This window comes from Haemaphysalis longicornis, unplaced genomic scaffold (genome assembly GCF_048455015.1).
Source record: "Haemaphysalis longicornis isolate Haplotype H1 unplaced genomic scaffold, Haemaphysalis longicornis Haplotype H1 scaffold_10, whole genome shotgun sequence".
Classification (NCBI taxonomy): Eukaryota; Metazoa; Arthropoda; class Arachnida; order Ixodida; family Ixodidae; genus Haemaphysalis; species Haemaphysalis longicornis.
In genome coordinates this window covers 117,422,163-117,494,251 of record NW_027526204.1, presented here as the reverse complement: position 1 = coordinate 117,494,251, position 72,089 = coordinate 117,422,163, and positions in this window count along the sequence as shown.

Genomic DNA, 72,089 nt, shown 5'->3' with positions numbered 1-72,089 from the left:
GTCTTTGTGAGCAAGATTTTCGGTAATGCGGAAATCTGGGCAGCGTGCTTTGTCCTATGTGACGCTGGCCAGTAATCCTCCTTCTTCGCCCTTGCCGGATAAAAGTAGGTCCCAACGATGATGAGGGAAATTGTTGTAGGAGGTACGAAGAGTTGTATGAAGAGTTTTTTTCTTTGCTTCGAACAAGGTGTAAGTCACATTAACAGATAAAAAAACGAGGATTGGTAATCAAGCCTCTTCATTTTCGCAGACATCTAGAAGGCGAGTAACGAGTTTGTGTATTTGACATGTCCTGATGAACAAATGTAGAGGGAAAACGAAGACATGGAGACCATAGGACGCTTTTTCAGCGGTGCAAACCCTAACTCAGTGTGCTCACGGTGCGCTTCATATCCAGCAGTGTTTTCTGGGGAACCCAACCCATTGCCATGCGCTTGCTCACCCTCCCTGTCTCCTTGCTATCTAACCTAATGTTAACCCCCAACAAGGCTGCTTGGTAGATTAGGTGTACTGTCACGCCGGCTCTTCCTCTCCGCTAGTTCATTCTGTCGTATGCTTGATTGTTTGCTCATATTCTGAAGAGAATGATCTGAATGTACACCGTATTCTTTATTTAGAGAAGCACACCAATTGCCCGTACATACGTTTGTTTATTACAATAAATTTATCATAAATAGATCTTTGCAAGCCGCGACATCACCATATATTCAAAGTGGGTACCTCGCGCGAATACATGAAGCTTGGCCTAATCAGTTCGGAAATTATGTGATAATTGTTCTTTTATGGCTTTGTCTGTGTTATAGCATAGTCTGTATCCTTTGGTATTGCTGACGGCAGCTTCAGAGTGTAGAAATTGTATTTTTGCATTATATATGTGAAATTTCACAACATTGCCTTCTTTTATGCTGATGCTATGTTTATTTTATGTTTAATATTTTTTTTTCTTTTCTCTTCCGCTTCTAAAATATACCCTTCGGGTTCTTTAGCATAAATAAATAAATAAATAAATAAATTAAGAACCAGCAGCAAATCCCCACCATAGCGGGTAGCGTTTACCCAGGTGGAATCCCCCCATGTTCTCTTGATCTTCTGCTTTAAACTTCTCCCTCGTACTCACGCAATGATTGAAGCCCAGTTACATGCCGTAAAGCCGTGGTGATTGTAAGCATATTAAAAAGGAAGAGTGGTTGCCTTATTGGCTATACTTACTTATCTGCATCAGTAAATATAAAATATCAAGCTCCCAAAAATAGAAAAAAGCGTTATGTAGTGAGAACCGAGTGATACATTTTCTCCGCCATACAAACGTGAATGCAAACAGGCTACAGGCCGGCACGCTACGGCCCCGCAATCTCTTTTGATGTTATAGACAGCGCCAATTATGGACCGAATGCGCTACGTGCTGCGAAACAGGAGATTCACGACGTAAACTGGATGATGTACGCGGGGGAAAATCACCGCATGCTTCACTAATATGCTTGGCAACTTCGGGTATGCTCGAGAATTATTTCGTTACATGGGAATGTAGGTGATGTGGGGACGAAGAGTCTACAAAGTTGTATCTACACAATGTTCAAAGGAGGCAACTGACTGAGTGGCAGCTTGGTGGCACGAAACTCGCCCAGCTGACTTCAAAAAGTCCTCTTCCTTCTCGTCTTCCAGCTGGTCGTCTCTAAAATTTCCAAGTGTGGTGGCACGTGCCCGAATCGGGAGAGGTTGCTCATGCGAGTAAAGGCAGGAAGGGGTAGAATCATTGCCTAAACTTCAGGTTCAAATCTCGCTTCCGTTTTCTGGTGGTTTCGGAACATATCTACCCTGGCCCAAGCTTCGTACACTGTCGGCATACCGGCAGTCATGCTGGCCCACGGGCCGTGTCGACCACCCTAGCTCCTCCTCTATCCGGGTTAGAGAATACCCCCGCCCCCGTGTTTCCAGACCACCAGACGCCAATCAAGAGCAGCCGCCGAGACCAGCCTCACCAAGATGAGCCCATTATGCTGTGCCCCATTCCCTTTCTTTCGACGTGGTTCTCAGCCTGGTTTGACGCACCATCATGGCCTAGAAGACATCGCCGTGGCTCCGATATGAATCACCAAGGTCATCATAGTCATCCATAGCGGCAGGCTGGCAGCAACTTGTTCACTAATTACTCTCATTCCATCTTTCATTCTTACCGCATTCACTTGTCTACTGCGGCGTCAACCGGTGCGGTCGCCTTCGACTTCGATACAAAGTGATATCCTAAGAGGCAAATACACAAACCAAGGGCGTTTATTCAAAGCGGTCCCAAAGTTTCGGAGCCAACTCGGCTCCTTCATCAGGGGTGACTATGTACAAACAAGAAGCAGCCGTTATATAAAGGACACCTATATAACCGCTGCTTCTTGTTTGTACATAGTCACCCCTGATGAAGGAGCCGAGTTGGCTCCCAAACGTTGGGACCGCTTTGAATAAACGCCCTTGGTTGGTGTATTTTCCTCTTAAGTTTAACCCAACCAGACAGAGTTCTGTCGAAGATGTTCACATTCAAAGTGACATCCTGCGTTGCCCTGATTAAAAACTCTCCTCATATAGAGCCATACCTTCGGAAACATACAAAAGCAATCACAAATTTTATAGTGGCGCGCCTTCGGATTCTTTAAAATGGAACATCGGAGGGGTGCACAGAAAACGGTGTTCGATTTGGAGCACATATTTGTCATTTGGGAGTGGTTTCAGGGGGCAAAACACGAAACATAGAGTTGCTAAAATAGGTGTAATGCCAAATTAAGTTGGAAGTCGTTACATTAGGATGTATGGAGTGGTACTGCTCTAATGTGGGGAACGCATCTTGGTTATTATTGCCATCATTGTTTCTCTTTGATTCCTTGGTAGAGCCACCTCTCAGAAATCAGCAAACTCGCGCTAAGCCCGGCGTCCCCCAGGCAGTGGTTTAGCTCTACTAGCGCGACACTGGCCATTGATATCCGTAGAATTGCTTTTCCTCTTCATACTCTGCAATTATTGCTATGTGATAAAGGAGACAAATGTGGTACGCAGCATAAATACGGGTATATAGGTCAACGTAAACCATAACCTAATTATATATACGCAATCCCGTTTCCGTATTGTGGTCCTTTGAGGATGCGATGCACGTTTCTCGCAGTTTACTTGCCCATACAGTAGCCACTTTGCTCAGCATGGCCACAGATCCGGCCGCTTCTAGTACTGAAGTACTCGTAGTGCAAAAAACAGGGGAAACGGCATAGTTGCAAACGGTAGCAAATGACCCGTTTGGAAAACTCTCTCTGGGCGTTGTGTTCAAACGCTCTTTCTTGTAGCTCAAGTGCATTTCTTCCCTTTGTGACCTGGACTGACAGGCTTCATAACGAAAGACGCCATTTTAAAAGCTAGGGCCCGCGGTGCTCCTGCGCTACAGGAACATAGGGTACGTCTCAAAACACCTGGTAGAACCAAGAACGTCGTTTTTGGGTAATCATGCAAACATGACCGAGAGGCGCTGATTTTTCGCATACTTTAAGTGATCATTTCTATTTTGGTCTTCACGACGAACGTGGTCGCAATATGTCTAATTTTATACCGCGCCACTGTTAAAGGAGCCATGAAGATAAAACACAAGTTTGGTTCATTCGAAAGATTGCCTCGTTAGAACCATAACGACACCACTTATAACGCAAACTTCGCTCAAATAAGCTACATAATTAGGAAAAAAGGAGATGACCATGCGACCCACCAGCTCATTTTCCGCAACAGAACCTGTGATGTCACTTGGGAATGCTCTGCGATTGGCGGAGGCCGGCAAAAGCAAACGCATGTTAGGCAGGGCTTACAGTTTGCATAGCGAGCTAAATGCCCGTGAAACATACTGCAGATTCTTTTTATGACAAAGAACGGTGGAGTAAACGGTTGAAGGTCCGAACGAACACGCAAGCGTGTGCGGCAATGCGTTCGAAACTAGCGCCGGCCGAGCTCGACATCTCGCCGTCGCGCAGACGAATTTTCGGGTTCGAGGCTCTTCGGGGCCAACGAACCGTTCCAGCACGCACAGCCGCGACCTTGCTTCGTATCGTAATCCCTTCACAGGAGGTTGGCCGTCATATCGCCAACCAGCAAAGGTAAAAATAGAAACGAGTGGAGTAAGGAACAGCAAGAAGCGACGAGATAGTGCCAGTCGTCGCGTAAGTTTCGAATGGTGTTGGCTTGCTGCTATCGTTACGAGCTCCTTTCCAGTTTACAACAACTGGAAAAACTTCAGTTTGTTCGAGTACTTTACAATGAAATTTCGTTGCTGCGTTTTGAAATGCCCATGTAGTACGGGCAAATCGTCGAGGGAGTGCGACATCCCCGCCGGTGAGGAGATCTCCTTTCATGTGCTGCGCAACGACGAACCTAGGCGAAGCAAGTGGCTACGTTTTGTGAACTTTGCAAACGGAGGAGAAAGAGAGCTAAAGGAAGTACGAGTGTGCTCGCTTCTTTTCCGAGGAAGTGATTACGGCAGGGACCCTTACGTTAGCTCACTCCTGGGACATTCTGGCGCTCGTCGCCGACTTCGTCAAATCGCTCTGACCTTGGGGAAAAAAATGCCGTAAACACCGCGCATTGACGCTCGTATCTTTCTGGTCGAAGCAGAGAGCTCGCGCGAACGGCTTTCCATACACGACACCGGCCAACTGGCATAAGCGATACTGCTACTGAAATTGAACTATTATTAACCGTAATCAAAATACGGCACATACGTACCAGTCTATATTCGTCCGTCGCGACGGGGCTGACGAGGCAGCGGTGCCGACGGCTGGGCGTTCGTCTGTTGTGCTATCGCGGAATGGTCGCTTTCCCGTCCACCGCGTATCCCACAACTCTTGCCGCTCGTGCACTTAGAAGCACTGAGCGTTTTAGTGGTGTGAGGTTATTAAATGCAAGCCCGAGCTCCTCGGCGAGAGTTTTGTTCTCCGGATCAGGCGATTCCATGACTAGGGCTGCGGGTGCACTAGGTTTTACTAGTATTTTTAAAATGGCCGCCGTCTCGATCGACTCCCGCGTGTGGGTGCTATATGGAGTCGACATACTAAGTATCTGTTTCATGGACCGGCTCTATGACGCCATTGTTCACGTCACGGAATGTTCAATTTTAGCGGGAGATTTAAAAATTTGGCTTAAATTGCCTTATTTCTCAGTGAATAAAGCATCATTTGCTTCCGGGAAAGCGCTTGGGGTACTATGAAGCACCTAATCTTTCGAATAAAACAAACTTTTGTTTTCTCTTCATGGCTCTTTTAAACTGCCATAAACTAAACCACTTCCTCTTCCTATTTGGCTGTGGTGGAGCATTCTTCAGAGTCTCGAAACTCCTGCTTGAAATATCTGCTCCACGCTAACTGGGACCGCCGGTTAGCTTACTAACTCATGCACACAAAAACGAGCAAATGTATGTGTGTCGTCTGCAAGAAAGATACATTCTTACTGGCACAGCGGCATTGTTACATGCGGCATATAATTTTTTGGTTTGTGGAGATATCGCCATTTTTTACCAAGCAGCATTTCCAAAAAGAACAAGTGATGCGAAGCTATTTTTGTCTCCTCGCAAAGAGCACATAGAACAACGAGAAGCATCGTAACAAGAAAGCACGCTTACATGAATTGTTTGTGGTTTGCATAATGATTCTACATGACGCCACCTTAAATATTGATGAGGTTTGTAGAGGCAGGCTTTCATAATTTCGTAAAGATCAGATGTTATCCGTGGGTTTTTCGATCCCTTCTTAGATAAATTGTTAACCGCATTCTGTGCTTTTTGGCAAAACACAATGAATAGAATTTGCCCGATTTTATTCCTGTCATCTAACACAAAATAAACGTTCAGAAAGAAGAGTCGGTGGCGATGACCGCAAAAGATTTCACAATATGCATTGTGGCGCGTACGTGCGATTTTGGTGACCTTGGTTGCAAAAGGGTGAAAATTACGTTTCGTTTGATAGCGGAGGTTGAAAACCCCAAGTGCGAAAACGGTGTCGATTTATTCAAAGATATTGGCGGCTTGAAGGTCGCGAATGCAGAGAGGTGCCTTCTTGGAACAATATATCATAAACTTCACAATGACACTGCTGGCGACCAATGTCACTCTATTCTGAATTGTAAAATGTCAATCCCGCCTTTTGTTGGTGCGACGAGGAATAAGAGCCAGTTCTTTTTGTACTTCTGTACACGGTGGGCAAGGAAAACTTGAGAGACCTCTTGCAAGTTGTGAAACAGTTTTTGAGAAATAGTCCTCAGTTAAGAAAAAAATAGCAGTCACAACAGGAAAGCCCCTGATTGCGTAGGCCCTTTCGTACGTAGCAGCCCGTCACAACAAGCGCTGAACGCTGCCCACCCAATTTCCTTTCTAGTACGATTAACCCTCGCTCCCGAAGGTAGCCTGAAAGTAATGACAGTGAATACATCTACTTTTACAATCAGCTGGGTTCGTTATAATAACCTCAACCGTATAAAAGGAATTTTATTTTGCGGAGTTTCTAAAACATAATCCGAATATTTATTTTCTTTAATGTTTAGTCATGGTAATCAACATGAAAAAAGAATTATATATCTGAAATCCGCAAGTGCTGGAACATTTTGGTGAGCTGGAATTTTTTGTCGGCTTTACTAGTAACGAGTACCGAATTTTTTATTTTCTGATGTTCTTGCATACAAGCATAAAAAAACTTGCCAACAGATAATTTCTGAAAATAATCGTGAGTAAGATGGCATGACAGCACGCTAAAATCTTGAACACAAATACATTTACTCCCGATGAGGTATTACAGCTTGAAAAAAGAATAATTAGTCTAATAACGGTTACAATAATTACACGCAGTACCTCCACCGACGGTAAGAGACTTGCGCAATACACAAGTGACCGGGAATTAAAAATTTACTAATGTGCCGTATCGCGCTTGAACTGCAAGCAGTCCTAATGTTTTTCAAACAACGATGTTTATAAAATGCGGTACGTAAACATTTTGCCTAAAGCAGCGCCCACAACACAAGTAATTTTCTTGCATTTGCAGCACTTTTGCCCATATCCTCGTGATATGGCAACATCAAGCAAATGGGTAATCGCGAACATGAAAATAAATACGAACTGCATGGTTATTCCCCAAACTGCCCTCAGCAGCAAAGATATAGGCACTTACATAATGATACAAAAACCTTCGTATCAGATCTCCTTTCCATAGTTCTGAATCTGCAAGTACAAGCACGCGTCTCCACGTTTTCTCCGAAGTTCGTTCAGTGTCAACAGTGTCCCTCTTGAAAAGGGGAAAATCATAAGAATTAGGATATTTTTGCTGGGAGTAGTGTTTAATGTATAGCTCGAAAAGTTCCACCCGGAATTTCTGTTTTACAGCCATTGCCAATCAGTAATACTTTATATTTATTCACACGGCGGGTGGAAAAATTTTTGTGCACAAAACTCTTCTTCTGGCTCCTTTACTTGTTTACACTCCTAAATCTGTTACTATGTTACTGTGTAATATCATTGCTTCGTTGCATCGGCTTTTTTTTTGCTGCCCCATTCTCTACCTCCCTATCAGCGATATAATTAATTATGGACTCCTAAGCCTGTTCTTTTTCGCTTGTGTTTCCTTCGATTTGTTCATTGCTTATGATATTGATGATGATTGCTAGTGGTATCCCTTTTGTAGCAGGGTGATGACGCGGGACCTAACCAAAATAACTAATACACCTATGTTTTATACTCTTCATTTATAGTAGCACTGCTCTTGGGGCAGGCACAAAGCACTTATTAGGTACGAAATACTTATTTTTTTCGGCTACCGGTGGTAGCTGTCTTAGGCAATATTTCCCTCATGTCGTTTCGTTCACCAGCATCCTGATCTTCTTTTCGTCGCCTCGACAGCCCTGAAGACAACTTCCTCTGGGCTACCTTAAAGGGGCCCTGAAAGGCGTTTTGAGCAAAATAAATTGACTAGCGCAATCGTTAGATTGGGTCGTCAACATCATCTGTGCCAAGTATTACTCTTTTACGCGCAGCGGAAAGCTCACACTTTTGTTACAAAGTTTGTCGTTTTTTTCTCACCCTTTCCTTCATGTTTTTGGACGCCGCCATCTTCACATGTCTACATCATCGATTCCCAGATATTCGTCATGAGCTAGACATCCTGCTATTGGGCGGCGTTTTCCCGCGGCAACGAGATGAGTCGTCTGCTCAGCGGCGGCTCGTCAGCTGCTCTGCCAGCGGAGTGCCGGAGTGCTTGGAAATTTTACAACAAACGAAACAAGTGTAAACAAACGCTTAACCGTTTGTATTGAATGCAACACGGCCATAACACGACATGGATATTCTCTTACTTGAGTACGTTCCATGAAGAAAGCGATGAAACCCCGTGGCACTTCTTTCTTGCAATCGCATAGAACGCCCTGAGCCGAATGCCCGGGTTTGACGCATACATTTTATTCAACTTCCAAACAATCCAGAGATGTGTTTCGAAGGAACACAACGTCACAACATGCGTTGCAAGTCCGAACCGCGACTGACAGACGATGGGTTGCCTCCTCCTGCCCCTCGTAAATTCGGCACTCACCTCGCGCGCGGTTTGCGGGGACGAACAGCATGTCACTTAACTCTGGCGCACAAGCCGAGATGGCTTTTAGCCACGCACACTGCACATACCCCATGCGAGGTTGAGTCGTACGCCGCTCGAGAAAGATAATCCAGACCATGGGAAGCACTATCCACCCGCAGAAGCACAACGTCGCATTTCATCGCGAAACAAAGGCGTCCACAACACACACACCATCGCCTCCTGTAATGCCAAACGCATCTCGCACTTCCAAATGGGAGTGAGTAGTATGCCTGCAGTGCCCATATGCCGCGAGGTGGGGCCCCAAGCTGAACCGGGATCACGCAACCGTAACTGACTTCTAGAGCGGTTTGTGCCTTGTTGCCAGGGCAAGCGATGTTTGATATTGTCAAAGAAATGGCGCTCGCTCTAGTGCTAGAAAGCTCAGAGGCCGGAGCATGTTTTGCCAACGTTGCCGCTCTCCACCACGCGTCGCCCCAAGCTGAACTGGCGTTTTGTGCACGGGTTCTGTATCAGTTTAAAATGTCTTTTTCACATGCCGCCGGCAGGAATTACCACCGCCACAAAATAAGACCCGGCACCAGCGGGGCCACATCTGATACGGCGCTTTTTGGATAAACAGTGCGCTGTGCATCCAAGGGAGCGAGCGCAGGATCCTCCCCGTGCGGCTGCGAGTTCGCCGCCGATAAAAAGTCGCGTGCCGCCGATAGCAAAGTTCTGCAGAAACGTACACCGCGAAAGGGCAAGGCCAGTCCGCCGCACACATGGGGCCAGATTTTTCGTTCGCTTGAGCTGAATGCAGGATTCACGGTGTCAACAAATCTTGCCCGTAGCAGACGGCTGTGTGAGCAGCGCAATAGCGGAAGTACGTCACCGCGGAGGAGCGCGGCATCATGGGAGGGAAGGCTCGCTCGCCTTTAACAGCGGAGAGTAAGTTGAAAGGAGGAGGAAACGCGGCGCGGCGATAATGCACGGTTTTTGATTTACGATTTCTCAGCGAATACTCATCGCTTCAACAAAATTCTTGCGGGAGGAGATTGCTAATACATTGCTTTATTTGGTTACATGTACATCAACGCATCGGCGGAAGGTATTTCAGGAGCCCTTTGATTAATATACTTCTTTGTCTCAATTTTCTATTTCTTTTTCATTTCTTTTTCTTCTTCTTCTTCTTCTTCTTTACAACGCGCTTAGCTCATTGATGTGTAAACAAACCGCTCCTGATTGGGCCACCCAAGGTTTGCAGTATTATATAAATCAATTATTAAACAAATGAATATTGCCAGATATGTGAATGATATTTTGTTTGGCGTAACGACACAGAGCACACACAAGAAGACAGCCCACATGTTCCGGCAGAAGCAATTGCTTACCGTACTAAATTTTTCAGCGTTATATTGAGACTTCCTTCCTGTCTGCGTAGATACAAGTGCCGGAAGCATTGGACAGAATTTTACTCAATCCGTAATTGCGGCTTTCGTTGTATTCATGTGGCAGTGGCCCTTTCGCGCACTCTTCTCTAAGCAGCGCTTCAGCAAAGCTCTAAGGCTGTGAGAAAAAGCTTGTTTTTGCTAATATCAGACCAAGCGTTGCGAGGTAATGAGTTGTTTTTGCAGCGTAGCGAGGTATTGAGTTGTTTTTGTACCAAATGTCTATCAACATATTTTTTGAATACTCTCACTACAGTCACAATCATGCGGCAATTTCGGTAACAATTTTGAATCTTCGCGCGAAAGATTTTTACACGGTACGGAACGGGAATACAGAATTTTTTAGTCCAACCACTCGTGTCTTAGGAAAACACGTTGTAGCCAAGCTAAACCATACAGCTTGCGTTCGTAATTTTTCAGCAATAGTTAGAGATTGTTACTTGCAAATAATAGGAATACTTTTGAATTGGACCATACATCTACGTTCCTAACATCAAACGTTTGCATCGTGCTAAAAAGTGAGTCAGACTACGATTTTGTTGAAGAAAATTTGATTAGCAGCATGGCCAAATAATGTTTTACAGAGCAGCGCTACAAAACAAAACATAGTCTCCAGATTCTGAAGCGTGTCACATTTAGGATATCGTAAGGAAATGTCGTCGTCGGCAGGCGTGGTTGGTTCTCCAGCGAGAACAGTAAATAGAAAAGAATACGGCTTATCACAAATTGGTCCTATATTGTCTGCTGCGCGAATGGTATTATGAATCTAGAACCTAGTTTGTTTAATTGGGACCTCGTCGTTGCTGTATGTCCCCTTTACTAGTGTCAAACTTGTACCTGTGTGTTCTAGTATATACAACCGCGGAATATCATGAGTGATTGCGAAGCTGTGTAAACTAAGAAGCTTCGAACTGAATCATAGTTACAGATGTGCTGAGCTATTCGAATAACCGAATTCGAATAACAATTGTGCTGAGCTATCAAATAACCGCAAACTACAAAGTTATAACCCGTACCATTCTTCAGTAACGTGTACGTGAAGATTAAAGATGTAATGGTTTTGGCAACTACTGCACATTCTCTGCTACGGTATCGAATATAATAAACGACTTTATTCTAGCAAGGAGGTCAAGAGGCCCGGTCGTGGGATATCACAGAAAGGACAGGCTAAAATAGTTCAAATAAACATCCTTCACGGCACCTAGAGCGTTCAATCGAACACGTCAGGCCTCGTTACACTCGTAAGGGTACCCTACGCGTGCTGCTAAAGTTCGCATCAAAAACAAGTACCGGCTATATGCTGCAGGAGTTTCAAAGATGCAAAACAAAGGACATTCAAAATTTCTATTCAACCACATAAATACAGGAGAGGTTTTTGCAAGAAATGTACAATACAAGGCGACTAGACAAATTAAGAAATGCTGGACAAACTTTGAAGGTTACACGGAATAGACACTTTTGAAGCAAACACTAAGCACTATAACATGAACAACATAGAGGTAACATATTTTACTGAAACAAAGACACTGAAAACCAAAAATCCAATGAATACAGCTGGCACACGTTTCATCCAAAAAATTGCCTGCATTGTAAATCAAAGGAAAAAACTGGGCGATGTGTGCTTCTTATCAACTCGATTCCCTGAGCAGTGTAGAGATTAGAGCGTAAAACAAATTTAAATCAAGGAATCACTCGCAAGAAAGCTTGCGCTAGCTAATTTCTACATACCTTTTCGGTAGTAGCGCTTAAGCTCCCCGTTCGCTAGAGGCATTCTCTATAAAATATCTGCAACGACAAACAGAATAAAAGTCCCGAATCATGTCCAAAGCTGTACGTCGCACCTGGCTTCTCGTACGTATACCTCTACTCGCCAAGGCAGTAGAGCAGGGGATTGACGTCTGCGATTGAGTGCTACAACCTACGCTGATGAATTAAGAGGCTGCCTAAAAGAATAAGCAGCACTAAAGTGTTCTTGACATCTGAGGCCGAAGTCCGGCCTTGTTTTGAGGAAGAGTTAACTTCTTAGCTTCTTCAGAAGCTAAGTCAAAAAAATATTTCCCTCCTTTTCTCACCTGCTTCACCGAAGGTCCAGCTTTGGCGAATTCCGAAAAGCCGGCACCAAGAAATAGTGTCGTGTAACATAAACATTATTTATGATATCTTGACAATACACTTTTTTAGCTTAGGTAATAAAGTGATACGAATAAAGTGATACGATAACTGAAACACTTCAGAAAAATTTCTGAGCCAACCGCCGCTCTCTTTGCTCTCAAACTTAAAACGAAGGTCGCATTTTGTGGTATATTTTGTTTGACATTGGGAACAACGACCGTACATACTTGTTTATGTTGACAATAAATAAAAACGATTTTCGCCGATGGCAAAATGACCGCCGAATGCACGTGCAAGCCAGTGCAAGCTGATGTCGGAACGACGGCGCCAAGTGGAGTATGCAGAGCGAAACGCACGTTTGCGATCCACAGTAGGAAGGAGCCAAACACGCACACAAAACTTCCAAAATAAAACGAGAACAAACAAACAAGGATACAAATTTTTTATTTAGACCAGAAAATGAAACAAGCTTCAAACAAAAAAATTCCCCCGCATTTCCCCGAGGGGGAGAATGTGAAAGTGTGAATGCACGGTTGTCGGCCCGCTTGCGGCGCTTGCGCTCGGCCCCCGCAGCCCACCGCCTCGCCGCCTTCTCTTCCATCTCTTCCATCGGGTTTGTAGTATCACGTGTACACCACGCAGTTATCAAGCCGCTATAACGCCGCTGAGTCGCCAACGCACGCCGCTGACGACGTAGTTTGAATGCGTTAAAGATATAAGGCGCGTCACTAACACTGATATCAGCGTCGCCTCCGTGGCTTGGAAGGTGGTGTCGGCCTATGTCACATTTATGTCAGACAGCTTGTCAACCGGTTTTTGTTTTTGCGAGACTCGCAAGAACCCTTTCTACGAACTTTCATGCAAAGATCACTAGCCAGTTCATTGCCCATGTTTATTGTCTCCTCTGCGAATGAAAGATGTGGAACAATCAAAGGCTACATGAGGGAGGTAGTAGATTCGGTCAAGTTTCTTTCTGTGCGGTTTTCCCTCGAATACCTATCAACCGTATCGAGGAGGACGCTCACCAAGAATTTGAAAGAAATGCTATTTCCGGTACCCCTGTATCGATCGTTATACAGCTCTGTTCTTGGTCAGGATGTTTTATCTCGGGTAAAGAAAATGGCTGTCCCAGCGTCCGTGAAAACATTTTTCTTTAAGTTGCACACCAACACCCTCCCTGTTAAAACTTGGATGGAAGAAAAAGGTTTGTTTGTTCCCTGGCCAACAAATTGCACATTATGTGGAAAGCCAGAAACAGTTGAGCATGTTTTCACGGAGTGCTGGGACGCCATTTTTTTCTGGGATGTCTTGCAAAGGACTTTAAAGAAAGACCTGCCCGTTTCCCCAGATGGTATACGGTTTCTGTCTGTACAAAGTGATAGCAGTGTGCCGTACGATCTTATCATGGCCCTAGGCCTGCATGCCATTTGGAGGTCGAGGATGGCCGTACGCCATGCTGATCCTGAAGCGCTCACTGTGAGCAAGTACTTTGCACAAAGTATAACCATGCTGTACGAGATCCACAAGCTACAAGACCCTGACCACGAATGGCTGCCAGTTTTGGAAGAACTGTGTACTTTTGATGTTTATTTTAAGTTTTTCCGTCAGCCAAAGCATGGCAGACGGTTTTTAATCTACCCTTGACGTGATGTGTGTTTTGAAAAACGGTAATAAAAAAAAAAAGCCTCCGTGGCTTGGTCGGTAGAGCGTCGCGCTGCGGCCGCAAAGTCCTCGGATCGAAACCTGGCGCCGGATGATGTTTCTTTTTTAAATATAGAGGAGCACTGCGGACGCCGACGCCGCCGCCGCCGGCGGTGGATGGTTTGGGGTCGCTTATAAAGTGCATTCGCACTTAAAAAAGAATCGTGAGGCTGATTTCGCAGAGCCGGATAACCTGTTAAAGCTATTGCAGGCGATCAGAAAATGTGAACGCAGGTGAAGTCACAAATGGAACGTTTATTGGCAACAATGAGTCGTGTTAATATTTTATTATTATTGGTATCAGACCTTTTCAAGTATTTGTGATCACCATAAACTAGAGACGAAACAGATTTTCTGATCGTCTGCTGCAGCATATGGCTCCTTCCTTCGGCGAATCCCAGACGAGCATTTTGCTCTGGCTACCCCAGGTGGCGCCGTCGTTCCAAGACCAGCTTGCGCTGGCTCTCACGTCCTAATAGGGCGCCATTTTCCCATAAGCGAAAATATTTGTTTGTTTTCAGAATAAACAGGCAAGTACCGCCATTGTTTCTAGTGTCAAGCAAAATATACCACATAATTTCATCTTCGTGGGAAGTTTGAGCGCGAACAGAGCAGCGGTTAGCTGAGGAAATCTTTTTAAAATGTTCCGATTATCGTCGCACCACCCTGTATAATGGCCCCAGACTTTTGTCCTGCTTGTTTCGGAAACCAATTATCTTGATGTAATAAGGACTTAGGTGCCTCCACGGATGCTTGCGCCTTTTTGACGATTTACAGTATATGGCACGTATCTTTCCGAGTGAGCAGAATCGAATGACCTTCATATGAGATGAGCATAGCAACAACATTGGCGAACCACGCCGAACTACGAAGAGGGCTAGAGAAGCAGCAAAGACGGTTCCAGCGCCGGCAATCAGAGACGACAGCTTCGTAAGCTTGGCATTCGCCAGAGCCAAGCAGCAGCTCCATTACAGTATGGCTCTGAAGCAACAAGGCATCAAAAGAAAAATGAGGCATCATTATCAAGCTGACTGCCCCAACATCAGAAACTACAAACAAGAGAGAACATCTACGCTCAGTTGAATTGCGTCAGAAGCTTCCCCGCCCCAATTCAGAGTGCCAAAAAAGTCTCTACTGTGCTGATCACCATCCCACAACTTTTTTTGTTCCCGCCTTGTACGCAAGGTTCCCCGAAACCGGGTAAAGTAAAACTGATTACTTTTTTGCCATGGAAATATGGTGGTGTTCGTGTACGCTGTCAGTGCGGGCGATAAATCAAAAACTCCCGGCTGCCGCGTACGCAGACGTCGCGACACGTGGGCTGCGTCGATATTTCGGCCGGCGCGCTCCCTGGTAATGAACCTTAAAGGTTCCAGCTGGGAAATCAATGCTACCTTGAAGTTTCGTGAAGTAGGGATAATTAGTCCCCCACACTTTCTATCGTGGTGAAAGGTTCCATCATGTAACGCCGATAACTAAGTTACGCTAATGACGTGCTGGTGTAATCGCCACTCTGTCAACACCGGCTTTGTTAGGCCTGTTTAGTAAACAAAATTCCGCCCTTTAGATTAAGGCAGCTGTTTAGCAAGCTCGCGTGTTTATCAGTGATTACGCTTTAAGTCAAGCAACGAGTGAAGACAAATGATTAAAAGGCGTAGTGACTGTTTTGCGGACTGTCCGTTCATTTTTTTATGGATTGCACAAAACTTTACTCTTCGTTCGGCTCTGGCAAAATTAGTCATCCAGTGATTATTGTTCAGTGCATGCCTGCGAAAAAATATTTAGGCCACAGCAAAAAAGCTGCCTAACAAAGGGATAGAAGCTAGAAGTTTTCCTTGGTTTCTTCCTTTCTAGCAAATGGTAGAAGCAAAAACTTTACAGCAGTAGTTAGGTTCGTTTCAAATCACGTGGCCGTAAAAGTCGCAAGCCCTTGTATACAATTTGCTCGCCAGGAATATTATCTATTACCCCTAACTACAAAATAATAGTATTTATATCCTCAATATTTGCTTTATGACGGGCACACAGTAACATAAATTAGGCGGAGGTAATTTTCGATTACTTTTGATGCCATGTTCTCAGCGTTCTTGGGAATAGATGGCAGCTTTGCGAACTGCTCCTGCTTCCTTGTCTCTGGTCTTTCCCTTCTCCCTCTTCATCCCTCAGTCTCTCGCACAATAACACTCCTTCCTGACTCGACCCCTTGGTTTCAAGGTCAAATTTCTCTTCCATGCTTCTTTCACTGCCCTTTCTTCTACTACCTCTCTGTTTCCTCCTTACTTTCCAGCTTGAAGTTTAGAAGGATACTCTACCGTTGTTCAAGTGCGAATTGCTGTCGACCAAAAGCTAATTCATGTAGCCCAAGTCGTCTACTGGAAACAAAACACATGTAAATGACGCGCACTGCGACGTGATTCCGCGATATCACCAGAGAACATTTCATTCCCATGTGGTTGCACAGTGGTAAATATAAACACCGCTAATGCCAGAAAGAGGGTAGCGGAATTCGTGTGATTACATGTACGCGGATACCAAAACAATCTGAATGTCTTCATTACCAACAAATCTCATTTGAACTCAACAAGTGGTAATGCATGTTGTCAGTAAGTGGTCATGTTTAATAAACTGAGTTATCTGAAATATCAATTTCGGTTAAACATAACGCTCGACCATCTCACGCTACACCATTCATTTACACCGGTCGTGTATATTTCAACATAAAAGAAAACAAATACTTCGGATATCACAAGTTCCTGTTTTGTGACACGTTTCTATTTTAATGGGTGAAATGAGTTAATAGGTAGGCCAAAACGTGTTCGCTTTGAGCACGAGATAGCACACAAAATGGTCGACAGTACAAAAATACAAACAGTCAAAGAAGTTTCGATTTGCCAGCATAGGTTTACCGTAACCTGCTGTAAACAGAGCAAAGTAATTGAGTTGAGGAGAAAGTACGTGTCTATACGGAAATCGAACCCTGAACATGCTGAATTCGAAACGATAAAGCAGCCCGATTCCCCACTGCTACAATGGCTGGATGCCAAATTTCGATGTATAATATTGTCACTTAATGTGATCGCCTAAGTCAACAAAACGCTGTTGCCCATGTAGGCACCCAGTTTGTAGGTCAGGGTGAAAGGCCCGCGCCGGCAGAGCAACGGCGGGAAGAGACATGCACGGCCAGCTCATACCGCGTGAAAAGGCGACGCTTCTAAAATCAAGGGCGTGCGCCAACTTCCAACCAAAGACGATAACTAACCTATATCTCCGGCTGGTGCCTGCGGGAAAAGATATTTCTTGAGTCGAAGAAAACAATACAGTAAAGGAAAGCAGGCACTACGCCTACATTTTGCCATACTGCCACATAAGAGCAGTCCACATTCTCGAGTGGACGGCTCTCAGGACCATCTGCCACCGGTTAACACCAGGCCTGAATGTATGTAAGAGCTGCCTGACAAGCAGCAACCACGAAAAGAAATACGGGGCACTTCACGCCGTCTTTGGTTCCCGGTGACGCACTGATGAGGCCCCCAAGTGGTGTTGGACTTACAAAGCGCAGAAAAGGTCGAGTTGGGGTAAAATTACAAAGGCCCCTGTCAGAAATGTACCAATTGTACCTCTGTGTTTAACGTTTTCGCTGTTGTTCTCATGAAGTAAGATAGTCATTTTGGAATGGTCGCGGTTACAAGTACTTCTTGTGAAAGTCGACACAAGGGTAGTGTGACGGGAATACATTGAATTTCGGTAAATTCGTGACCACCAGCTGTCGCGGAGCACTTCTCTCCTGCGCGCAGCAGTTTAAAGAGAGCTCAATCATCCTTGTGCTTTAGACCACGTTTATGATGGACATTGCAAAAGGCTTCGACATCGTTGTTGATGTGAAAATGCGTAAGTTATATTATTGGTGTTGTTTGGGCCTCCATATTTAAACGAACTATTGCACGGCAAAAGAAAATATGAACAAACCTAATAGTACAAAACGTTTTTTTCAACCTATTACCTACATTTCATACCCACAAACGGTAATATTAATACTGCAAATCGAGAACACCCAATTATCTTGATGTGCGAAATATTAGAGATTTCTCGTCGCAAGACTAGAAGGGCCATTGCTGAATAATAATCACTACAACCGAGTAAGAAGAGAAGCGCTCATGTTGGGCGTAGACGTGGTTACGCAAGAGAGGATCTACAAAGCATGCAGCCGAAAGAATCTTCTGTATTTTACAAAGCGAGACTCACCGACCTACGAAACATAAGAAGGCCACAAAGACTGCATACGCTTCAGGTACGCGCTCCAAGAAAACTCTACTGTCGAAATGACGTGAGCCCGCAAGCGCGAAAGGTTGAGTGCTCGTGCTTTGACATTGCGGGGAAGATCAGAGTTTCTGCAATGCTGAATCGCGAAAAGTCTTCCTGCGTAGGCGAGGAATCAAAATAAATGTTGTATGTACCGTGAATCCTTCAACCCCTTTCTCACGCTTCGAATGCTGCGCGGAAACATCGCCAACAGCGAGAAGTTCTTTGTGACATTTTCCACGTTCTCATGGTAACTTGCCAGCTCGAGCGTTATAGCCACGTTTGTAACAAGCGTTGATCAAGTAGTGTGAAGCAAGACGTAAAGCAACCGTTCACAGTACTGAAAGCTGGAATCACTTGAAAGGAGGAAAACACCTTCAAAAACATGTTACTAAAACTTTAATACACACACTATGGTGAAAGCACGCCGGTGCCAAGAGAAACAAACAGATTGCTTTTTTTTCGCGAGGACTGTGGGCCAGCCAACCTCTTTTGTGTGTAGTACTTCAAGCTTGGCGATTTGTGTCAGCTTCGCCGCGCCGGGAGGGTATAACACGTGTGTACGCATCTGCGCGTGCATATTTCGGTGTTTCCGCTCTTGCTCATGCTTGGGTCCCTCTTTATCGCGTTTCGGCATTGTGCCATTTCACCCCAGAGCTATCAGGAAAAGCACCAGAAGAAAGCTTGAAAGGAGATGAGGCTTGAGGTGGAATGCCAGCCGTAAACACCATCGACACCGCCGTAGGGTTTGATTTTTTTTCCGTAGTGCCTAGACGCATTCTCGTTGGGTTCCGCGCCACCACGATAGTAGCGTAATCATAGTGCTCATTGCCTACTACGAGGGTAATTCACGAGGCGCACTCTTCCTAAGCGAAAATGCTGCGGGTCATGTTTTAGCAGTTTTGCGTTCACGCATTCCGGATCGATGCCTTGCTGATATTTGGGTTGACGTTATCTCTCTCGCTGTTTATTTTTGAAAGTTCTATCTCTCTTTTTTTGCTTCTGGGGATGACAGCGGCCACGCAGCATTGAATAAATTAGCGCCACAAAACAAAACAGAGGAAGATAACGCTTGAGAAAGAACCGACATTGGGCAAGAGGTCTGCTTATGATTCTTGGGAAAAATGCGGTTACACAAACTACCTGAGCCTGCGGGTGAAAGCACGCCGCTGAATGTAACTTGTAAGGGCCTGCCGTCTGACTGTGAGTTTAATGCATTCTGCTCGCGGGCACAAAAGCCGGGTGCGGTGGCCGGTCATAGCGAAAGTGTTTATCGTGTTGGCGAGATGTGAGAACGCCCACGCGTACTCATCTTGCTGCACTTCAAAGAACCAAAAAATTGGTCAACACTCCGTCTAAATGAACCATAGTTTTTCAACGAGGCGGCAATCCAGGGGGGTTACGTTGAACCTAAAGTGTTGCGCAATGTAATAAATAGCCAACGGCAACCAAGTATTATTTGGGTTCTTGGGTCCAAACGGGTGATCATTATTGTCATCATTTGCCTCTCCATAATGCGGGGATTCTCCCGCTGGTGACGTTAACAGCGGGATGAGAAAGCGTTTGAGGTTATAATGCTGCAAGTCATCTCGTGAAGTGTGGAGCCAGTATAGGATGTGCATATAGCACAGACCTGAACTGCACGTCTACGTCTGACTCTTTCCGAGAAGGGTCACGGTTCCTGTCTTAAGAGTGTACACATATTCTTCTTGAATACTCCCGGCGTCGGTCTTTATATTCTAGGTTTTTTAAGTTACTGCGGATCACGAAGCACGAATTCATTTTTTTCTCCGGGAAAAAATAAACTAAGAAACACGATAGCGAATACAAACTAATAGTACTATTTTTACTGGCGTTGCTTCAAGTATTACGCCGATATACGGCGCTCCTTCTTCTAATTTCAACCAAGTCTGCCCTACGGGTTGCTGTACGACATGACTGATACTAATCCAAACGCAACTATCACTACCGCTACAACTTCTGCTACCCGCCGTGTTACACCCATGGTTACGCGTAAAGGGTTCTGAGGTACGCGATGTATAGTTACTCGAATTTCTGCCTGGGGCAGTTCTTCTATACTAACAGGTGAATTTAAAGGCCAGTGTTCGCTAACCCGCCGCGCACGACAAATAATTCAGCTTGTTATAATTTATTTCGCATGCCTCATCCACGGGGAACATCACGGCATACGTGCAAACCTAATACTGAATTCTCCAAGCTTGAGCACTGGGCGATATTTCTAATCTATCACAATTATAGGATTTTATTAGCAACTTATGGAGCCAAACGTTTTCCTCACACCATGGACCTATCTAACAGGATTAAAAGTATTTTGGCCACAATGCCTGAATTTCGAATCGTTTCTCTTTGCAGGGCCTTGTGTCTCGTTAAATGGCGTAGTTGAAGTTATACACTACTTCTTGGAAATTTTTATGGCGTTCCAAAGTATACGTAAAACTATACTTTTCTCCGGCAAATCCAAAAGGTGAAATTTGCGCTGTAATTAAGTACTACAATCTATAGCAATTACAAGGATAGTTACATGTATACCATAAACCTGTGGTCAATTTGTTTTTTCTTCATCTCTTCCGTGCTCGTATCTGTGAACCCACGCAAATATAGGTATTTGGAAATGTGTCACATCCTCCAAAACCTGCTTAAACCTGATATTCTGAATTGTTCCTCCACTCGGGCCACCAGTGGGGGAGATGCTTGAGGTTGATTTTCCCATTTAGAAACATTGCGGAATCTTTTCCTCAGCCGAGTGGAGGGAGGAAAAGGAGTGGAGGAGGAACTCAGAATACAGCCCTTAGTCTTCGCTGAAACGTGTCGACTGCATAATCTGTTGTAAATTTCAAACTGAAAAACATGGGTAGAAAAGAACCTGTGTTCTCCTTCCTTCTACTCTTCTTGCTAAAATTCTATCTCAAAGCAATGCATTGATTCCAAAGTTGGGTTCTTCTAAATAAATTAATTATCATAAATTTTTTATGGCTGGAGTGAATACTTCCTCGTTCGCAGGAAGACGTTCCGAGAACCTTTAGTGGCAGTTTAATCACCAGAGGCACATTTTCTTCTATGGGGAGTTGTTATCAGGCACTAAGTTTTAGTTTCTGTTATATCGAAACTTCTCAGTTCTACAGAAACACCCGATAAAACATTGCTAGTTTTTTGCCTAGAATAATTAGTTTCGTGAAGCAAAAAAAATTAAGTTACGAACAGGTCGCATTATAGGCGGACTTACCGAGAAACATCAGCATGTTCTGCAAAAAATGTACTTCCCGTGGACGAGGTTTTCGCACCCTGCTCGATGTGGCAACAACAAAAACTAATTACCACCGTGACTGACACACGGACAACAGACAGACTACTCATACAAGAGGGTATCCTTGCGAAGCCGGCCAAATTAATTGACAGGAGCAGATGACGCAACGAAATTACGGGAAAGGATCAGGGTGGATTACTACCGCACGCCCAAACTGCCAGAGCGAATTAACGTTGATCTTTTGCTCCCGCATTTTGAAGAAACTGCTTGGTAAGCACCAGAAAAAAGTAGGCCTGTGTTATCCAGCGGCCTAGGTTTATTATAGTCGAAGTCAGCCTAAGCCAGCCTAAGCCACAGCTGATTAGTTTAGGTAATTTGTAAGTTCCTGCGGTAAACTAGGCGAAGAATGTGCAACATAGTTAAAGAAAAGGTAACTGGTACCAAAGTGGTTAAGCTTCCGCTTTGCCATTCTAGGGTATCAACGTTGGCAGGAGTTGGGAATTATCACAATCAAAATAGTAATGTTACAATTCGCGCTTTACACTAAGGTGAGCTCTACTTCATTTACCCCAAATTATAGAGCATGCAATGGTGAGACATCACAGTATATATATTAAAGTTACAATTTGCATATTGCAGTATGCTAGACTGTACCTAATTTTGATTCTGAATCCATACTACGTTCCAAGGCGAGCCGAGATCTTAATGACAACCTAGCACAATTAGCTGCCCGGTGCCACAGAAGCCGATGTTCATAACGTAAGAAAACGCCAACAGGAACCAGTGTTTGTGAATCTTTACTCTCATCCATTTATTTTTTAGTTCCTTAAAGTCCTCAGTACCGAAAGTGCTTTACCGTTGAAAGCAAGCGATAACCACATTAGGTCAACTTGCATTAGACGCAAAGGGAAACCTTGTTGAAATAGTTGCGAAACGCCGACGTCGATTTTGTTGGATATTCTTGATTCCCTAATCAAACAAATATTCATTTCAACAAAATAGCACGTGGGCTTGCATAGATCACAAACCAGCAGTGTCCTTGTTTGGTTTAAAGGAGCCATGAAGACAAACCACAAGTTTGGTTCAATAAAAAGATTGCCTCGTTAGAATCATACTGACACCTTTTTTAACGTAAACTTCGCTCAAATAAGCTACATAATTAGAAAAAAAAGGGGAATGGTCATGCGACCCACTAGATCATTTCCCGCAACAGAACCTATGATATCATCCCAGCCTGCTCTGCGATAGGCGCAGGCCGGCAAAAGCAAACGCAAAGTAGGCAGAGCTTATAAGCCTGCCGAACGAGCTATTTGGGCCTAAATGTAATGCGTATCCATTTTAAAGCAGGAATAATGGTGCGGTAAACAGCGAAACTTAAGGAAATACACGTAAAACAGAAGTACCGATGTGCACTGCTGTTGGTACTGGGTGCTCTACGTTTTAGCTGCACAGTAGTCTGGCACTTTGGATTTGTCCTATACGACGCTGGCCGATTGGCGTAAGCGATGTTGCCTTACCTGACCCACTTTGTCAGCCATATCCCATGTTTCACGAAGGGGTTAGTTTCCATTATAACAAAAACAATCCAGGTGTAAATACGGTCAAAAACAAAGAAACGGCGGAGTGCTGAGCCTGGTAGCGCCATCTGGGAGGTTTGGCAGCAAGCAAGGCTGCAGAGTCGAATAGCGCAGTGGAAGGTCTTTTGTATACGCGCCGTTATGACTTCATTGTAGACGTCACCAAAACACACGATTTGGCGGGAAAATCGAAATTTTAACGCAAACTGATTTATTTCGCAGTGAATACGGCACTATTTGCTGCCACGAAAGCGCTGGGGACCCTATAAAACACGAAATCTTTCGAATAAAACAATCTTGTATTTTGTCCTCATGGCTCATTTAAGGACGGAAAATGTGGCAGAAAAGTTGTGCCAAACTAAACTTACGTACACTAAGAGAAAATGCCATATTTATATACGACAATGATTGACAACAAACAGAATACTTTTATATATTGGCCTTATCCGTGGCTCATATCAACGTTAATTTCTTCGTCTTTGGAAGTCAATGCAGTTCCGCAAACAATCGTGGGTATAAGTGCGTGTTTATTAACACGAAAAAGCACCCAACTAGCACAGCTTTTTAGACGCTGAAGATTGCGGCCACCACATCTCAAAAGCCCGCTCCAAAACATCGGTAAGTAAAGCTGCCTTCTTACATTTATGATAGTGTTACAGAAATAAAGCAGTGTGCATGGTTCCAGTTTATAATTGGGCATAAAACATCTCGATGCGAGTACGTTTTACGGTAATATGACGCCAGTATAGGAAACATTTAGGAATAAATCGTCTCCTAAAGTACCGCGACACGATGGGTCGGCCTCACTCAACGACACCAACTTTTACGCGAAGAACGACAAGAGCACGCATAGGCAGCTCTCCAATTAAGGAGCGTTGAACCTTCTAGGTTCCGTTAGACCGCTCTAGATATGATATAGCTGCAGCTATACAATGTAAAAAGTTTTATTGCGAGCAACGAATCAGGTTTTCTAACGCATTTAATAATGTTAGCGGTCATGCATTTCTTTCATGGTAGCTCTGTGAACAGCCACTTTATAAAAGTTGCAACAGGCACATTATCAAAAGGGGTTGGTGAATACCGCTGCGAGGCCAACTCCCCGCAAAACATTAACCAATACAAGCATATAAGAGGGAAACAACGAGCAGCATCTTTCAATCTAGCCGGCTCTGCAATATGGGGTTAATAAATTTTAATTCGTGTTAGTTTCGGTGTACGGTGGCCGGTAGACGATAGCTGTCTCGAAACTGTGGCGAGACAGGCCGAGAATGGGCCGACGTTTCATCCCGGATGCCGAAGTGCCGCAAACATTGTCTTCAACTTTTTTTTTACTTGGGCTGCGGTCAGCTGCGGTCTATCCAACAAACCCTTAAACGGCACGCATGCAATGACAGACGAGGTCACTGACTGCATTGAAGCACTTGCAGCCACGGAAAGACAAGAGTTCGCGTCACTAGACTTTGGCACGCGGTTTTGGACAGGCCTTTACGCATCGAATGAACGCGCAAACAAAAATCAATCCGTTCCCGAGCAATAGGAGACGTTAGAAAACTATTCGTTTTCTTTGTCTTATTTTGTCAACACTGCAAAAAAATTAGAATAAATACATACACCAACAGGAAAACATTGATAATAAAGAAAAGTTGAGCTTTGCTTCTTAGTGTTCAAACAAAATTGCTGAAGCCTTTAGTTGAACGGCTGGAGAAAGGTCGTGTAGAAGAACTGAGGAGGCCCCAACCTGTGCAACTACATTGACACACGAAGTAAATATAAGAAAATGGTACTACTACGAGTAATAAATAAAAAAAAGTTATTGCTGATTTGATAGGTTTCTGTCCCATTTAGATTTTTTGTCCTCTGAATCATCAGTTTTGACGCCTAGCGTGTAGGCTGGGATATAATTCCTTACGCGCCCTCAACGGCTGCATGCTCATTTTTTTATGTGTAATGCGATGAACGCTTTCATGGCATAATCTCAGAGTTTTTTTTTTCATTTTAAGGGCGCTGAAAGCTCGTGGAGCTCTTTTAATGGCGACATTCTAGTTAGCGGTATTTTACTTCCCTAAGTAACGGAGTACCTAACTTTTAAAGGATACCCGCAATTTATTTTTACGTATTTATCAAAAGTCGCAGCTCCTAAAGTTGCGCGTGATAGCTTGGCTGCGTAACGTGATATACGACCGCCTCAACAACGTGGTAACACTAAGTGAAAGAAATGGTATATCAGTGCTAACTGTACTACTAATGCTCTGCAGAACAACAAGGTCCGATTAAGAAATTGATCATGAAAGCAAAGCTATTTCAAGAAAATGTGGAAATTTGAACTCATGCTTGATGGTTTCACGAAGTCAAAGTTCAACGAGCGTGCCCAGAAAAACTTTTTTTTTCTTTGTTACATGCAAGCACGTCCTCAATTATAAATTATGATCGCAAGCAAAACAATTTCGCTCTTCGTTGATTTTTACTTCGCGGTCATAACGCATACTGTGAAGTTATCAGCACTTCAGTCTTCGCCTGAAAATTCACAAAAAGAGCGCACAAATCAAAGAAAGAGAAGCCGTAACAAAGAGCTATCATGCAACAGCTTCGCCACTAAAACATCTGTCGTTGTATTACTTCTTTCGACCACGCAGCACTTACATATTACCTGAAGCCCTATTAGCGCGGTATCATCTCACAGGTTTTCTCGAACATCTGTTTCAGTACGAAGAACAAGAAGTATGTGTAAACACACAATGACAAAAACACTTCCACACATTATACATTGGTGTTGAATTGTTTCACCAATCGAATTGCTGACTTTCTTTCTTTCTTTCTTTCTTTCTTTATTGTTTCTTTCCGTATAGAAAGGCTAGCAGAGGCAAAAGGCTTGGAGCCTGACTAGGGCCCCTGCTCTGGTGGCAGGCAGCGTGCGGGCACAGTATATTATTGCGTGGCTGGTTCCCGGGTTTTTATGCTAGTTTTTACGGAATAATACCCGTTGCAAAGAACATTTTCTTATTTGTAGTGTCCGGTATGTCAAGACAGCGATCTACTTGCGATACAAAAAAACAGGTCAATGCAGTCTTAACAGCCTATTATCTTCGGTTTGTTACCGGTTCTACCATTGCCAAAAAACAAAAAAAAAACTTTCGGGCATGTGAAAATTTGTTTTTAATAAATAAAAGCGTTTCCCTAACAGCTTTTTTCACAACTTATCATTTTCGCGTTTCCTCCTTTACGCCCACTCCTCAACAAATTATCTCAACACCACCATCCCGCTGAGCTCCTCCGAAGCAACAAAAGGCTCCAAATACAACAGTATCTTTTGCGGGCACCGACCTCCGCCAAGGGCGTCGAACCAGCAAAAACAAAACAAACAGAAGACCTATGAAAACCGTACCTAGAAACAACTCGCAGAAAGCGTTTCATTTGGTGCGCTTTGTTTTGCTTGGACCTATACTTAGGCGCACAAGTTGAATATCTGAGTGGAGACGTGGGCTAAACGTCAGTGACACTTGTCAAATATTTCCGCTGTGCTCAGTCCCCCACGTTACCCGAAATGGGAAAGCTTTGATCCGGGCTCACCATAGATAGCGTGGAATGACAGGCGTCTTGAAATTGGTTAAAGAACATATTAACATCCCGACGCCGTAATCTTAACTAGCGACACTTAAAAAACACTTTCGGGTAAAGCAATTAAATGAGAGGTGAATGAGGAGTAACACAATATTTTCTGCACTTTATCTTCGTCTCCCCCGTTACCTTTATTAAAAAGCGACGTTTTCCTTTTAATGAGGTCCCAACGACCGTGAAGAAGGCAACTTGAGTGTGGTTGAGAGTTTTTTCTTCCATTATCCTTAAAGTGTCAAGGACGAACGCAAGACGAACAATGGGGTCACCGACGGAATATGACTGTCCTTCATTTTTTTATCCACAAGGTCTATGACCTTCATTGAGACCCTTAACGGTCATGAACTGGTTTTTCAACCAACAAGAGTGTCGTGAGCGCAAAATAAATAAAGGAAGCTCATTCTAACGCGTAAAATTAGAAAGGTAGCGAAGTTGTACGCAACCTTCACGACCATCAAGAAGGATTAAGTCCACGATTGCAGCCGATTTGCTTCTTCTTCGCTGCCGCCATGACTTTTACCCCATCATTGTTGCTATAAGTGGGTGCTTTTTGCTTTTTTGGAAGTGCTAATCATAGGACATCACCTTGGAAAGGCACCCGCTATGATGAGTCTTTCTCGTTTCGAGTAAGTGATGCCACGATTACAGCGAATGCTGGAGTTTTTTTATTTTGGCCGATCTTGGCCAGTCTCCCTAAGTGGGTATTCTTGGCTTGACAAACCTGCACCCGGGACGCTGGGTGGTCTTCGCTAGGATCACCCACATGAGCGCTCGGTATTTGCTAGTTTGTTTTAACTGCCGGCCGGTCTCGCAATCTTGGCCAGTCTCACTAAGCACGTGTGGTCGGCTTGACAAACGTCCGTAGGAGACGCTTGGCGGTCGTCGCGAGGCACGCACCCAGGAGCGCGAGGGAATTTTCGGGTATTTCTAACTGGGGACACCAAAAATTACGATTTGCTAAACATATTCCTGTGAATTCTTAAAAAATGGTGTAAATCCTACTATAAACTCTGTCGTAGGCTATGGCTCTTGTCCTAAAACAATTACGAATACAGCAACTTTCGTCAATGAACGCACATTTTGCAGGAAGTGGTAAGGACGCTTAACATGGCTGAACAATGGGTGGGGTACTGGAAACAATCGGTCTGACACCTATAACTGTCAACTACATTCGTCCGTCACTTGTTCCATTGCCAAATTCGGCATTGTTGCCAATACTGGCACAGTTGCCAAGGCGGGCACTTGTTTCCTTACTATATCGACAAACAAGTAAATATAATAACTGTGTAAAGCGGGCACGCCTGTGCTATCCCATCACCATACGTTCCCGACTACAGGTAAAAAAAAATCGCGCGGCGATGATGCAGAAAACGAGCAGCGCCGATCCAATTTACTTTTTTTTTCATCCCCGATGGCCCTGCAGAAACTTGGTCCACTTCAGAAAAACAGGTTGTCAAATTGTGCACCGACTTCCTGTGTATTCCCCTTATTTTATCCCAAATAGAACATGCACATCGTCCGGGACCACTCAATAATACCACCTTCACTTCCACTAAAATAAAAGATTTCAAGGGAGGTAACTATGAAGATATAAACTACGACCTGAAAACATATCTTCATTAGAAATTTATGCCCTCCATTTCTACACGATCCCTTGACGCAAACTGGGCTTTATTCACAGAAATATTACCTTCCGTACTTGACAAGTATATCCTCTGATTTGTTTATGTAATTGTAAGACTCCCTAATGGTTTAACCAGTCCATTCGTAGGCTAATAAATAAAAAGAAATCCTTATACCAGAAAGCCCAGCGTAATTCGAATACCTAGGACGAATATAAAGATTTCTTGAAATCTTACTGTCCGCAATATTACTTACGATAAATAATATTTCCCACATGATCTATGACCTAAATCAGAACCAAAAAGTTATGAAACACAATTTCTCCGGATATTGGCTCAACTTGCATTTCTCGGCATGGAGCTAAAACGTGCCTCTTGCCGACCACAAGCTCCCGGTAGCTTTTATCGAATTTTTTAAATCTATGTTTACTGGGCAGGAGCAGTCCGCAGCACACTTTTGTTCCTGATCTTGACTACCCTTACATGGAGCCTATTAACAACACCGCTGAAGGTACTTCTAGACTAATAGCCCACCTGAAAATATCCACGCCTGCAGGTACTGATAATATCAGTTCAAAAATACTTAAACACTGTTTCCATTTCCAGCCAAATACTGCTCCTCATATTCCGTCGATCGCAATCATCCAGACGTCTTCCTTCCGACTGGAGAATTGGCCAAATACTTCCAGTATTTAACGCTGTTGATAGAAATTCACCGGATCTAGTTAACTTGTACATCTTCTAAATTACTGGAACACACCATCGCTTCACTTGTGTACAGGCACCTCGAGTATTATCATTTTTCTTTTGCTAACGAACATTGGTTCAGAAATGGTTTTTAATGCACATAACAGGCTTTTTACATTACAAGCGACCCGCATTTTAACATTAAAAATAACAAACAAACTGGTTGTATTTTTCTCGATTTATCAAAAGCGTTTGACCGGGTTCCTCATTGCCGCCTTATCTCGAAACTATACTCTCTCAAGCTGACCCTTTCCTGGCGGCGAAAAATTTTGTTTCTTCGCCAACAATTCGCCGTTAAAAATAATTACCTTCTCTGTCCTGCTACGTAACTTTCGAAGTTCCACAAAACACCGTTTACGAACCCTGCTATTTTTAATATTTATCAAAGATCTGTCTACAAATATTTTATTTTCGATTCGTATTTCTTGCTGATGATTGTTTCATATTGTAACATAACCCATACTGACGACCACATCTCTCTTCAAGTAGACCTTATATCTGCTTCCAGTTAGTGCAAGACCTGTCAAATGCATCTTACGAATCTAAATGTACCGTTATTTTTTTGCCGTAAGCATGTCAGTTCTAAGTTCACATACTTTCAAAACAACTCTGCTGTCGCTGAACCAACTTCATATGAATACCTCGGGGGTCACTTCACTCTAACCTGTCATGGGCTTCCCATATCTCTGCCATTTGCACCAAGTCCACGCGATCTTCGGTGTACTTACGAAGAAACTTAAAAAGTGCGCCTACCAGCACACGGAACCTGGCCTATGTTACTTTTGTCCGTCCTCAACTTAAATTTGCTAGCCCTGTATGGTCGCCGCACTAAAAATATCTAAACAGTATGCTTGAAGCCATGGAGAATAGAGCAGAACTCTTTATTCCATCCAATTTTAACAATTTATATAGCACCACTTAGATTAGGCATGATAATGATAGAATCATACATGATACACGTAGTTCTATTAAACTTCGCTTTGTTTCACAAGTGAATTATTCGCAATACGCTGTGCCACCTACCTCTCGAAAGACCATTGCGCTTGTCATAACGTTTACATAACACTTTGAGTTACTCGCGCATTTTTGGTAATACATTTATTTCAACAGTTCTGCGCTCCGGCGTACCATAAGTCCGTGGAACAGTGTGCCTAACCACATCGTTTTCATATTTCATTTCATTTCATTTATTTGTTCCTTAAAGGCCGGAAGCCATTACATAAGGCATGAGGCATTACATTACAAACCATTTCTCTAAACAAATCTGTTGGGCAAGTTGGTGCATTATGCTTGAAAAGGTAAAAAGCGCGACTTGGACAACGACAGTAGAGAAGGACGACGGGACAAGCGCTTGTCCCGTCGTCCTTCTCTACTGTCGTTGTCCAAGTCGCGCTTTTTACCTTTTCAAACCATTTCTCCTTGCACAGCCGTGTAACCGATCGTTTCTTAGGTGTGCTTTCTTAAACTGTTCACCGGCCTCATCTCTTCTATGTTCCTTTTTGTTCTCTAATTTACTTTGTCAAGTTGCATTTTGTATGTACTGCGGCTTATAATCTATAGTTACGTGTTGGCAATATATTGTGTGCTTGTATTTTCCCGCCTGGTGTTCGAAATGCAGTGGAAGCCTCAACTAGTACACATTGTTTAGTTGCTCTTGTAGTGCTTCTACTGTTTTTGGCTCCCTTTACCGCATGCCGCTACGCGGGCCTGTAAGGACTTTAAATAAGTGCATCAATAGACAAATAAATAAAAATAAATACATAGATAAATAAATGCTGATGAAGTAGACATTAGAGAACTGAGTTGGTTCACGCGAATCGGAAAACAGAGCGATAGAGGCCGCACTAACCAAGCTAAAAAGACGTACGATGGCTGTGACTGTGCACATACCTCACAAACGATACTTAACGTTGTGATAGAACACGCCGATTGTTTACAGACGTTTGCCTGGCGCAGTTTCGCGCTCAGGCTGCACAACGTTAGAGCTACACGTGATAAAAATACTAAAATATTAGAAACAACCAAGTGAAAAAAAGCCTCCACGTGTATCGGCTTTCTTTGCTTCAAATGTCGAAAGACGATAGTCGTCTGCCGCCCTTCTCGCGTAAAATCATCACTCCTCTTTCCCTCTCACTTCTCACGCTCTCGCCCTTCCACCTCGCTCCTCCCAGGATAAACACGATAGTGGTTTTCAGTGCAAATCAGTATACGTCTCACCCTACCCCCACCCCCCAGTATTCATTCCGTAGAAGCAGATTAACTAGGCGCCACTCCGGGGCTCCTCCTCGCCACCGCGCACCCCTCTTTTAGAACGGTTATCGCAACATAATTCCGCTCGCCACCACTGATGCCACTTTCACAAGTTGCGCAGTCGGTGTGATAGCGCCCGTAGCACCGTTATCGGATGATTGCAGAGGATAAACACCAGCGCGAATGGGTGTAAAGACGCCCGAAAGCCGCCTCCATCGCCGCCGCCGAGAAGGTAGCCGCGGCCGTTGCGGCTTCAAGTGTCACCTCGCCCAATAGCCGCGCGCCCCTGCCGGTTGAAAGCAACTTGCCTAGTTGAGACGCCGGTGTGAGCACATTAGTCTTCTTTGGCTTGAAAGCCATTCCGAGCTACGTTGTCGCGTCGGCAGCTCTCGTTGACTTGCTTGTTATAGTTCTCTCGACGGAAGAATAATAATAGATGTTGGCCTGGTCGCATAAAAGTCTTTCTCTCTCCATTCGCAAGTGTATTTCAGGACTAATTAGGCGTCTATCACCCGTTGCTCGTTTAGGCGTGCACGAATGGGAGATGAAGGAAGGGGGCATGCATGCACAGCAAGGCTTAACGCCGCTGTCGAAGAAATACTCGTCGTTGTAAGGGGAGTTTTAAACGTGGCAGTCTCATGGTTCAATGCGCTTAGTCAGCTGTCCTCCGCAATCGAGCCGTTTGGGTCTGGGTTTGTGTGTTGCACAGATAATGAGATGCCTACGACTCGGCAGAGAAATGGACACCCACCTGTGTGTCCACTAGTATAGAAGTCGAGTCCCTCGAGGTGTTAACTCGCTATCGGTCGGACGCCTGTCACTCGCTGGGAGGAAGAAGAACGGAAACGTAAGAAGCATCAGCCCTAACAGAAGCGTTAATGTGCGCAAAAACCACAGAAAGCCGCTGCCGCCACCGTTGCCGCCTCCAGTTCCAGCTGGTCGTGTAGCTGCGAATCCCTCCCTAATGAGCAGCAACTGGCCCGCTTGGAACTCCGCCGTGGGCTAATATCACTCGTTCAAGTTAAAATGCTTTCCGAGCAACATGCGCGACAGTATCTTTCACTTCTAATCACCTGCTCATAACCGGTTGCCGGTTAATGCGTGCACGGGTTGGGAGAGGAAGGCGGTAGGGGGGCGGGCACACGAAGATATAGGTTTAATACCTTTACTGATTACATATCTCTTGTGTTGGCGTGAGGTCCAACGTGGCCGTCAAACAGCCCAATGCTGGTGGTCGAGTGTCATTTGTGGTACAGTATATTGGGTTGGCGCGTTACACAAACACTAAGATGCCTACGACGCGGGAGAGAAAGAGACAGCTTTACGTTTGCCCGCTACAATAAAGCTCGAGTATTTCCCAAATTTCAGTTAGGTACTACTTCACTTACTAGGAAAAATGCTCAGTCGTAAATTAGAAACAAACGTGTTTTGTTTAGTGCAATCCGTGGAGGGTGTCCGGCTTTGCAGTCATCCTTCCTCACAGAATAGAAGGGCTCTAATATTTTAAGTCAATTCAGTTTTACCGCGTTTCAGTGCTCCCGGGCCATCGACTGGGACCTTTCGTTACCGTCGAACTTCTCGGAATTTCGCCAGGAGCGCTAGTGTCACGCCCAAGCGTGTTTTTTTTTTGTAAGTTTGGGTCAACATGTTTTTTTATGGTGTAAGTTTTAATTCTATCGGAAAAATGAAGCAGAATTGTGTTCTTCATTTAAAGAATAATGCAAACATCAGTACGTATAGATGTTTTGCATCAAATGAGGCCAATTTTTTTTTGCTCAATGACAAGTATGAACATACCACCAGATTTAGTAGTTTAGGAATGTTTTTCGCATACAAATATTTCTTTCAAGAATTCTTAAAACTTTTCGCCAAAGGCTGAATCAAAGAACAGACAGACAAACAATCGTACACGCAGAACGACCAAAATGTTAGAGTTTAAGTTGCCCAAGAATGACTGCTATTTTTAAAACCAAGCATCCGCGCTTGAAGGCCAACGGTTCAATGAGCAGCTGCACTTGATGGCTTAGACGCTCAATTTTGACATTACCACAACCTAAAAAAAAAACGATGAACTGCGTGGGTGGCCCCTCGTCAACGGGTAAGGTCAGCGCCTAAATAATCTGGGCCCAGGGAACAGAGATGACGCCCTGAAGTGCGTGAATGACGACGCGTGCAGACTTCATCATTTCACTTCAACCAAGCCTCCTTTTCTTCACTGCGCGCAGGAACTACGAAATTGCAGTCTGCTGCCGACCGGCGCGAGAGATCCGAAAACTACAACGGCATCTGGCACTGACTAATGGCAGGGCTGCAGAACAGCTGTCAGGAATAAAAGTTTTTTTTTTAGCAGTGGCTTCAAAAGCATGGGAGTGCAGGTTATAATCTGCAATTCAAACTACAGGCCAAATTTCAACACACGGGAACCATTTTAGGGCGGTTTTTGCAATGCTGTTTTACGTAAGTGTTTATTGGTGTTTGGTATATTAAATTTTTGCCCACTCATCTAACCTGATGACATTTCATCAGAGAGAACAAAGAAATATCCCTAGGAAGCCGGCAGATGTTGAGGAGAATATAATGCAAATATGCTTATGTTATATTGAATTCCGTGAATATATGGGTCCCTGGGTGCTCCCCGTTGGTGGCTCACTAAACCATAAATGTGAGAAAGTCGTCAAGTGCATAAAGCTCGAAAGTGAGCGGTCTCACTGATAAGGCATGTAAGCCAGCAAACACGTGAGCAAAAACCCCAGCGAGGAAGCCTGCATTATTTGTTTTGTTGTGTAAAGCCCTTATATCTTTGTGGCCAATTGCACACGTACGTACCGTACGTACAGTGATAGTGTTTCCGCAGTTGAGTTTTTCCCTACAATTAACTTGTATATTTCTATGATGGGTCTAGTTTTATGCCAGCGAATGAAACATTTCAAGGACATATTCACTTAAACATGAAACAATTGCGAGCGATCAGCGAACGAAACACTTAGACACGTACCCACTTAGGCAAGAAACACTTGCATGCGGCCATCCAACCAAACAGTGAAAGGAACACGATCACTTAACAAGAAACACTTGCATGCGAGCAGCGAACATAATAAAATAAGGCCCACCCACTTATCCAAGAAACACTTCCATGCAAAGGGCGAAAAATATTAGCGCTCCGAACCCTACTGCTGGAATTCCGTCCTGCTCTCGTATGACTCCCGTTGAGCAATGTACACGGAAATTACATTTGTATTTTAAATACAAAGTTATAAGGTGTATATCAGCTAAACACAAACAATTTTAAGGGCAAATGGTCGATATCAGTGTAAAACCTTGTGTACTGAAAATGTGTTATACCTTCATTTTTGTCGAGTGTATCGAGGCTCAACAATCACACGAAAAATTAAAGCAGTCCTAAAAAGTTTCTCCAGTTAAACTTTTTCAATACTCTCCCTATAAAGGCTAATCTGCATGGAGTGACGCCTACACGATACCGCCTAGGAATTCTCTGAATTGCACATCTCGTAAACGTAATATTTACGACTGCACAAACATTGCCAACATTCGCCAATGGAAAATGATACGCTATTTGAGCAAAGCTTGCTCAAAGAAAATTGTGAAGGCAAAGCCTTCCAGACTGAAATACAGGCTTTATTACGAAGGCCCAAATATAAAAAACAAGACCTTTTCGTCATCCTAGTTGATTCGGATGGGCCGACAGAGATTGAAAATAAATCCCAGACGACCATGACAACGAGCACCGGGTGCTAAAAATAAACTATATCCCTGAAGCACGTGGCTCGGTAAACTTACGAGCTTGAAGGTATGGTTTTGTTACCATCCTTGAAGATTAAGCGAAGGCGGAAGAGGTGTACGCACGCAGGGATTTCGGGAAATACCCGCCTACTGAGGACTTCAAACAAAGCCTTCCTGTTGCTCAAAGTTTGATAAAAGATAGCAATGTGTTCTTGAGCTCACGTTGTCCTCCGCAGATATTTATTTCATCTTCCTTTTGTGGGTTCGGTTCCAGCCTATTGACGAAACTTTTCTGAATGGCTCCCGCGGTGGAAATGTTTACGTGTGCACAGCCTAGCGCTCGCAACGACGAATAAGGAAAGTAACTACAACGCCTTGGTTCAAAGGGGCCACACAGAAAAAACACAAGTTTGGTTTATTCCAAAGGTTGTCTCGACCACACTGACACGACTTTTAACACACACTTCGCTCAAATAGGCTATATAGTTAGGAAAAAATGGAATGGTTATGCGACCCACTAGCTCCCTTCCCGCAACAGATCCTATGATGGCATATTCGCCCAGCTGCGCGATTGGCTGAGGCCGGCAAAAGCAGACGCAAATTAGGCACGGTTTCTAAGCTTGAAGAGCGAGCTATTTGTGCCGAAGCCTTTGCGACACGTATAAGGATGTAGCCACAGAAAAATTTGTAACTGCCTGTATATTTTTTCATAAACGAAATTTCACTCAATACCCATACACATCTTCATCTCATTAGTAGTTATAATTAAGTTCGTGTCGTAATCGTAAACACGCTGTTGTAATCGTGGCCACCGTTTTCTTCCCAATGATATTATAGCAAACGTATACACATTATTGTGATCTATCGCCCGTCTATATTACTGTATCAGATTCAGTTTTGGTTTAATGAACCTTTTAACTAGACAGAAAAGGTAACACCAAGAACACCTACTTGACGTGCCGTAGCCCTCCAAGGTGTTCATCTTGCTCTCTCGTTTTGGTAAAGCATTGGTGGATGGTAAAGGCGCGGCATTCACGAGATGGCAGCGCCCTTCCGTAGAGCTGGAAATGGGAATGCTAGATGAGCGCTTCAAGTGAGGGTGATGACCATTGTAACTCACAAAAATTCTCAAATGCGAATGGTGGCTGAGCGGTTCAAGTGGGGATGGTTACCATTGTAACTCACAACAAATCTCTTAAAGGTAGCGTGCACATTGTACACCCCGTGTCGCAACAGGCTAAATCTAATGCATATTCATTTTACAGAGAAATTATGTTGCGGTAAACAATGAAAGTTACCGAAATATACGCAGGCATATAAGTACCGATGAGCACTGCTGTTGGTACTGGGTGCACTATGCTTGTTTTAGCTGCACAGCAGTCCGCCGCTTTGGAATTGTCTTACATAACACTGGCCGACTGGCGTAAACGACGTCGTACGTGACCCTGTTTGTCGAGCATACCCCAGGTTTCATGAAACGATTGCTTTCTACCTTAACAAAAGCAAGCCACGTGCAAATACGGTCAAAAACATAACGGCTGACAGCGGTCCCCGGGTCAATTTGGTAGCTCCACCAGGGGAGTGAAACTTCCTATACCTTGCTAGGGACGTGATATTCGCTCGCAGCGCCGGACAAACGCCTGGTGTTTGGGGGCGGTACTAAAAACATGGCGGCGCGTTTCAAACATGCACTGGGAGACGCCATCTTGATGAGGACTGAGAAACCGAATGGGGGGGGGGGGGCAATTTAATTGGGCAGAACATGCAAGGTAAATTGAGCGAGTGGAAGATATTCAGATGGCCACGCACGACCTTGTTCCTGTTGCGCAACCCGCCACATTATCAAAAGGGCAATTGTTCTGTTCTGATTGATGAAGTTTTACGCGTACACTTCTTTTGTCACCACTTATTCGAAGTAAGACGTTGTTTTGCTTTATTAGTACACACAATCTAGACAAGAATGAAGAGTACAGTTATGGTAATTTTTATTGCCGAAGTGATTCATACAGTAAAACACAACTTGGATATTTTACACTTTTAATCGCAAAAAAATTGTATGGCACATGGCCGCATGCAAATAACTAGGTATCCAGCCAGTGCATATATCTGCCTAGTGCCTTGTCTGTCCAAGGTTCGCGTAGTCTCTGGGGGTGAAATGGGCAGGACACAGCCGGTAGCTGCTGCAGATCTGTCGAGGTGGTAAATGAGCCAGGTCCTGCCTATTCGCACACTGGAGCCAAGCGCGAGATCTGGAACATCAACAAGCACGTGTGTATATTTGGGTTAGAATGAATACTAGCTTTATTGCTGCATTCAGGCGCACATAGTTTTGAGTGAAAACTGGCATCTGTATTCGAAATAAATGTTATCTGATATATTAGGAATCTTTCTTTCTTACATTGATTTTGGCTATAAAGACGACTTATGACAACACCAATCGTAAAGGCAGATTTTAAATTAAAATCAGCCTTTATGATGAAGAGAAGCGGATACGTTTCAATCAGCCTTTATTATTAAGAGACGCGGATACGTTTTTCTATTTGTGCGATCATAATGTTCGGTGGCAACGACCCACCTTTCCTCCTAATCCAATATACATTTCTGCAGACAAAAGCAGCCATCCCACACAAGAATGGCCAAGCAATTAGTCATGCATACATACTTTCATGCCCTATGTATTCCTCAGATATTTCTAGGGCCCTGCAATAAACAGGCTCTAAAAACCTTATTTAAGAGCCTCTACTAAATTACTAGCAAAAGTTAAGCCTGCACTGTCTAATGATTTATCGGCTTATAGCTGTAACTGCGTTCTTGTGAATATATCGTTCCTGTACTGAAAGCTGAAACTGGAAGCACGGAACTGAAGCGTAAATTATAATTTAAAAGTGGCGGAATTACAGTTATGATTGTATTATAAACATATGCAGTAATTGCTGAGTTTGTATAGTTATTGCTATAAATTCATTGTGCTATGTGCCGTTGATTCACGTGACGACAAAATGAAGAACACACAATTTAAACGCAATAAAATAATTTATGTAGTCACTGCTTAGTCAACATAGTGCCAACAACACGATATGAACGTACGGACCCAGCCTTTGAGCAATATAAGTGTATGGGATATGCCTTCCTCCAGCTGTGGACATAAATAGGCAGATAGTAATAACGACAACAATAATACTGGTTAAAATTATAACAATCGCAATAATATTAATAATAACAATAACAACAACGCACGCTAGAAAAAGAAACTAAACGCAGGCAATCAAAAGATAATAAAAATAGTGCAGATAAGCTCACACCGTTCCATTAGTTATTGTATATGTTGCCTCATATACATTCTGCTGCATACCGTGCATTCACTTCCGCTAAAATGCAAAACACACGATCGAAACGCATTAAATAAATAACGCACGTATAAACAAACGTGTGTAGCTAATGTAGACATTGGATTAATTACCAGATGCTCTACCGCGCATTTCATTCGTAGTTCAAGAGTCAAAGAAGGCAATCAGAATGTAATAAATAAATAGTGCACGTGAATGCTCACTTAAATTATAAAGCTACTGCTGCGACCGCATCCTGCTATACCGTGCAAGCGTAGAAAAGCAAAACGAGCAGCATGCAGACCGTACCTTTCGTCCGCCGGAATCCAAAAGAATTTTATGCCGGCCTGGCGTGAAGAATTTTGACAGCACTCAGTACAGCACGATCTGTGGTGACGGCGCGAATCCATTCGTGCGTCTGTTTCGATGAAACGAACTTTACGGTAATAAAAACGGCCCTCGGAACACTGTGCATCGTAGCACACCTGTGGGCGCTACAAGAAACGCCCCTTTTCAGCGGTGCGAAGCAGAAAGGCGCGGTTCCCGTTTTCCTCTCCGGGTGGCGCTCGTATTTTCGCAATCTCGAACTGCAACTTTTAAGTTCACTTGCATATTAAAAACTCCGTAATTAATAGTTATCCTCGTAATAAATATAAAATGCAACAACAACGTTCATTTATGTTCGTATGTAGTACAGCCCCCAAACGTTAGGATCGCTGAAGTCACGGGACAGAAAAACGTCGGAGTTTCATCCCCCTGGCTCCACCGCGAAGGACTGACGCCAAGCAAGGCTGCAGAGCCGAATGACGCAGTGGCAGTTCGTTTGAATACGCGCATTAATGACTTCATTGCTGACGTCCCGAAAACATACGATTTAGTGGGTGGATCAAAATTTTAACCTGAACTGATTAATTTCTCAGTGAATAATGCCTCATTCGCTGCCGGTGAAGCACTGGGCACTATCAAACACGAAATCTTTCGAATAAAATAAAATTGTATTTTGTCCGCATGGCTCCTTTAGGCAACGTTCACGCATTTGAGAGCGGCATTTAAGGCAGCCGTTTTAGGCACGTGTGACACGTGTCTAAGAAACAAAAGGGTCACTAAAGAGTCGTTACGCTTGTAGTAATCACAGATAAACCCTTTTCGTGGGAAGCCTTGAATTCCCTATCATTTTAAAGTCCGGGGTGTTGTACATTACAGAAAAATGGCCATTACTATTTGGGAAAAATGCACACTTGAGTCAGTACGGAAATCAAACCGGTGCTCCCGCAGTGGAAGCCCCGTGCTTGACTATCAAACTACCTCAGCACGTTCCCGGTGGCGTAAAAATAGTTAGCCCACTGCAAGCTCTGCTCGCTTCATATCGTGTGATAGGGGAATGTAACTAGGAGAACTGCCGCTAGGAGAAGTGCCGCTAGGAGAAGTAAGTAGGAGAAGTGCCGCCAACCATGAAGGAATGCGATTCTAGGGATTGAGATGTCCGCATTTAGTACATAAACAGGAGTTCAATAAAGGCTTATCGATTGTCCGCATCCCTTATGTATGTGTAAGACGCGAACGTTGAAGGTTTCCTACAAGCCCATCGACACAAAGTGCCCCGAAGTTGTACCGTTTAACCACAGTGAACAGTGCCTAATCAGACATGCCTCTGGTGTTTGAGTACTGTCAATGCTGTTTTGCACATGCAAACGACTGGATAAAAAAATTGTGATCACACTTAGGTCACTCCGAGGAGAGACAATCGCAATTGCACAACCTTTATACAAGAGAGGGCACATTGGAAGTAAGAAATAGTATGCTGACTACAACTTATGACAGAGCTAACATTGCATCAGGGCGGGTCTGCGAACGCAGCTATGTATGCGAAGATACGCGCGGCTGGTAGGCAGAAAAGAATGACCAGATTGCTCGCCGTATTGCGCCTGATTTACGAGGGAGAATATGTCACCGCTGCTAATGGGGTGGCAACGAACAGTGTTCAGTGTATGCCGTTGCCGTATAACGCTTCTGTGGAGGCCGGTAATGTATGGGGCTTTGTTAGTGTCAACCAAGAAGGGTTTTTTTTTTTTTCGAAGCCCTACGCAATGGTTTTAACACACAGTGACGAATGGGGTTTACCCACGATCAACGAAGAGGGTGAGACTAACCACTGTCATTTACCCTACTCCTTACGACTATTTACCAGCAAAACAATCGCATTGAAGACAGCAAGCCTTTTACGAGAACGGAACCACTCAGACTAGTTTTCTAGAGTGTGGCACTACAGAAACTGAAAAACAAGTCATACGAGTGTTTTTGGAGTCATTTACTTACTCTAAAATACAAAACTACTCGAGGGCGTGCACAGGGACGTAAACGCACGCCTTCCAGCTTGGCATTTTGGTACTTCTGTCATTCTGTAAATTTCTTCCTAGTATTTGATAGTTTTTTGTTCTGATTAGTGCATTGAAACACTACACAAATGTTCAAAAACATATTTCCAGCGTTTAGACAGGAAAAGTGGTTTAGTCCTGTTTTCTAATTTGGCTAACGTGTTCTTGAAAGTCGCTGCGCAGCTGTTGCGCAATAATCATGCATTTCTCAAACAGAATGTTTGCTACCTCTCTATCGCAAACAAAAGACGGGAATAAACTTTGAAAAAGGCTTTTTTGTGCACTGGGAGTATGAGCTTCTATCTACACGCCTCGCTTACCAATTTAAATTAGTTGAGCTTGGCATCGCACGCTTCCGATTCTTAGAATCACAAAAGCGTATACGATAGGAACGAAGATTCCCCGATTGTTTCAGGATTACGAAGAGCTTGTAAGAAAACTTGTCTTATGATTTCGCTCCATCTTAGAATATTACCACTAGCCGATTACGCATCAATTGTGTGCCCAAATTTGGACGTACCCAGTGTTAAGTAGTCGTAAAAAATGTCACTCAAAGGCCACTTACGTGCATCTTTTTGGGGGGTTTGGTCCCTGTGATAGCGCAGCTGAGGAGTGTATTTCTACTTAACACTTTGTGGTATTCGTTGAGTTACAGTAAGCTTAGTGTACGCTATGAAAATACGTCAATCATTGCGCGATATGCTTGAAATATTAATCCGGCCATTATTTCTACCCGCTTTGACTGTCCTATTTAGAAAGGTAGGACTCTCGTTCTACATCGCATGTGCTGCTATCTTCTCCTCTTCCAGGGAAGATAGAGCGAATTTCTTTTTTAACCTGTGTCTCGCGAAAATACTTCTCAGGACTTTAGTTCAAAGGAACTAAAGTGCAGATACTTTGTTTCTACTCAAATTCTTCGACGGAACGTTTTCAGTTGAATTAAGGAAACACTTTCCGGAAGCAGAACAAAGTATTGCGGTATCTGTTCCTAGAAAAAAAAATTTTAGCCTTGCTGGAAGCCTCTCCGATGGCCGCTGAAATTAGATCGCTGACCGGTACGACATTTCTGAACTTCTAAGTTCCCTAGCGACTCTGCGGGCAATAAAAATAAGGCTTATTCCTGCTCAAAAAAGCCTTGTTTCTCCAACATGTTGAGTAGCCTGTAAGTCATTGTTAATTACGCCATCTTTACAAAAGTCCGCGGACAATACCCTTAAGTAAAACCTGCTGCGGTTATTGTCCTACAAGAGATGGGAGGTAAACATCACCATGCTCTAATTGTAAGTTTTTTTCTCCTGGCGGTACGGCATCTTGTGTGACCTCAAGTCGTTTGGTGTTTCCGGCAACATGCTGAACACGCTCAATAGCTACATGTCGGAAAGGACCTTTCGAGTGAGGGTTGGCAGTGCCCTTTCGAATGTATACGTGCAGGCCTGGCGGTACGGCATCTTGTGTGACCTCAAGTCATTTGGTGTTTCCGGCAACATGCTGAATACGCTCAATAGCTGCATGTCGGAAAGGACCTTTCGAGTGAGGGTTGGCAGTGCCCTTTCGAATGTATACGTGCAGGAAAATGGCGTCCCTCAAGGCGGTGTCTTGAGCTGCACACTGTTTATTGTTAAGATGAACTCACTTCGGAAGGCATTGCCACCAACCATTTCCTGTTCTATATATGTCGATGACGTTGAAATATCTTTTAAGTCCTGTAACTTTTCAGTTTGTGAACGCCAAGTCCAGCTTGGAGTGAACCAACTTGCTGGCTGGGCGGACACAAACGGTTTTAAACTGAACCCTGGAAAGAGTACTTGTGTTGTGTTGTCCCGCAAGCGCGGGATTAAGGCAGACCCGGAGTACACCCTTAATCGCGCCTCTATCCCTGTAAAAAAGGAGCACAAGTTTTTAGGTGTGATATTTCATGAAAAACTCACGTTCATTCCACACATCAAACAACTTAAACATAAATGCCTGAAAACACTAAACATTCTCAAAGTCCTCTGCCACCAGTCCTATGGTGCAGACAAAGAACTCCTTCTTCGCGTTTTTACCGCCTTAGTCGGGTCTCGGCTAGACCACGGTAGTGTTGTGTATGGGTCGGCATCAAAAACAGCACTAAAAATGCTTGACCCAGTTCTCCATTTGGGCCTGCGCCTTGCGTGTGGTGCTTTCCGCACTAGCCCGGCCCAGAGTCTGTACGCTGAAAGTAACAAATGGTGCCTGGAACATCAACAAATGTACATAGATTTAGTATATGCTTTTAAGGTCTCATCACTCAAAAACCATCCTTTTAAACCTGTCCTCAACGATACATCTACAACCCAGCTATTCTCAAATCGTCCATCTGTTCCTTTGCCCTACTCTCTGAGGGTGAGAGAGGAAGCTTCAGGTATTTCCGTTGGGTTTTTAGATGTCTGTACATCATCATCATTTTCTGACGTTATACCACCATGGCAACTGCAGCCTGTTTGTTGTGATGTTTCTTTTATGAAAATAGATAAAAACAGGGTTCCGAGAGCTGCGATTCTGCAGCATTTCTTGTCGCTTCAGGATAAATATAAATGTGCCGAATTCTATAGCGATGCCTCGAAAACTTCAACTACAGTGTCGTGCGCCGCTCATGGTCCCAACTTTATTGCTTGCAGAACCATGAGTGTACACACCACTATCTTCTCTGCAGAAGCATATGGCATTTTACTCATCGTTCAGCACATTCTTAAAAAACAAATTCCTAAGTCCGTCATCTTCACAGACTCTTTGAGCGTTGTGCGTGCATTGTCTTCACAAAGAGCCAGGAAAAACCACATTGTCAATCTTGTCTTTAATTTCATAATGTCGATATATGCAAATAATTTTCAACTAATCCTGTGCTGGGTTCCAGCCCATGCTGGAATCGCGGGGAATGAGACCGCAGATGAAATGGCCGCCACTGCTGCACTTGCAAACACAGTGGACATAACAACAATACCCTACACTGACCTCAAGCCACACATCCGACAACACCTTCGCAAAACATGGCAAGCCGACTGGAATACACAAACAGACAACAAGTTACACATAATAAAGCCACACTTAGGACAATACACTAGTGACTCACACAACAGATTCATCGAAGTTGCCCTAGCTAGATTTCGGATAGGCCACACACACGCGACACACTCCCATCGGCTCACTGGATCTCCAAGACCCCTGTGTAGCAGGTGTGGGGAGGGCCTATCCGTACTTCACATCCTCATTACATGCAAAGCACTACAGACAACAAGACGCAAGCACTTCCCTCAACTCTACAGACAACACATTCCACTACACCCAGCAATCTTTCTAGCGGATGATCCCGTGATTCCTGTGCAACGCACTTTTATGTTTCTCAGTGACATCAAGTTTTTACATATCATTTCTTATCACGCGTAGTTTTTTAAAGCTCTATTTCATGCCACGCACCATCACAACCTGGCCCTTTACACCAGCCATCCTCACTGTCTTTTATTGATTTTACTTTTGTTCTTGCTTACTGATTTCAGTGTCTACGTTCTCACCTCTCATATTTAACCACTGTTTTGGCGCTCTTTGCCCCAGTTGGCCTTGCGCCATTAACATACAACCATCATCATCATTATTTTCTCCTACCCTGCGTTTGCGTCTCTTTCTCCGCGTTCGTTTCTTCGTCTTACGAAACAAACTACGTCTGCAACCTAAGTGGCACGTGATATTCCGTTCCGAGATACGTACAAGTCGGGCATTTTTCTTTTTTTTTGTGGGGGGGGAGGAAATATTTATGAAACGTGGTCCTATGCCGCGCCTCAGCTGTAAACTGAACTAACAGATACGAACCTACTTCATGAAAAGAATTCGTAGAAGTCAGCTAAGAAACCAGCTTATAATAAGAAGACCATGCACCCATATCTTCAAAAAAATATTGACATTTTTGTGGCTCGAACCCGGCGCGTTCATTCCACTACACGGAATCTGCTGCTAGGCTACTGAGGCACAAAAACAAGAGCTTTTTGAGAGTTTGATATAAAATTGAAGTGCTCCAAGTGGAGCAATAGATGGCCCTGGGGCGGCACAGAAATTCCCGGGCTTGTACGTGGACGAGCCAACGGAATATCGTGACTGGCACACGTCGCAGCCTCTATAGAATCCTGTCTCTGCCTGACTGGTGCACACCTTTTCTACTCACGTACAGCTACGTTTGGGGGCCGCGCGACACGCCCTATTCTGCAACTTTTACTTTGCCAATTCACAGTTTCGTAAATTTTGTGAAGAAGGCACTTTAGCCCAACAGAGCTCCTGATTTCTGGCCAGTCCCACAAGTGAGCATGTTCAACAAAGAAAGGAACAAAAAAAACGACAATAAGTTTCTTCTACCGGTCGCCACGTGCTGGGATAGACCGCGGTTCGAATCGGGCTGCTACACCAGACACGCGTGTTCAAGTCAGGCCGAATCACCATGTGTATTTTTTTTAACAGTGGAGCTGTTGTACGAGCAGTAATTTCGGTGTTGCAGACGGAGTGTTCATGAGTGTTCATGAAAAGGCGGAGTGTTCATGAGAGCGAGCCTCGTGGCTACCGCCGAGCGTTCCCGGCACGCGCAGTGGCTTTGCCAAAAAAAAAAACTGGCAAAAACAACGAGGAGCCAGAAAATGATGAGCGCTCGTAAAGGCGCGCCCCACGGCGTTCGCCGAGTCTCAGGCTCACGCAGTTGATGTAAGAAAAAAAAACCTCCGGCGTGGTTTTCAAGCGCTACCACGCATGTAATGCCTGGCATGGGGAGCGCCACAATATCAATTCTTATGACGATGACCACTAATAGTACAGTGCAAAGCAATAATGGAGCATGTAAATAAATAATTTCATACCTTTGCTAATACCTGGTGATGCGCCCATGAGTGCTCCCGTATAAAAAAATCCTGCACCTTCGCTAAGATTCAAGGCTTGCGCGAGTTAGTTCCAGCATCGCAAGTTGAGCTGGTGGAAGTCTACAGTGCTGAGGATGACTTTGCATCCACCATTCGCAGCGAAGAAGACGAAGATTACTAACAACGCAACCATGCAAATAAACAATGACACTGAAACTTAACTATGTTGTCGGGAATTCACACCTACAACAGCTTCGCCATTCAAGTCTTGCACGTGAGTGCGAGCTTTTTCAAAACAACAACGACAACAAAAACAACAATTTTTCGTCGTTATGGCGGTGGCTATTTCCTTGGCCGCTCAGCTGCAACCTCGAGGGTGTCTACCAGAATAGGGCACTTGGGGATTTCTCCTTAAAACCTTATTAGACAAACGTGATAAAGGCCTAAGGGACAAAAGCTTTAGGGACGAGGTGTCGACTTGTAAAGAAAAAAGCGCGCCAATGACAAGTTCAAGGCACAATCGGCGATTTGGCGCTGATGTTTTTGCGTTCACTGCATCATGAAGACTGCTTGCTGACTGCGTAATGTTTAGTGATGGTCTTCTCAGCTTCTTTGGTTTGACGATGGATCACCCTGGCATCAATGCAGCACATGAGGAATCGACCAAGGCTTTAAAACATTACAAAATGTTTTAGTGCCTTGGTGCCATACGCAGAGCCAATGCGTGGTTTTGCCCAAAAAATAAATGTTTTGTTATTAGACAAATGTCCGCTGAAGCTAGGTGTAAGTATAAAATAGCGCATCGATTATGATCAATGCGTTCTTTCAAGCGAAACACTTTCGTGGTTCTATTTACCTTTGTGATAAAAAGTGCTGCGATAAAATGATATTTTGATCCGAATAATGAATATTAACATGTTCAGTCTTTGTATTGTCGCGTGTCACAAACACGCCGTTGTTGAGTTCCATGGTTCCTCAAAGAGGCTAGGTCAGTAGCGTAGCCGGAGCCTTATCGGAAGAACTCGAGCACATTGTTAGAATAGCGAGTGCTAGGTTCCTCAATGATGATGAACCGAGAACGCGCCCCGTGCTTGTTCTTTGTCCACCTGAACCGGCTTGTTCCCGCGCAAGACGTTGGCGTACTCAGCCATTTAGTCGTCGCCACCATCGCCACTTGGCACCCATGTTTAAAAAAAAAAGACGCTAAGTACTGAAATCCTAAAATATCTGTTTATAATGTATAAAACCAATAAAACACAAAAAGCAACGCATTTACTAAGGTCGCGAAAAATAAAAGTTGATGAATCTGTGCTTTGTTTTTTTTTTCAGCTAATAAAGTTAAGGTCATCGTGGGAACCTGCTGTCAAGAGACGGTCATATTTACGCTGGGAAGTACTTACCTATATTCGGTAAGGATCCCGTTCGAGTGATGATGACTTCAGGCAGTAAAATTTATGTCATCTTTTTCTTGAAACATTAACACTAATTTCACGTCCCTCAAAAACTCATACCATAGATATATTGCAAGTAGTAACAGCAAGACGTGACGAAAAGCGATTTGAGTACAGACCACACAGGAAAAGCTTCGGAGCTCAATATATCGATTGTTTTGCGTGTTTAGACGAAGCAAGTCCCACTACCCTGCGCATTTCTTGAAATTACATTTCGGCTAAATCAAAAACTAGAATTTTGCAATAACAGTATAGTTTCGAATTAGTCTCCCAATCGCCTCCTATGAAAATTTTTGGAGGGTTACCGTGTGATGCGGAGCCCTGTACACATCGTATACGCTATATTTTCCGCTGATGTAATGAGCCTTTGCAAAATGAATCCTTTCAAAAATTCCTCCGGTTTGTTTTCCCGCCGCCTTCATAATCGATTCATTGTGGTTTCGTAAATCAGACACGCATCTCTATTAGAATGCAAAGCACTCGTAAAAAAACTTCAGCTCAACCTTTCTGAATTTCCTTACAAAGAGATACAGTTACAATTCAATTATGAAGAGACGGCGCAGTCCAAGCGAGGATTTGAAGCACGATTAAGAAGCAAGTCATCCAGTTCTCGGTGTTCGAAACGAATGCGAGCCCTATCTAAATTTTTGTAACGACGGCCGACAAAAGTAAGAAAAACTTTAAAGTATCACGCTAGTTTCAGTCTTCTTTTCTCGGATTAGGCGCGCAATTTAACCCGGAAGCTCGAAAGGCCGTCGTTACATCTGGCCTACATTCGCATAGTTTCGATGGATTTCAAAGGAGTAATCCCAGTGGGCGTTAATCCGGTGGTGTTTGTTTTGGGCCTAATGCCCAAGTTTGAAGGCTGACTGGTGTAGTGAAAAAGACCCGGTATCGGACAGCTTACTTTCGCGTGTCTTCTCTAAGCCTGGCACGAGAAACGTAAATTACCAGCGGACACAAAGCGACAGTAAGGCCCGAGAAAAATTCCCTTGGATTCGTTGGTACTTCATAGCATTCACCTGTTCTTAGATCACCGCAATGACGGTGCTTAGTTAAGACCGAACGGGTTTGCACGAAATAAATAAGGCGTGGGCGAAGACAAAAGATCCTCGGAGAGTTGTGCAGGCAGCAGATGGAGAAGTTTTGGAGCATTGAAAACTAACGATTCATAAAATACTTCAAAAATAAAAAATAAAATATCGTACAACAATAAAAAAAACTAAGTGGAGTGGGAGAGGTAAAACAAGATAATGTGAAAAGTATTCAAATATTTATTGTTAAAAGAACCCTCACTTCTGTATCGTGAATACTACTGCTGTATCGCTTCAAGTATGTACCACTGCTGCGTTGGCCACCAAGAGGTGGCTGGCAGTATCTATTACTTAAATAAAAAATGTAAATAAATAAATAAATAAATAAATAAATAAATAAATAAATAAATAAATAAATAAATAAATCCTCTAGGAGATATACGCGGTGGTAGAAATACAGCGTTTCGCAATATTTATGTAATAAAGCAGACGTCAAAAGGGGGAAAAAAGTACAAGGTTGTCAGTAATGGGTTATGTACAGGAATACGTTTTGTATCTTTATGTAGAGGCAACAACCTGCATAACAAGGCAATAAGGGGGCATAAAATAAGGGGGCATACCACTTCCCTACGAACGTCATCATCAGCAGTAGCAAGCCACCCCGGAAAAATATCCAGTTGTCATCACCTGTTACCAAAAACGCTCTTTGGTGCAGCTAATTCTGCTTATGGGCTCTGTACTCAAAAGCATTGTGACCTCCCTTGGCGATAGGTTTTAAATACTTCTTCACTGATACATCGTATTTTTGCCTTTTTGTTCGTTTTAGTTTTCTGTTTGTTTATTCGTTATTTAGCGCAAATAATTCCGACAGACAAACTGGCGCCACATCACGCAACGGCTTTCCGAGAACCAATTTTCAGTGTCTGGCTTGCACCGGTTGTACTCACCTGCCGTCACGTTCGCATGTCGTTGGGCATGCGTAACCTACAAGGTAACTTTTGTTCCGCCTTTTGTTCTGTATTGACGTGGCGCAGTGTTAACGGCTTCGGCTAGTATTCTAAGGAATCGGCTTCGGTTCTCATTTTTGCTTGTATTTAAGGACATCAACGTAGCTAGAATCATCACCTGCTTTATTGGTGTGAAGTAAACAGCTGTTCACATCGAGGCGTTCCGAACATCGGTTTTAGAAGAACCCGTTGCTGAGCTACTCGACGCACGGTTTCCAATTACTACATATCTCAATTAGACTGGGACGAAGCAGAAGCACATAACCTTTACCTGACACACCGTACCAGACGCGCACTGAGCATAGGCGTCACCATATATTGTGCACTATGTGTTCATATGTGCCCGCTTCACCGTACTGTGCAGCAGCCCCTCAAGCATACCCCTCCGTTCCGCGCTTGCTTACGACAATGTCTGATATATCGTACATGTGGAATCATTGGCCCTATCAGAAGTATGCAACGGATCTGGCTGACCATATTGTCAGGCAGCAGAACGTTCGATTTTAGCTGATATATTATGTTGTAGACTGGTAGTTTTATGAAAAGGTCGTGCGAGTGGTTGTCGTTTGACAATCTTGACTTGCAGTATACTTCAGCTTTATCAACCATATACACTTCTGAGTCCTTTACGCGACATATGCCAGTATATTGTTTGCACGGTAGCGACTTTCGTGTGCTTTACTACGAGGGCTAATGCATTTGAAAACAGGAGCAGGTAATCTCGTGTTTACACTCAACGTAACAATACTATTGGTGGGTTCTTATCCACACGGCCGGCAAAAGCTGATGGCGTAACGAACATCGCTATCAAACAATAGAAGAAAAATTGATCTCCGACAGCCTACTTTTTAACACTTCAAACCACTAGAACCCTTCAGCAGATCGCCCGCCCAAACAGAGCTAACAAACTTGGTACACCAATCTCCCCAAATGACTTATGGCGTACAAAGAAAATGGCGTGCAAAGAAAAAACAATTATATGCGTCCGAGGTACACGGGTGGGCTGAAAAACAAGAACAGTCGGAAATGGCGTCATGAAGTGTTTTGGTTTGTCTAAAAACTAACGCAAGGGTGGCGATGTTCAGAGAAAAACATATCGGGAGAAGAGAACAGGAAGGGGCGCAACTAAAGAGCCCAGGGGATATCCTTCTGGCAACACATACGGAAGCAACATAGAAGAACGGAATGCATGGCCGTCGAAAAGAAATGGAAAAGATCGAGGCATAAGATTACAGGGAAAATAAGACAGCCGGTCTCCGAGTGCAGCTGGGAGGTACATTAGACTGCCTTACAAGAAGAAAGTAATGAGAATTGTTGGACTCGGCTGAGGCGGATTGAAATTCGATGGACGGGTGGAAACTAATGGCGGGTACCACCGCGGCTGCGTACAAAGTTCTCCGAGGGTCGCGAAATGCCGTGAAAGTTCCGACTTCAGCCACGTAGCAAAGCTGCAAATGAATTAGCTCCAAAAGGTATACGTAAGGGCTGTGAATGGAGGGCACTTTGAGTGATGTGATATATGCGCTGTAAATGACAGCTCCCGAGCCCCGGCAATAAACTGCCGCCGGAACCAATCGGAGCCCTATTCATTAATTCTGGCGAGAAACGAGGACTACTCAACACAAGGCGAAATTTCTTTCTTTCTTGCGAACGTGATACTTCTGTGTTACTAGCCTTACATCTTACGCACACTATTTTTCTTTTTTGGCTGACGCAGTACGAAATCCGTCCACCTACAACGACCTGTCCGTCTGGCTTCAGTGGTCTTTGTGCCAGCAAACCTTAAAAATCGCCCTTAAAAGCGAGGACACAACAGGTGAAATTTGCTTCCATTCAGTTTCCAAAAAGTGGTTTAGGATTTATCCATAAAGAATTTCTTATCTGAAGCCAGACAAAACCGAGCCAAGATAAATACCGGCAAAGCGAAATCCTTGCTTTGCAGTTTTTCCTTGCGCCTCTGTACTGCCTTTTGTGAAACGTGTCTTTTTGAGCAGTGTATATTTCCTCAACAAAAAGAAACCCCCAGAGCACACTGTTCTAGCTCACTTTGTTTCAACACAGACGCGCTTTTACTTCGCCTGCTTTTATATCAAACACTCAGCCAATTTTTTAGCACCGACCTCACCCTGAAAGCGCTTTTAGGCCAGATACTCGCATCCCGCTGGTAACAATGATATCGAACATGAAAGATAAAGTCTGCCTGACCCATTTTGTAGAAAAGAAAGAGGCTACATAAGAAGCCGTCTTTTACCCGGGTATATCCACCGATCAAATACCATTCGATCGAATATTGCGTCGCCCGTGCACGTAATTATAGGAAGACGTAAGCAGATAAAGCTTTGACGCAAGATGACGAAAAAAACTATTGTAGGTTTCCCCTTGGCATGGTTCGAAATTCGTTCAGCTTGACCATTATGCACTATTGTAAAACGGACAACTGGGTGCTGTGACATAACGGTATACGAGTTCACAAGTACACGAACAAGCTGGCTTCGTACATAAATTCCAGAAGTTGCCGATTAAGCTGTCCATACGTTGTTAGCTGTGCCACGCATGGGTGTTCATCAATTTTTTTCCGATACCTCAGTTCTGTCAAGACGTCAGGATAAAATCACTAGATAGGTAATAAAAGCGTTTCACATAAAGATATGCGGTGATCAATGCGTTACCGCCCTCACCATTTTCATTATTTACAAAGAATAAACATATGTGTTGTAATCATTCTGGATTTAGTGATTTTTTATTCTTGTGGTTTTGCTCATTCAAACCACTTTTCCTTAGCCTGTCACGTGTGCCCCTGATTGTGTATATCCCGTTTAAAAGTTCTTTTTATGGTTTTTCTCTTATGTGAGATGAGCACACCAAGTGAGACGAAGTCAGTATATATTTGTGGGAATTTTCACTCACCAAATGTTGTGATTTAGCGCCGTGTCATCCCCCTTTTTTCGTCCCTATGTTGGTAGCGCTTTGAACACCAAGATGCAATACAGTACAGTAGCAAGGACAAGCCGGATGTTCGGCGCCGTGTTGTGGAGCGTCTACCGTTTGCAGCGGCAGCACTATAAGCTCCGAGTCTCTTGCGCAAAACAGGCGCAAAAACATATAGCGGCATACCTTACTTTAAAGTGAAAATAACTTTAATGAAAAGCCAGCTGTTTATTGATTGATTGTGGGGTTTAACACGCCGACGCAACGCAGGCGATGAGGCGTGCCGTAGTTGAGGGCTCCGGATTAATTTTGACCACATGGGGATCATTAACGTGCACCGAAATCTCGTACACACGGGCGTTTTTGCTTTTCGCCTCCACCAGAAAAGCGGCCGCCGCGGCCGGGAATCGAACCCGCGACCCCGTGCTGACCAGCGCAACGCCTTAGCCACTGAAAGAGCCAGCAGTCCCCCGGAGACAATTATATAACAGGCATGGTATTGTACGTGCGTCTCAAACCGACACGCGCCTGCGCATCATATGACTCAGTTAAATTGCGTAAGAGGCGCAATCAGTGAAACGCATTGCGGAAAAGCCAGCTCCGTAGCTGAAGCGGAGAAGAGAATTTAGCGTAGTACAGATATCAGCTGCAACATATACGGTTGAATTTAGGCCTGAAGCTAATAGCAGAGCTAAAATTAAAAGAAAACTACCACAACATAGATACAGTAACTATCCCCCTTTATCACCCCAACACAAGGACAATGTCATTACAATAAAAAGCCATATTGAACTTTAATGTAAAATCAGCAATGTCGGTTGAGAGAAATGATCGCGCAACCTAAACATCCCTTTTACGCGCAGTTAACTTGAGTCTGTTCATTGGTCAGAGGGCGTCGTAGGACCTCTTTTCATTGCGGCAAATGCATTGCACCGCGGCAAAGAATTCCCTGTGAGAAAGTCCACTATTACGAAAGCTTAATTTTAAGGAAGCTCTTGATGTATTCGAACAGAAGCACTGGTGTTACCTCCATGTCTTCATTGCACCCCCCCACCTAAGGTGCGTCTCATAGCACAGGTGTAACTTGGGGGGTAAAAACCTCAAAACTTTAAATACGTTACATGCTGATCAATCCGTCTACCGTTAAACAATACAATCAATCAATCAATCATCAATATCTATTTTATTCAAATCAGCTTGGTATGTCTGCATGAACATAAAATACGCGCCACACCACCTTGTGAATTTAGTTGGAAAGTGAAGCTGTAAACGGCACCCACAACGATGACCCATACGGCGTCGCTTTAATTCACCCACATGGCTCTAGAAAGAGTGAAACCAGAGACAAGTGAAATGCACTTAAACACACTCTTTATTACTTCAAAGAGATGTACTTTGCTAAGGTTGAATTAATGCATGACTTCTGAATGGTGGTTGGTTGAGCTGTACTGGTGAAGCACATGAGTGGAAACTCTTTTTTATAAAATTAAAGGACGCTCAAACCCTGTGTTAGACGATCTCATTTCTTCTCTGTCTTTCCCGCCACGACGGAGGCAACGAGGTCGGCGGCAGAGCCGAAGGAGAAAAGAGATGCCATGCGTTGGTGTATGCTTCCATTAATGGGTATAGGTCCTAGCGCATGCGCAAGGCGCGCACACGGCCGCTACACGTGCTTTGGGCGGAGCGCACAGCGGCGCGAAAGGTCGTGTGACCCTGTTACTGGGCATTAATTCAGTGAGAACGCAGGGGGTAAACCCGCAGATCTGCTCGGTGAGTACATTGAAGTAATCAGTTTCTGAGTTTTACAGAAGGGCTACCAGGACACAAGGGACAGCAGGACAGGAGAAGATGAAGATCGGATCACGGCAGAGAACGAAGCCGGCAGATCAAGACAGAAGATCAAGAAGAGTCAACGTTGAGCATGAAATTTCACCATCGAGGAAGCACTTAAACTGCATAGGCATATGTTTGCATATCAAGATCACATGTATGAAGACTGACATGTTGACTCATAGCCGAGCTTCCACATAATAGTTTAAAAAAATACCACTGATTGCCTGCCGTCCCCTCCCTTGACTTGGTTTCGCGTGATAGATCTCTCTTCTTTCTTCTTTCTTTCTTCTTTACCTCTCGTAAAAACACTCTTTGACTTCGGTCCAGTTTGTTTATTTTTAATTGGCGTCACCCGTGATACGTATGTGGTACGGGTTGGGCTTTTATTTTATTTTATAGCCCTTTATTTTGTCTGTCTGTCTGTCTCCCGCGTCACGACGTCGGCTCGTAGCTCAATCGGCAAGGCAACAGGCTCTCACCACGTTTCTCTATTCGTGCCATGTTTGATTCCTGGCGGTGTCAGTAACTTCTTTTATTTGTTCGCGGGAGTTTTCTGTTGACACCAATGGTTGCGAAAGAACCCTTGGTATGAAGAGGTAGCAAGCTTCGCTTTAAAAAAGGTCACCTCCTCGCCCCAATATTGGTGAGGTATAATGATAGCATCGTATTTTTAATGATCTGGTTTTTGGTAGGGTTGCGTGCTCCCAGCATTTCATTGCGCGAATGGGCCGCAGCAGCTTTGCGCTCACAAGCTGCCTTAAATCTGTTTGTACATTGCAGTTTTGTTAATTCGGCAAAGGCGTTAGCGCTTCAACTGCACAACCTAATCCAGAAGCAGAGTCAGACTACTGGCCATCTCTGCAAAAGTTCAGTGACATCGTTCCATGATAGAACACCTAAAGTGTATTTTTACGGCGTAATCCTAGCCCAGCGTCGGTGAGCGAGTTGTTCGTTAGACAGGGACGTAGCAATGACCGAATAATTATGCAGTGACACTCGAGTTAATGAGAATAACTGATATATAATTCCCGACTTTAGTAACTCCACACGCGCACTGACACCTTCATTGAAGGCTTCCATGGCTTACGGACGGCTGCTCCATTTTGGTGGCTACTATTGGCCGTAACGCTGCGCTACCTGAGCGCTTTAGCGCCTACATATCAGTACTTTATTCTCAACTCGCTTTAGTGTACTTTGCAAATAACTCGAACACTTGTGGCGCTGGCTGTAGCCTCGAGTGACAATGGCCGTGTTTTAAATTTACGAACTAATTGAGGTCATATACTCCCACGCCAGCTTTCCGGGCTTTTCAAAGTGACATTACGGTCATTGTTACCTTCAGGGTTCAAGTTACCGCAAAAAAAAAACACTGATGTGAACTCCCTAGTGCACAGTCAGGATACTTTTCCATTAGGTCGCTGCTGTTTTCTCAGCCTGTTGCCGCACAAACGCCTGCGAAAGCGGGTAGAGACGCAGAGAATGCGTCCTACGGCGAGCACCACTTGAGTTCATAGGCGGGCGATGAAGCGATAATTAGATTCATTTCCTACGCTTGCCGCTCATCGACCTCTCTTGTAATCAGATTCATGGTGGGAAACAAGCCTTTTTTAGCACACGAAGCGATGGCGTGTTTGATGTTGTGAAGGCTAAGCAAGACGCATCTCGACAGCTCTGACATTGTGATTAACGCTTTCTTAATGTCGCTGCCATCACAGATGCATTTAGAAAGAAGGGGTTTGCGTTTCCTAAGTAACGCGAAGAAGGCTTAAATTAGAAGATGGTATGTGATTACTCAACGTAACTACCGCCTCTTTCAGAGGGCGTGTAATTTCCAGGCGGGTGGCATTGGCTGTACTATACATGCTTCTATTCCACAATATTTATAAATAGTGTGGACACGCTTCTCGTTTGGCGCACACTTCGTGACACCCTCTCTCTACTCCAATTTGGACGAGAGCATGTTCTGCTAAAACCCTCCTGCACGCAAGGAAAACGTTTATTTGCCCTTGAACACGCTGCTCTTCTTTCTTGTATATTTTTATGTAGTTTGCCCTGTCAAATGCTGTCCCTTATTTAGTCTGCGCAAAGTAAAACTCCCAGAAAGTTTCTATTTAGGTGCGTCCAGGAGCTGTCCTGAAGCAACTTTTGTTTCTGAAACTTTTTAGGTGAAGCTTATGTGGCTAGGGCTTTATGTCTTTTTCATATTGGTGAACGAAGATATGAAAGCTCCACGTGCCTTTAGAGCACGACGCGTTCGATAGTGCAAGCCACTGAAAAAACAAAGCCCCAGGGTGTTTTCCCACAACACAACCCACAACGTCAAACGCTGTTCAAGACATGACTTGGACCTCAAGAATACGCGTCTGTAAAAACGATATAAATATGGAATGATTGACTGAATAAAAAATGAATAAACAACTAACTAACGTCCCCCACAATCAAGTGCGTCTTTAGCAGAGTGGGAACCATTTTAAACAAAAACTTAGCGCAGCCCTGTAGTTTATAGGCCTCAAGACTTGAAATATATTTTGAGTCAATTGATTATCAATAAGCACCATTTTCGGTACGAGTCGACTCAAAATAAGTGTTTTCTTGTATGCATGTGTCTTTTGTAGGCATGACCACCTTCAACTTCAAGAGAAATAAAATTTCTTTCTCCTCCCGCTAAATCCTTTGTCTTCCTACTTTGTGCGCTGAAACCCTTCGCTGGTCTTCTGCGTTCCAATATCGAATCGGTTTCTGATATTTGTTTTTCGTTTGATATTCACACGAAAGTGTTTTATTCCGGGATTCAAGAAGATTTCAGTTACGTCATATCCGTCCCGGAAGTGACGCCAGTACAACAAAGCAAGTGGCCTGTAAGGGGTGCACCCCTGCACACCGATGCTTCATGCCCGGAAGCAAACATTACTACTCAAGAGTACGTTTTACTTCGGGTTGTTCGTTTTCGGGTTTTATATTTTACATGAAACTGTTTTATCCTGGGATACACCAAGTTTCACACCGACGTCATATCCGTCACGAAAATGACGCCAGTACACCTTTGCCGGAGGACCTGCCAGCAGGACGTCGCTCGGCAAGCACACCCACAAGACCACCGCTGACCCGCATATCATGCTCAGCTGCAGATTTCGCTGCACATTTCGCTTTCGTATTTTACTGATTCCTATGGCAGAGGAATCAACCACAGTATTTTTTAGTATATCCTTAAACGTGGCCGACATTACCTACGCTTGGGGGTGAATTAAAAATTCTTGGCCATATTGGTAACAGTAACCACTACAAAGGGACTGACAGACAAGACACCCTGCTCGTGGAAAAGTTGGCAATAAATACGTAGCAAGGACAGCATTTAACAAAACATGGGCCCTTTGTTTCAATTAAAGACTATGAACACAAACACTATTATGCGAGTTTACACTACAGAAACGTAATTGTAACACACCTGTAGATGGTAGATTTCAATAAGAGGAAACCATAGTCCTAACTATTGGGATAGAAACGTGACAAAGGCGTTTACAAAGTCACACTGCCGAACCACGAAAGTAAGACCATGGAACCATAAAACTAAAGTCATGAAACTGAAACAAGAAAAGTAACAATATCCAACTACCCATCCGACGTACAGGACAAATCCGACGTCTTGGACAACTAATATGAGAAACGCGGTAATATGAAATAAAACAGACAAACAGCGCAATTTCTCTCCGTGTAAGTCAAATTAGCGCATGGCTTTAAAGCAGTAACAAAGTTTGCAAATGTCACTTTCCAAATATACCCCACCCGCGTCATTATATCGGCTCCACGAATCCTAACCTCTACTTTTGCGCGTTCGTATCCAGATTTCCATGTTCCCTTTCCATTTGTTCATTGCTGTACACACACACACACAGGTTCATGTACATGCTCGTACACGCAGAAATTACTAGATTTAGAGCGAACGCATACGTGGCCTTCATCGAGAAGCTGTGCCTTCGGGAACGATAACCAATTATTTCACTTATTTTGTATTCCTACCTTCACCTCTCTAGTGGCCACCACTTATTCGGATGCTTTTTTTTACCAACTCTCATGTCTAAGGTCGACAGCATGACCGAACGTGCAGTTTCTTCAATTTTATGCCGGCTACTTCTATAAATTTCTCGTTTCCCTTTTGCACTACAGCGCATGCTAACCCTACACTCCACATGTAAGCGCCAGTCGTAAAGCCTAAGCTGAAAACAAAACTAAGGTACAAGCTCGACAGCACAAAGCAACCCTTGTTTGCGACACGCAGGCCCCCACGCGAAATTCGACGCATGAATAAGTGCCCCCAAGGTTGTAAGAATTCCTAGAATGGTAAAATTTATGGCGTATGCAAGTAGACGGCCTCGCAGATGTGCAAACTCAGCTCAAGCCTACAGCTCTGTGGTGCGAACAGCCAGTACGAGTGCTTTTTCAGAGTCGTCGTTTCCAAAAATAACCAGGTTTAGCCCCCTTCAGAGGGATTGCTGACTCCAATGTTTGTTCGTTTGTGTTTGTTTGATTGTTTGTTCAGCTGAAGCTTTCTCGCTCAAAATTCCGCATTCTCAGGAACCTACACAAGCCACTGCAAGGAAGTTATATTTAGCATGGAACAGGGAGTTAGCTTGAACATGTACGCTGTACATATACATTCGAGAACTCTAAATAGTATGGGACAGCTATCTTGGCTCTGGAACGTAGTAGAAGCAAGCGCAAAACTTGAAACTCCGCAAAATGCACGAAATCACACTAAGCGTTAACAGTGCCAAAATGCTTTTAATTACGCCCAATAACTCGGGGGTAATTTTGTCTGAAAAAACTGCGATGAGCAGAAAACCTTGGCATATTTATTTTCCTTACTCGCATGGCATTTTCTACCTTCGCAGCGTAGCATCGCCGCCGTAAATGTGGTGTGGTGAGGATAAGCCTGTGCCTCGACCGTAGTGCGTTTGGGAAGTGCAGAGATGTGCATTATAGTACACATGTCAGCGTTCAATAGTTCTCCTAGCACTGAATAATCTTTCGCGCGGGACATTCAGAACCTTCGACTCTCCCTCTGCGCAAGGCATAAATTCACGGCACCTGATAAAAAAATTTCAATGGTTATACTGTCGCAGGAGACATCAAAAGAAAAAATTTAACTACAAATCTGGTCATACCAAAAACCATAAATTATAAATGAAAAGTCATGTGTGTTACACGTTTTTGTTAGGAAAGCGGTTTCGTTCGATTACACCAGGCGGAAACAAAACTCTTTGGCGTGTACATGGAATTGTAAATTGAATTGAATTTGGCGTGTGAATAATATCTTTTCTAGCGGTATGATTAAACGTAAATAGATCTTTTTCGGCCATTCTAATGAGCCCCTTTTTAATTTCGTAAGTGACATTTAGCCCGTAGACGGACCGCTTCACTGGTCTATTGGCAGTAGTTTCACTGTGTTTAAATGAACTACAGAAAAGGAAAAAAATTAGAAGCTGTTAAACTTTTGTTCAATAAATATTGAATACTTCCCAAGCAATGCAGGAGGTACAAAATAGTAAAAAGCAAGAAATATCAGGAAACGTTCTCGCTGTAAGCATAAAAAGCGTTAGAGATACTGTAGAAATATAATATTGACCAAACAAATGACTGGAAATATCGCTTCATATGGAATATATCAGAAGAACCTGACAACGCTAGCGAAGCACAAGAGACGTTACATTCTGACAAAGAAGTACCCGCCCTCTTTTGCAATTCAAATCGTCTATTTTTATCACTTTCACATTTTTTCAGCATTTTAAATGTTTCAGCTCCGCTTCGTTAAAAGACATCACTGTTTTTGCGAAGTGGGTCATCTGGTCAACCTCACATGACACATTTCTTACAAGCTCCAGCGTCATGACGTTACAAGATGCAAAAATATCGCGAGAAAGCCTTCACAACTTTCAACGTACGAAGCTGGACGCTAATGGAAATAAACTCGAATTACACCGAGACTTCTCTTACGGATATTTAAGCACCATAAAACATTTCACACTCTTGGGCGAAGTCGTAAATAAGAGTTCCAGGCCTTTTGTAACCTTAGCACGTGTGCTCTTGGAAACAGCATAAATGGCTGTTTTATTCAAGTTTTTTCTTCACTGTTGGCTTGTGATACGTTGCTAGAACAGTCGCTGTTAAAACGTAAAACATACAAAAAACATCGTTTACTTATTTTCTGGCGCCGAGAATACTTCGGCCGTAAACACGCTGCAGAGGCTTTATATATTACTATGCAGCCCATAAACGTCCATTTTGTTGGTTCATGATTATTTGCCACTGCTGCTTATATAGTCCTCTCTGTTTTTGCTCAAACTTGAAATGTTCAACTGGTGCATTGCAAGCGAACCAACATGTTACAACCCTTTCGTAACGGCCTTAATCTCTTGACATATACCGTGTAATCTGTAGAGTTGCAGCGTTAAGGAGAGCTGGGCAAGAAAAAAAACCCTCTCACCCATACCATTTAGCTATTGCTATTTGCGAGATGTTGCCGAAAAACTCGTGAATTTTTTATAATAAAAACATTTTCCCCCCGATTACCTTTACTGCACCTAAACCGCAGTGAAGTTTTTGGAGAATACCCTGACTACCTTGAAAACCTTTGTACGCGTGTCATCTTCATCATTATCATCATCAGCCTGGTTGTGTCCACTGTAGATCGAATGCCTCTCTAAAGACCTCCAACCACGCCTGTTCAGTGGTACTTGAGTTTATCCCTTCCCGCTTTCCACCAGATTTTTCGCAGCTCATCTCCACTATTTCCTCGGGCGACCACTACTGCGTTTACGGTCTATTGGGAGCTACCCTGTTAAACGGATGGTCCACTGGTTGTCTCCCATGGGAATGCCCATTTACTTCATTTATTTAAACTAGAATGATGTCAACCATAGTCTGTTCCCTAATCCACGCGTCTGCTTTCGTATCCCTCATCCCGACCCCTAGCATTTTACTTTCCATAGCCCGTTAGGCCGATGTAAGGTTGCTTTCAAGTTCAGTGAGAACTCAAGTTTCTGCTCCGTACGCCATTACTGAAAGAATGCAATGGCTGAATACCATCTTTTCGAGGTACGAACGAAGCATAGTAGTTAGAATATCTGAATTCTTACCCAAAGCAGCCCACGCCATGCTAAATCTGCGGGTAATATTTTTTTGTGGTCTGAATCAGTAGATATTACTTCCGCGAGGTACACGTACCCGCCCTCAGTTTTGAATACTTCGTTGCCTACATTAAAGTCTCGTGCTTGTGCATACTGGTTGAAAATTGCCTCCTATTTGTTTGTGTTAATGTTCAAGCTTGTTGCCATAATTTCTGAGCACAAATGGCAAACTATGCGCTGCAGATTCCTGCCGCTTTGACTGAACAGGGCAATGTCATGCAATGTCATCTGCAAACCTTATGGGGCTGAGATACTTCCCATTATTTCTGATCCCTTTTTTCCTCCACCTAAGATTTGTCAACTCACTCTGCCGACAGTATGTGAATAATTGGGGGGATATGGTATTCCTTTGATGGACACCTTTTGTATAAGAAACCTACAAGTTCTTTGTTGAAGCTGCAACGTTTCTGTGCATCCGCTGTATATATTTTGCAAGAGCGCAGTATGACTCGTCTACTCCGTGCTTAAGTGACACCGTGCTAAAATAACACGTTGTGTGGGCCCTGAGTCAAATGGGTTTTTTTAAATCTATGCGTACTACATACAGCGGAGCATTATACCATGAAAACTTTCCGATTAGCTGGTTGATAGCGTGAATATGGTCTAGTGTAGCGAAACACTTTCTGAAGCCGGCCTGTTTTCGCGGCTGTAGAAAGTCTAAAGTGGCACTTATGCGATTGAGGTGTACCTTGGTAAATACTTTGTGGGTAGCGGAGAGCAGGCTGATGGGCCTGTAATTTTTGAGCTCTTTCGCATCAGGTTGCTTATGTAGGAGAACAAATTTCCCATTTTTTACGCCTTTGGCCCCATTGGAGTCCTCACGTATGGTGAGAATAGGGCTGCAAGCTTTGTTAGCCCAACGTGCCCGCTGGGGCACAATATATGAGCCGTAAGGCCATCGTCTCCTGCAACTTTGTCTTTCTTCATTGCTGCGAGGACCGTTATGACCACATCTGTCGTAATTGGTGGAACCTCACCGACACCAGTTGCGAAAAAACGTGGCTCTTTCTGAGTCACGGGTAGAAGCGACAAGTTTTGTGTAGAATTCCTCGGCTATTTTAGATATATCATCAATATTCTTTGTCATGTTGCCATTGGAGTCCCGCAATGCCTACTTTTCATTAATGCCAATAGCGAGCTTCCTTGTAGTCGCTTTCAAACCTACTTCGTGTTGTATTGTTGCTTTAAGTATTGCTACATTGAAAGGGTGGATGTCGGCGGTCTTGCTTTTATTAATCAATCTGGACAACTCTGCCATTTCTATTCTGTCGCGCGCACTGCCGGCTAAGACTTTTCGGTGCTTGTCTATAACGTGCTTGGTTTTCTTAGAGCTTGGATTCACATGACTTCGGCTATTTTTCCTCCTATGGCTAGTGCTTACAATCATTAAACGAGCCCACCTTTGCCTGAACGAGAGAGCCAGGATTCTTACAAAAAAACTTTAAATTTGGAGGCGTATCACTTGCAATGAAAATTTTTGCCCGGCGCCGATGTAGGCAGTATGCCATGAGCATTAAACAAAGAACATTTATAAAAAGACAAAAACTTCAAGAGCTCAGCGGTGGTCAGCCAACCGAGTTTTAGTTGTGGGTTGCCCTTTTTCATTTATCCCCTGCACGTTCCGAGTTCAACCGTGAAAACCGTGAGGAAATTTTCATATGTCTATGAATTTCACCCTCACGTTGCTAACCCATCTATTGCTACCATCAACATGTCTTGTCGTGTACACTGCAGTGTGCTTGTCGATTTTTTATGTTTAATTAATGGGCATATTTCGTTTGATGTGGTTTTATTACATCGTGTTACTTGAACAAGCCCTGCTTCTTGAAACAGCGGCCGAAATACCTAAGTGCTGGGGTTTGGTTCTCGAAACAAAGTTTCAAAGCGAGTGGTTGCCAGGCATTCACGTTAATCCGCACCATTCTCTCTTTGCATCGTTTAAACAAACAGCGCAAGGATGCGGACGACAGAACAGAAAAAAAGATAGTACAAGCGCTGCTTACAAACAACTGGGCGCACTTTATTGCGTTCTGCAATATTTACGAAAACACAGGTGACGTCACACCTTTGTGATCAATCAAAAAAGAAAGAAAACAGAAAGAACACGACGAAACAACCGGTAGAAAATGAAAAATGTACACAGTACTAAGGGAAACATTTTGATGCTGCTACCTCCGACAGGCTCCGTCTAAGTACTCACGTTCCATTTGTAGCAAAGTAGCAGGTGGCTGACTGAGGCACGTGTCGCCCCTTTTCGCTATCAAGTGCGCTTAAAACATTTCGCGCGTGGGTGATCCAAAGTAGTGCTTCCGAACCTTGGTGTTCTCAAAAAGAGGTGGGGTGCACCCACAAGTCTTGCAATGGGAAATTATATGGCTGCCGGTGCCGACACGTAAGGCATACGAGTGCTCCCTTAAGCGCTCGTTTGGATATCTCCCCGTTTGTCCAACGTACACTGCACCCCACCTCAGGGGGATCTCATAGACTACGTTGTAGCGACAGGGAACGAAGCGAGTGGTATGTTTTATCCCTCATGCCGCATTTGGAGGTGTCGCGTTGTTCATAGCTCTGCACACTCTTCCAATCTTGTAAGGTACCGTTTTTTTTTTTGTTCTTTTTCCGTTCTGTCTTCCGCGTCTTTGCGCAGTTTGTTCAAACGATGTATAGCCAACTAGCCCGAACCCAAGCCTTACTCTCTGGGCAGTTTTTTGTCAAAACATAAGAGTACGCAGCCGAAGTTCCCGTGCAAACATTACCCTGTCAACATTGTTCGCCGCCGAAAACTTAATGCCCTTTTGCATGCGGAGGGCGTTCGTACATCCACCTTAATAAGTTTGGACTGAACATTCCCCAAGTGGCATGCAGTGTAATTTCCTTTGAACTAGCTAGCATGGGGATTTTCCGATAACGTCAGCTCTAACATATCAACTACGCCTCAGTGTAACTGAAAACTGCTCTCACGGCCGTCAGCCTTTGTGGCTGTACAGCTCTTGAACAATGCGGTGCTCTGGCAAGCAATGCAGCCGGGGATGCTAAGAATCTCACGGCCCAAACAGACCGCCAGTCCCACTCCAATATGGCAACGTTTAACACAAGGATTCAATTCAGCAAGTGTAGCCTATGATGTCAACCGTTTGTAATAACTGATTCAGCAGCCGCCATCGCCTGCCAGCCGTACCCAAATTTGAAGTTTTGAAACTGATACCGCACTCCGATGCTTCAGTATCACTGACAAGTAGCCTAACGTTCAGCCTTTCGCCGCTGTTACTGTGAACGTATTTCTCAGAACTTCGTTATCTTTTGAACGATTCACTAGACGGCAATGCGAAAAAAGTAAAATAGGGAGAAACGGCGCCCGTCTGCAGCCCGTTCCTCCCAATTAGAAAGAGCTGAATCTTGGCAGACACCTCAGTGTTTCTCTAATGCGCCCTCATTGATTCTTTTTTTGACGGATTTGTACTTTTGGTGGGATAACACAGTACTCGCTGTGGTCGGGGTGCGAGAGATGAAACGGAGGGTGTCAAAATGGCACAAAACACCGGCTTTCTTTGACTACCAAAACTACGTGTGTGCGCCAACGCACTGGTGTGGAGAGTTTCGTGTATTTTATTTGGTGCCCATCGCGTTCGAGAGTAGGCATGTTGAAGGCGAACGTGAAAGCAAAGGATTTGTGCCGGACTCCTTGAATCATTTGGTGCATTAGAGCATAAGATCTTCATGAGTAGCAGTGAATTAAGAGCATTAAAAATTCAGGCATTAAATACCTATTGTCATCTTTGGTTCGCGTCGGGCACGGGTATTGCAAGTGGTTGAAAATCAAACTCAACCTGAAATATCTTTCCTACCCAAGCCTATTCTTTCCTTGAATGTCTGTAAACCGTCTTAGTACGCGGTAGTAAGTCGCGCACGTCGCACCACTACAAAAATCTTGGAGACGACATCCATAACCAATTGCGTCGTCTGCGTTGCAACGGTGCTATCGCTTGCAGCATTGCTTTTCGTTCTTTCTTGTAAATCGCTACGAGGCTAGCGTCGACTCTTTGTACCACAGAAAACCTTAACGCAAACAGACGATTTGCGTTATTTACCATGTTATAAGCTTCGGAAAATGCTCGAACAGCCAATCCGAATAATCTTGACAGCTTGAAAACGACACCAGAAAGCAGCCGGGGAACAAGGCATCGTGTCAGATAAACACAGCAAAGTTTTCTTCGTCTTTCGACGTTCGGTACCGTTCATACCGCGTGTGCGCATAAAACGCCGCAACTTGGTTTCTCAGCAAAGCCTTTACGCAAATATTGAAAACAAGACAAGTTTGTGTACATAGGACTTACGCGATGAAACTAAAAGTTTTCGTGCGAAATCCCCAAGAGCAGTTTCGGATTACGCAAAATTAGCATGTGTGCTATCGTTATCTTCCGAATAATTTGAACTCTTACTCACCAGCAAACCCAGAAACAATAAAAGTAAAACAATACCAGAAAGCTTTCGCTTTTGCTAGCAAAATGTTTCGGATTACAATTCGGACAAATGTTTCGGACAAAATGTTTCGGTTTCTGCAAGTGTTTCGGATTACCAAATTTCTAAAATCATGTTGGGATTACGAACTGCAGGATCGTTTGTTTTTTTATCGTCTCGTTTTTTTTTCAATTTTTACTTCCGGGCAACGAAAGAAAAGCCCAAACGCAAACCCCGTTGAAAAACTTTTTCTCTCGGCAGCGGCTTGGTGTATTCAAACATCGGGAACAGTAAACTCTGAAACTTAAAAGACCATGTTTGTTCCTATGGAGTAAATTTTATCGTGCATTAATTAGTTTATACGAGCCCATTCATAAATGTTTGCCTTCCGGATGCGGGCATTTAGAAAAATCATGCCCTTCTGAGAAATAAATGTCAAATTTCTTTTCTTATAACAAAGATGGTTAATACGCGAAGCTTACTCTAATGCGAATTTATTCAAATTCAAAGTCCGAAATCATAACTGCCTATAACTAATCATAACTATTCATAACCGAAATCATAACTGCCTAGACCGTGTCGGAATGGTGTAGTCGCTTACTCCTCCGCTTCACCTTCATTTGCCTATCATCACCACTATCGCTTTGTGAAACTCATTGCGTAATGTGGGTTTTCTGCAATGCGTTCTGGCGAGACATGGAACGTCGTCAGTGAGGCATAGAAGGCTTCACTTTAATATTTTTCACTAACGTTCCAATCAAGCCTAAGCAGACCTAAATCTGCTTACGTGCATTGAATGGGAAAGCATTGTGGCTTCCCCTCGTGATACTTACCAAAAACCTGTCTACGGCTTGTGTCATGCTGATTAGCTGAAGCTAAATAAAGTCAATTTGTAGCTTTTCGGAACCGAGTTACGAATGGTCTGGGGCTTGACAAGGAATCAGGACAAACAAAATAATGTTACAAAAGAGCAGCAAATATGTTGTTGTATATGAACGCCATATATGTCATATATGAACGCCATCCAGCTGTATAGCTCTACACGTTTGGAAAAGCAATTAAGGGCAATAATAAATTGTATGGTGGCACGCAACGGGATTCTTTAATAAAGAATACACTAGGGGAACACGGAAAATCGTGCTTGTTCTAGAGCTCATATTGAAAAATTTGGCGCAACCCAGAAGACAAAAACAAAAAATAAATTTGCTGACTTAGCCGTACGCCATAGAAGCCTAAAAGCCGTATTATTAGAATGTATGTAAGTAGAACAGCTTTAAATCAGCGAAAACCACTCGGCTATTCTTGCTTACGTCGTTTCTCCTTCATTGCTTTGTCTTGCCGCCTGTCAGGAATCACTCCGTGTGCGATAAGCTTGGCGTCCCTCGGGTAGTTGTTCAGCTCGGTGTGCACTACGCTGATAATTTATAACCGTATACGTGCTTGGGCCGTTCATAATCTGCAATTATAGCTACGCGATACAGGCAACACATATGAGACGCTGCACGAAAACCGGTAAATAAAGCAACGAAACCCGTACCCTGATTATTTATATAAACCTTTTCATTCGTTAATCTTTCACAAGATCAGGGCATGTCCTGGGATGTGTTGTGCATGCGCAGTTACATATTCCTGTCGACTTCGCCAATTATAGGGCCGCTAGCACAGCCCACATAAAATGGCAGCTTACAGGACGTAGAAGTTGAAAAGGTCTATACACGCTCCCTTTCAGTAACGTGGTCCCTGTGCATGCGATGCAAGTCTGGCGCCATCTATTGGGCAATACAACAGTCATTGTGCCAATATGTTCACAAATCCAGCAGCTTCTGCGCTGAACTAGTCGCAGGGCGAAGAATACGGAAAACGGCGAAGTGGAAAGCAATAGCAGAGAACGCCTCTACAACAATCCCGGGGGCCTTGCATAGCAACGCTTTCTCGCAACTTTAGTGGTGTTGCTCCTGTGTTTCACCAAGGTTGCAGCCTTTATAACGCAACACATCATTTTATGAATTGGTGCACACAGACCTCTCGTGCTACAAGAACAGAGGGTGCGACACAAAGGACGCAAAATAGCCAAAAAAAAATGTCATTGATGATGATTCATTAGCAAAAAAGGCCGAAGGGCACTTATTTTCAGCTTCGCTTGAGTTATTATTATATTTTTGGTATTCTCAGCAAACGTGGCATCAATGTGTGTAATTTTATGCCGCGCCCATAAGTCAACAAACTTTCATAAAGTAAGCCATCCCCAATTTTTGTTTCGCGTTGTTAGACCACCCTCTGTGCCTCAAATATGTCCATGTGCTACGAGTTTATGCCATATAAAAAACTGGGACCATGCGTTAACTTACTGGTTCATGCCCTCAAGAACATACAAATGCCTGTTTGCCTTCGCAAGAAAGATGTATCGTTTGCCACAGTGGCATTGTTACATAAGCCATATAATTTTTCCGTTTGTAGAGGTACCAGAAGCTTTTAACACGAAAGGGTTTTAATCCAGAATACACGAAGATTTCAGCGACGCCCTCTTCGTCACAGAAATGACGCCAGTACAACAAAGCAAGCGGCCTGTAAAGTGTGCACCCCTGGACACAGGGTCTTCCTGCGGGGAAGCAACCTTTTATGCTAAAGAGTACGTTATAGTTAGAGTTATCTGTTTTCTTGTTTTATATTTAACACGAAGGAGTTTAATGCCGGGCTATACCATGATTTCACTGATGTGATATCCGTCACAGAAATTACGCCAGTGCACCTTTGCCGAAGCGTCCCGCCAGCAGGACGCCGCTCGCCAAGCACACCCTCAAGACAGCCCCCGACCCGTAAATCATGCTCAGCTGCAGATTTTACTGCGAATTTCACTTTCGTGTTTTACCGATTCCTATGACGGAGGAATCAATCATAGTTATTTTTTTTTCAACGAAGAGCAGCTGCACAAAAACAAGGGGTGCAAAGCTATCTTCGGCGCCTCATAAAAGGACACATAAAACAACAAGAGGCATCGTAATAGTGACAGCACGTTTAATTCACCTCAATGGATAGCAGGTGCTTTGCATAATCATTGTACATAATCACCTACAATTTGAACGAATTTTGTTCAGGTGTGCTGTCAGATGTTATTATAATCAGGTGTTCCTCGCGAGTGTTCGGATCCCTTGAAAAATAAATTTTGCTCACATTCTACACTTTCTTGGCAAAATAGATTGGATAGAATTTGTCCTTCCATTTCACTCCTGACATCAAACCTGAAATAAACGTTTACACAGAAGAGTGGCCGGCGATAACACAAGCGATTTCGCAATTCGCATTCGGGCACGTTCGTAAGATTTCGTAACCTTCACTGCAACAGTGTGCAAATCACTTTTCGTTTGGGTAATGGAGCCTGAAAGTCCGAACTTAGAAGACGGTGCAGGCTTATTCAAAGATATTTCAGGTTTAGAAGGTCATAGATGGTGAAAGGCTCTTTTGTAAAACAATATATCCCGTGAACTTCACAATGAAGTTACTCGCAAGCAACGTCACCCTATTATATATTTAAAAATCCATCCCGCCTTTCGCTTCTGCAATGAGGAATAATAAATAGTTCGCTTTCTGCTTCTGTAGGTTGTGCAAAAAGAAAGCTTGGGGGAGCTCTTGCCCGTGCTGGAACAAATTTTGAGAAATATTCATCAATGAAGAAAGAAAATAAAACGTCACACAAGGGAAGTACATGGTTGCGTAGCTCCTTTCGTAAGTACCTACTCATCGCAACTTCGTTTAACGCTGCCCACCGAATTTCTTTTCGAATACCATTGACCCTCTTGTCCGAAGTGAACCGGAAAGTAACACTAATGAATAAATCTACTTCTATAGTCAGCATGGTCCTCTATAACAACCTCAACCAATGAAAGTTAACTACCTTTTGTGGTGAATTTAAAGCCTAACCTGAATGTTTATTTTCTTCGGTATTGAAATATCAAATACGTCGTACTGTTAGATCTGGTAGTCAAGATGAAAAAAGAATTGCATTTTTGAAAATTCCTGAGTGCTGGAGTGTTTCTGTAAGCAGGAACTTACTGCCTTTTCTAGATAGAGTACTCGGTGTTTTTTTTTCTCATTTTCATAAATACAAGCACAAAAACCTTGTAAAACGGAGGTTCTCTGAATAGAAGCTCTTTTGTAGGAATATGACAACAAAATACAGAACTTGAGCATAAAAATTTCTGCGGACTATAAGCTGCTAAGGATAGAGTAATAACAATAACGAGAATTACGCGCAGTGCCTTCACCGACGGCAGGCAACTTGAACAATACACAAGTAAACAGTAATTCTTAATTAAGTAAAACTTTCTGCATTCCGTATCAAGTGGGTAGGAAAGCATTTTCACCGTTTGTTAAATAGCCCTATTTATAAAGAGTGGTAACCACAATTTACGCCCGACGCTTTGTCCTTAAACCACTACTTTTCTCACAACTGCAGTGAATTGGCCGGTTCTCATGTAACGCTAACATCCATCATATTCACAAACGCGAGCATAGCAATAAATTAAAAATGCATGGTCCGCTTGTATCACATTTTCCCCACTCAAATTTCCTGCCCAATGCACTTCCTGCTCTAAGCTAGGCGCAAGAGCCAGCATTTTATTAGAGTGTACCCATAACCCTGACCTCTCACCCCTTCCTTCCCCTCCCTCTCTCTGAACTGTGGAAGAATCTGATTACGAGCGACCACTTGTACGCTGAACAACTTCTGGCATCTAGGTCATTTGTCGCCCGGTCAACACTTGCATTCCATTTCTAGGGAACCAGCCCAACTTACTGGCTGAATAAAAAATTCCTACTACTAATATTACTACTAGTGCTACTTCTACTATTGCTAGTACTACTACTACCAGTACTACTACTACAACACTACTTCTACTTGTACTCCTACTACAACTACTACTAATACTACTACTACTACTACCACTGCTACTATTATTACTACTACTAATACTACTATCACCAAAATGCCCTCTGCAGCAAAGTTGCGGGTCAATCATATTGATTTATTGCGGAAGGTGTACGTCATTCGATATATTGTTTAAGCAAATCGTCGTGCTAAAATATTTCTGGTGTACGGGGAAACACTTGCATGCTGCTGTTCTAGCATTAGAATTCTGCTGAAGTATGTGTGTGCGGCGACAGTTTGTTATTTCTTTGTTCTCTAATTTCCTTCTTGGTGATGAGGAAAATGCCACCCATGTAGCTAGAACCCATGTTGATCTATTGTGTTTTTGTTTGTGTGTTTGTTTTCATCTTGACTGTCTGTTTTTTTTGTTTCCTTTTTTCTTCCTTTTATTTCTTCCTTTTATTTCTTATCGTTCTCTTTTTTTGTTTGCTTGTCTTATTTTTTTACCTCCCTACCCTGTTATTACTGTCAATAAGTGCTTTTTGCAGAAGTGAAGGCCGTCACTGCCGGGCGACGCCGCACAAGCCCACCTGCTTTGGCGGGCCCTTTTTACCTCTGTATGCAATCATGGATAATAAATTTCATTATAATAAATCTGATATAAAAACCATTGTACATAATCAAAAATGCAAAACAGGCCTGAATCTATAAGTTAGGGCTCATATCGCGACGTTTTTCTCTCATATTCTTCCGGTGTCGACAATGTCCATCATAAAGAGGGAGAACCAAGGGTAAGTGTCTCCACATTCAGCCTTTACTTTTGTTTTAACGCCTACCTGCAAACTCCAGAAAGCTTGGGGCTCTGATCGTGAATTTCATCGTTTTTGGAAGAACAATATAAAGCTGGGAACCTCAGCGGCATGGATTTTTCGGGGGAGGGGGCGAAAGAGAGGGGGCGTTAATATTCTTGCGCTGACGCATATGTTAAGAAATACATCTAGAGGTGCGGATATTACGTTCTTACGGATATGTAATAATTGCGGTATGATAAGGCTTGAAATTGTTATGCTAGGAGTTGTTTGTATGGTATAGCTTGACGCATCCTCCGGGAATTTCGGTTTCCAGCCATTGCCAACCATTAAAACTTATTTCTTCAGACTCCTAAGAGAAACATTTCTGATCACCAAATATTGTCGTGACTCCTTTTTACTCCCTGAAATATTACACTAATAGAATTGACTTTTTTGTAAGTTATGGATGGCGACACAGACCGCACACACGAAGAGAGGCACATACGCTCCGTTCGAAACATTTGGCTTACGGTATTATTATTTAGGATTGCTTAGTGCCGCTGCCTAGCAGCACAGATACGCCATGCCCGAAACACTGGACGAATTCTAGTGAATCCATAATTCCGATCTTTTTGCGTATCATGTGGCAACGGCCCTTTCGCGCACTTTCGGTGGTCTCAGTGCATTCGTTAGGAGTTGGAACTAAAGCTCCTCGTTACGGACCATGATTTTCGATACCACTGCCCAATAACGTTGTGTGCTAAAATGGGGATCGCTATAAATCCTTATCTGGCGCTGTTGCTTGTCACTTAACGTGCGACAGACGTGACACGCAAAGCTAACGATATCTTTCTCCCATTACTCAACCCACATGAAGTAGGACGACAAGAACGCAGGCACCCACGCATATCAGGAGGCACTGGCACCGTATACCTTTCCCAATTGCCCTGCAGCGCTTCCATTATTAAAATAGCCAGCTGGCAACGAATTAGAATAATGAGAAGACGCTGTGCTTTCGCAAACGGAGGAGTTGAAACACGATGTAGAGTC